Source organism: Salvia splendens, chromosome 12 (genome assembly GCF_004379255.2).
Source record: "Salvia splendens isolate huo1 chromosome 12, SspV2, whole genome shotgun sequence".
NCBI classification, from domain to species: Eukaryota; Viridiplantae; Streptophyta; class Magnoliopsida; order Lamiales; family Lamiaceae; genus Salvia; species Salvia splendens.
The window spans coordinates 23814208-23886296 of NC_056043.1; the positions used below are offsets into that span (position 1 = coordinate 23814208).

General features: G+C 40.5%; 1 protein-coding gene and 2 long non-coding RNA genes across 3 annotated transcripts; all 3 read right to left on the reverse strand.

The window, feature by feature from the left end:
• Positions 1–6882: 6882 nt before the first annotated feature.
• On the reverse strand, positions 6883–17555 carry LOC121757745 (zinc finger MYM-type protein 1-like). The gene is made up of 4 exons (XM_042153242.1): positions 17063–17555; positions 16765–16909; positions 15741–16701; positions 6883–7113 (listed from the first exon to the last, which is right to left on the reverse strand). The coding sequence occupies exons 1-4, from the start codon at positions 17553–17555 to the stop codon at positions 6883–6885; spliced, it is 1830 nt and encodes a 609-aa protein (XP_042009176.1).
• A 760-nt stretch (positions 17556–18315) lies between these two features.
• Positions 18316–20338, reverse strand: LOC121759465. The gene is made up of 2 exons (XR_006041665.1): positions 18718–20338; positions 18316–18628 (listed from the first exon to the last, which is right to left on the reverse strand). It is a non-coding gene; the product is annotated as an uncharacterized LOC121759465 (long non-coding RNA).
• Positions 20339–20611: 273 nt separating this feature from the next.
• LOC121759671 lies at positions 20612–22129 on the reverse strand. The gene is made up of 2 exons (XR_006041700.1): positions 21128–22129; positions 20612–20881 (listed from the first exon to the last, which is right to left on the reverse strand). It is a non-coding gene; the product is annotated as an uncharacterized LOC121759671 (long non-coding RNA).
• Positions 22130–72089: the final 49960 nt, after the last annotated feature.

Consider the following 72089-nt stretch of genomic DNA (forward strand, 5'->3'; position numbering starts at 1 on the left):
ACATCATAAAAAGTAAAAGAGATAAAGAAAGACACAATGAAGAGCACACACCATCAACCAGCCTGCTATTAATAAGATTTCGTGTTAAGTACCCTCAACAAGGTATATTGTAGTTCAGATGATGGCCTTAAAGATGCTCTATATTTTGAGATTCTCTATATTTTAAAGTCAAGACAATATCGAACTTCATGTAATTTCCAAAATACTTGTAGTATATTTGTTAGAAAGGAAAATATGTAAGTAAGGAAAATAGGTAAGCAAGGAAAAAAAATTAATTAGGGAATGAGTATTATGACAAATCTTGCCAATTTTATGTAACCCTGGCCCATTTAAAGGAGGCGTATCTATTGTAATTCTCTGAACAAGTTGAATGAATAATACTCATATCTTTCAACATGGTACCAGAGCAAAGGCTCATAACAAAATCATCATAGCCTAATACCTTTCCCGACCAAGAAGGCGGTTATTTTCAACCTGCAACATGTCAGACGATGAAGAGAAACCAAATATGGAGGAGACACGATTAAAGATGAGTAAGAATGTTACTCTAGCCGTTAAACTCAACGGGATGAATTATCCCCTATGGAAACGGCTGATGAGAGTAGCCATCGTGGGAAGACGAGCAAACAGGTATATCACCGGTACACCACAGCCGCCGGAACCTGGAATGAAGGGGTACACAGAATGGAAGGAAGCCGATATGACAGTGTTCTCATGGATAATTGACAACGTCGAAACAGAAATTGTTGTCGACTTTGCACATCACCAAACCGCGCAAGCTCTGTGGGAGAGCCTACAAGCTACATTCGAAAGTACAGCAGATCCATATCTGTTGTACGATCTAGAGGAAAAGGCAGGCCGAATCGTGCAAGGGGAACATGGGCTAGAAACATATTGGCGACATCTCCACGGAATCTGGGTCGAAATTGACCGATGCCAACATCAACCTGTGGATTGCTGCGACAAGGGGATTAGCCAACTTCGAACGTATGTAGCAACAAGACGGCTGATCAAATTCCTAACAGGCTTGAATGCAAGATATGACGGGATCCGAAGGGATATTCTCAAGGAAACCCCGTTGCCCTCCGCCGAGACCGCATACGGTCTGGTAAAACGAGAAGCTACGCGGTTAAAAATCATGCCGGCAGCAGACATCGATCTCCAGACCGGCGCAATCAACGATGGATCATCATCGGGCCAAGTCGGACACGGGTTCGCCGTCAGAAACCAGCCACCACCGCGACCAAAACAGCCACCACCACAAACCGCCGCGCAACAGCCCAATCGCCAAGGCGGTTTCAAACCCGACAAATCAAAATTTTGGTGCTCTCATTGCGGAAAACAAAGACATACTCGAGATACATGTTTCCTTCTCGTTGGATTTCCGGAATGGTGGGATGAAAATCAAAAGGCTAAAGCTCGATTAGCCATCAGAGTCGAAGATGGAGGCGGATTATTTCTGCAAGGAGCAGGGAATAGGGAGATGACTAACACCCGTGGGAGAGCAGGAGATACCGGTCCTCAACCGGGTGGAGGCGGCAGGCCCGGCGAGGCAGCCTTCGTGGAGAAGAAAGGAGGCGGGTCATATGGAGGTAACGGATTGGGGTTGAGAAACCCCGATCCCCAATTTGATTTTCAGAATAAACCCCAAAGCATGAGTAATTTAATTTCTGGTCCTTATAGTTCAGAATATATGCAATCTGACCCGGGAAAATTACAGTTAGGACCCCAGAAAAATTATATTCCACGTTTGACCCCAAAACTGTCTGAAAGTTCCGTCTTAAGCCCAAATCGTTTTGCACCCTTGGAAAATATACCTATTGCATGCATTGCCCAAAGTAAAATTGACCCTAAGGAGAGTGAGTGAATTTTTGATTGTGGGGCAACTGATACTATGACCTACGATCTGAAAGATTTTTGTGAATTTAATGGGGCAACTATAAGCCAAATTCAAACTGCCGATGGAGAGTTGACCGCTGTGGGTGGGAGTGGAACCATTGAAATATCCCCAACCCTGAAGCTTACAAATTGCCTCTATGTGCCCAAATTATCTCATAAACTTATGTCTATCAGCCACGTGACGAAAGAATTAAACTGTACGTTACTAATGCATCCAAATTTCTGTGTATTACAGGATATCAGGACGAGGAGGATAATTGGGCGTGGCACTGAGCGTCAAGGTCTTTATTATGTGGATGAGATTACTCAACAAGGTGGCACCGCGATGCTTGCTCACGGATCTGCAAATCGGGAAGCTTGGTTGTGGCACCGCAGATTGGGGCATCCATCCTCGAGGTATTTAAAATTGTTTTTTTTCAAAGTTTTACCATTTTAAGGATATGACTTGCGAATCTTGTGTTTTGGCAAAAAACCACAGACAATCCTTTAGATCAAGTGATACTCGTGTTAAGACTATTTTTTCTCTAGTGCATGCCGATGTTTGGGGTCCAGCTCCTATTGTTGGTGATCATGGTTTTAAATATTTTCTCATTTTTGTGGATGACTGCACTAGACGGACTTGGGTATATTTTTTGAAGCATAAATCTGACGTTTTTGAAAAATTTACCCGTTTCTTTACAATGATCCAGACACAATTCCAAACCACGATCAAAATTCTTAGATCCGATAATGGTAGGGAATTTGTTAACAAAGACATGACTGATTTTTTTAAAGAAAAGGGGTTAGTTCATCAAACTACTTGTCCTTACACTCCTGAACAAAATGGTGTAGCTGAACGAAAGAATAGGATAATCCTAGAGGTCACGAGAGCCCTGTTTTTTGACTCAAATGCTCCTAAATTTTTATGGCCCGAAGCTGTTGCCACTGCTGTCTACCTGATTAATCGTTTGCCTACAAAAATTTTGGGTATGAAAACTCCTTTGCAGACTCTCGCATCCCTTACTGATATTCCCCCACCTCTCATACTTCCGCTCAAAATCTTTGGTTGTTCCGTTTATGTGCATGTACCGAAACACGAAAGAGGAAAATTTTCTGCATGTGCAATAAAATGTGTTTTTTTGGGGAATGGGGTAAATCAGAAGGGCTATCGATGCTATCACCCGGGGTCTAGGAAGGTTATAACAACCATGAATTGTAATTTTCTAGAAAGTGAATACTTCTATCACACCCAACCTCGGGGTCAGGGGGGAGTGCTGTTCAGGGGGAGTGTGATAAAATTGGACCCCTCAGTTTTCCGATGCCACATCCAAGTATCTCGAACGTGGAACCAACAGAACAAGCTAGTGTCACTGCCGAGTCAGTCACATCTGCTGTAGAGCCTCCTCAACCGCCTACGCCTGAATCGAGTCCTCCTCCAGTGATATCCGAGGTAATTCCTGAAACTAGCTCAGATAATACAGTTATTACTCCTGACACTTTTGGTGTAGACAAGAATGAGAATGCAGCAATTGATGGTGATACCGGCCGCTATATACTCCCCAACAGAACTACTCGTGGGGTCCCGGCTAAGAGATACAGTCCTGAGAGGATTAGTAGAAGCCGATATTCTATGGCGAATCTGGCTAAAGCAAATCTAACAGAGATGGCTAGGGCGTTTGAAGCAGCACTTTACGAAGAAGAAGAAATCCCATATACGGCTGAGGAGGCTATGAAAATTGCTCACTGGCGAGAAGCAATGCTAGTAGAAATGCAGGCTCTGATGAAGAACAATACATGAGAAGTATGTCTTAAACCTGATGGAGTTCGAACTGTGGGATGCAGATGGGTCTTCACTATCAAACGGAGGCCAGATGAGTCGATTGAAAGGTATAAGGCGAGACTTGTGGCCAAAGGATACACTCAGACTTATGGAGTTGATTATGCTGAAACATTCTCACCGGTAGCAAAAATGAGTACTATTCGAGTGCTCTTCTCAATAGCGGAAGTCAGGGAATGGCCACTACATCAGTTCGACGTGACAAACACATTCTTACATGGGGAACTGAAGAAGCCCATTTACATGGAGCCACCACCTGGATTTGTTGGAGATTTCGAAGGAGGAAAGATTTGCAAACTAAAACGAACACTATATGAGCTAAAGCAGTCACCTAGAGCTTGGTTTGGGAGATTCTCTGAGGCAATGAAGAAGTATGGGTATGAACAAAGCAATTCTGATCATACATTATTCTTGAAGAAAAGAGAAGGAAAGATTACATGCCTCATCATCTATGTAGATGACATGATTCTCACGGGAGATGATGAAGAGAAAATAAGCAAGCTAAGGAAGAATTTGTTTGCAGAGTTTGAAATGAAGGACTTGGGATTACTAAAGTACTTTCTGGGTATAGAAGTGCTAAGGTCAAAGAAGGGGATCTTCATCAGTCAGAGGAAATATGTACTTGACTTGTTAACCGAGACATGACTACTGGACTGTAAGCCAGCAGATACTCCTATGGTTCAGAATCATGGTCTGCGGATAGTTGAAGGAGCTGAAGCCACTCACCGCACGAGATATCAACGTTTAGTTGGGAAATTGATATACCTATCCCACACTAGACCCGACATAGCTTATGCAGTTGGAGTAGTTAGTCAGTTTATGCATGCACCTCAAGTAGCTCACTGGGAAGCAACACTGAGGATTGTTCGATATCTGAAAGGGACAGCGAACCATGAGATTCTATTCGAGAATCATGGACATTTAGAGATTCATGGATTCACGGATGCTGATTGGGCAGGGAACCCAAATGACAGAAAATCAACTGCTGGATATTTTACCTTTGTGGGAGGAAATCTTGTCACGTGGAGAAGCAAAAAACAGAAAGTGGTAGCCTTGTCGAGTGCAGAAGCTGAATTTCGAGGGATTAAGAGTGGGTTGACTGAGATTCTGTGGCTGAGGAAATTGATGACTGAGTTGAACTTAAACTCACAGAAGTCATGTAAGTTGTTCTGTGATAATAAGGCGGCCATCAGTATATCTGAAAATCCAGTTCAGCATGATCGGACAAAACATGTCGAGGTGGATCGACATTTCATCAAGGACAATATAGAGGCCAAGACGATAGAACTTCCTTTTGTGAGATCTGAAGATCAGTTGGCGGATATACTCACGAAAGCTGTCGATGCAAGAAGCTTCCATGAGGTATTGGGCAAGTTAAGTATCGGTAATCCCATTACTTAACTTGAGGGGGAGTGTTAGAAAGGAAAATATGTAAGTAAGGAAAATAGGTAAGCAAGGAAAAAAAATTAATTAGGGAATGAGTATTATGGCAAATCTTGCCAATTTTATGTAACCCTTGGCCTATTTAAAGGAGGCGTACCTATTGTAATTCTCTGAACAAGTTGAATGAATAATACTCGTATCTTTCAACAATATTTATTAGTATTATTTTTTGCTACAATGAATTGTTGTTATTTATTTATTTAGATGTTGGTTTGTTGTAAACAGGTTGTCGTAACTGGGTAAGCAATAAAATAATTGATCCATGACATAAATTTGAAATTAGCAACATAATAGCAATATATAAGTGAAAAAAAAGTTCTGTAGCGAAATATATCCGTTGCTTTTCTACTGCTAATGAACTTTTCCTACTGATCCTAGCTATAAACTTGATTAATTTTATATCCGTTGCTAAACTTGATTAATTTTCGTTTCTAATCTGATTACAACATTTAGTAGCGGATGTGTTTTGTCGAAATCCTTTGCTAAACTTAGCAATGCTACTAAATAAAAATAATGCTAGTATCACATCGACAGCTACATATTCTTGTACCTAATGACGCAGGAGAAGGTTTCCAAGAAAGCACTCCTCTTGGCTTGTCACATGTCTAACTTATGTTGTCCACTCAAAAATTTGATCGAGTCGTGATCCGTGTGAATAGCAAATTATGCATCAAAAAGTGTTGCCAATTTTCCAAGCATCTAACAGTTAACTCTTTATCATAAGCGGAGTAGTTCATATGGATTTGGTTTAACTTTTTTGAAAAATATGCGGTAGGTTTGGTTTCTCTTCTTGCTTCAACACTCCCCTAATCCCAACACTAGTAATAGAATACTCTTAACTCAAAAGTTTTCTCAAAATTAGGCAGGGTAGCAAGGATACATGTGTTAGATCATGCTTTAAAGTTTTAAAAACATTTTCTTGTTACTTCCTCCACTCAAAAATAACATTCTTTTTTGTCAAATTCTAATCACTACCATAATGTTTGAAAATAGAATGCTAAATCATGAATTTACATTTGTTCGCAATTGTCCCTCCTTGTGAAAATTGTCAACCTCTAATGATGTCATTTATGGTCAAATGACATGTTTTATTAAAATAAGTAATTTTTTAATTTTCATTATTTTTTAATTTTAATAAAATAAAATCATTTTGAGAATCATTGAAAGACAGTTTAGCACTATAATTTAATGTTTTGATTTCAAATATTTTTAAGACGGCTAAAATTTAACTAAATTTTATGAATTTAGTTACTGTTATCCCTTATCATGTAGTATCATACGAAGATTAATAGTCCAAATAAAATTTGTCATACCACATGAGAGTTTCTATTTAGTTATGTACTTGTACGTTAGCATGGAAAATCCAAAGTTCATTCCCTAACTCCTCTTCAAAATCCTCCTCAACTCTCCTGAAAATGCACTTTTTATTTAAGAATTTTTTCTCTTTAATAGATGGAATCAATTCACCATTAACAATACTTTCGATCACTTTTTCTTTCTATCCCTCTCTTATAAACCAAAACAAAACCTAACAACTCGAAATATTTACAAGTTCAATGCTTTCACACAAATGCTTATCAAGTTCGTGCCCTTTCTCCGCTATGCGAAATTACCAGCTCGGCTAGCTCAAAAATACGGCCAAAATCCTATACCATTTTCAATTATTTATCCATTTACATTTAGTATATGTTCATTACAACTCGAAATATCAGCAAGTTCAATGCTTATCTAGTTTGTGCCATTTCCCCACCCTGCGATATAACCAGCTTCTCAAGGCGAAGAATGGCTTCAGCCACCGCAGCATTTGCCATCCGTTTTGCCTTCTTTTTGGTTGCAAACTTGATGGCTTTGTATCCGTATGGTCTAGGTTGCTGCTGGAGATCAACTTCTTTAATTTTTCCTGCTTCGGGTTGCCTGGATTGAGACTGTTTGAGGTGACAGGACTGCGAGCTATACTGCTCGCCAACTTAGAACCAAGATCACAGCACAATAATTTCTAACGAGAATTTGTTCCATGTGCATTGTTAGAGGCATCATGTGGTTAAACATTTTTCTCCTTGATTTTCTCTCCATCCTAAGCCAACAAATGAAACGAAGACGACTGTGAGCAGAACAACGGAACACTAACATGGGACTCCATCGAGTAAATATAATGAGAAACCTATGATTATGCATGACACAAATTTTGAACATCAATTTTACACTAATTTCTAACTACAGAGACGAGCCCCACTATTTGCCCACACATTTATGTGAATCCATCGGAGAAAAATGTTAAGGATCTTCCTCCTTAACGTCGATTTCCACACAAAATCAAGAAACGAGATGTCGTCGTTGTCGAGCGCCCAACGTTGGGTCGTGACTTGGACGGCAAAAAAAGGAGCGGTTGAGCGCGAGATCAGCCTCGTCGGCAACCTTAGGAGATGTTTCTTGTTTGCTACTCAATTGAGCCAAAAGAATGATAATTTCATATATTGATTGAATGAATAAAAAAGATAACAGTCTATCCTATTTATAATGTTACTGACTTAACAACAAGAAAACAATGATATAGAAAAAGATATGCTAAATCCCTATAATATCTAAACTAAATAATAATAATAGAGGTTCGTATCAACTACCCCACGGTTAAAATCCACCTTGTCCTCAAGGTGGGAACCACGAAGCAAAAAAGGAGAGTTGAAAGCAGAAGCTTCGGCGAGGCAACTCCTCCTGGATCAAACACACACCGAACAGATGAACGTCTCCCTTCTTCACTTCCATAAAAAATCAACAAAGGAGACCCAACTTTGTCGGAAAAATTCCTTGCCAAATCGAAAAGCTTGTCCATGCCTCCCAGAATGCCCAAGCATGGCATGTCATTACTCGGAGGGATCAACCTTGCATCTTTGTCGAGTGATGTTGATCGATGATTCATACTTGGAACATCACCGACATTCAAATCCATATAGACACAAGCAATTACGGGCAAATCGGTGTAAGCACCATCTCCTTTCGTGCCCCAACAATTTCCAACAACATTTTTGGATGACACTTGAACAACATTGAGTGAGACGATTATCTTCTCCACTTCACCAATAGAACCATCCTCCTCTTTATCTTCTAGCAATGTCTCCTCCTTTTCACCAATCTTCTCATCATATACCCTAACGAGCACTTGCGGTGGCTCACTGTCGTTCTTGACAATCCCTTTGTTCTTGAGGAACTCTCCAGGGGACTCGTTGTTTTGAACATCAAGAGGAGCGCCATCATTGTGAACATCGGTAATGTCATGGGGAACATCATCACCGAATACTATCGTGGGAATATTATCAGTTTTCTCTTCGGCTAAATTCTCATCTTGAATGTTCTCCTCAAACTCCTCCCCATCATCCGCATAACAAAGAATGTGTTGTTTACACACATGTCCCATCACCCATTTCTCGGGACAGTGCCAGCAGAGACCCAACCTGGACCGTTCTGACTTCTCCGCCTGGGAGACTCGTATTAGTGGCAGGCGTGGTTGTTCCGGAGTTTGACTAGTCACACGTGCGGGCTGACTGTACAGGTCTCGCGTTGGCTTTTCGGTGGAGTAGCGGGGCTGGTGGGCGGTGGGCTGGACTCGCCCTCTCACCTCCTCCCGAGGGCGAGGTCGGTCCCAGCACGTCTCCGAGCGTCGGGGACGGTCAACGGTCAGGTAGCCGCGGTCCTGCTGTTGCGCCGGTGGGTCCCTGCACGTTGAGCGGTGCCGCTGCGTTGCGGTTGTCAGGTAGCGATCAAACCCTAATTGGGTCTGATGATCTCCGCGATCAGATAGGTGGCCACCCCTCTCGATGTAGCCACCGCGGTGTCGGGGCCAAGCGTCTTGCGCGCGATCGCGGTATCCGATGGGCTGGTATCTCGGCCGTGGGCGACGATCAGGTGGATCCAAGTGGTGTGAGACGTAGGGTGATTCTGGATTAGGCCACGATGGCGGGCAGAGTACTTCCACCCGGCTGCTCGGAGGGTCCCAACTGGTTACACGGCGAAGTTGGGCCGGCTGGTAGGGACGGAATGGCTGTGTGGCCTGAGGGAAGTCGTATTGACGACGGCGATAGTCGGCGTAGTCGTATGACATGTTGACGTACTGAATAGTGGTTGCGGTAGAAATGGTGGTGATTTATTTGGGGATATGGATGAACGCAGACGGAGGATGTTGAGCTCTCAATGAAAGCACCAGTTGTTAAGGATCTTCCTCCTTAACGTCGATTTCCACACAAAATCAAGAAACGAGATGTCGTCGTTGTCGAGCGCCCAACGTTGGGTCGTGACTTGGACGGCAAAAAAAGGAGCGGTTGAGCGCGAGATCAGCCTCGTCGGCAACCTTAGGAGATGTTTCTTGTTTGCTACTCAATTGAGCCAAAAGAATGATAATTTCATATATTGATTGAATGAATATAAAAGATAACAGTCTATCCTATTTATAATGTTACCGACTTAATGAACAAGAAAACAAAGATATAGAAAAAGATATGCTAAATCCCTATAATATCTAAACTAAATAATAATAATAATAATAGATGTTCGTATCAAAAACCCATCAAAAAATCATACCTTCCGGAAACTGCGAATGCCTTTCCTTTCTTTAGCTCTGTATGTAGCGTGTTTAATTCAATTAGTATTCATAGAGCCACCGAGCCACTATGAAGCCAGCTGCATTACCACGAATTGTATCAAATATAATTGTTATTACATAGTTTGACAAAGACAACCTGCAAAGAAATAACCACCACCAAAGACAGATATTCAATTCACAGCATGAACCACACACACTAGATCGTGCAGTTCTATTTCTCCATCGTAGGCACAGGAAAACTTACAGACGGACATGAAGTATTATCTGTTAGGTTTAATATACTGAAAAGCATGTTTCGAGCAAGTTCGCGTGAATAGAATCTTGCTTGTATACGAAAAACTCTACAATCCACTTTTAACCCGATTCGGTATTATTCGAGCAGTATCGCACGAATATGATCAGTATATTATTACATTGTGTTTGCTTGTGCATTTATAAGATGTTTTATAAACAATTAAATGTATAAGAAGCAAACAAAGTCTAAGTCTTTTGCTTAGTAGACTGGATGTGGGCGTCGTCCACTTTAAGGTAACACAGTCGGTTCTATGCAATGCTTTGCAAAAGAAAAAGAAGAATTTCACAACCCAGATAGGCTTAGACTACCTATCGTGAAAGGTTGCAATGCCAGTCCGATTATTTCTAAGCCTTTCTGAAATAAGATGACATTGGTGTGGTATAGCACTGAATGGATCTAACTGCAAGACGTGTCTTTATGCTATCTACTAAAAGACTAGGTCTTGATAAAATACTATTTCTTAATCTACATACGTTAGCATTGAGCATACGGTATTGATTATGCATTACTTTGACTTATCAATTGGTGCGAGTTTTTCGCAACTCAATAATCCTGATATATTGGGTAGTGGTGATTAATATCTAGAGGTGCTAGGATTGCTACAGTGTTGAATCGTGCGTGAGGTGAGTCTCGTTTGATAATGTCCTTAAGAGAAGTTTGAACAAGGTTTTTATTATTCGGAAACTGGCCAGTTGGAATTTAATTATTCCATGAATAATAAATAAATGTTTCTTGCTAAGTCCACTATTAGAATAAATAAGATTTTGATTAATTAAGTCCATAGCAGACATTAATTAATTAATGGACATTCATATCTTAAGCGCGGGAAATAAACAATAAACATAACGGAAACCCGGATTACTTGTAATTTCGGATTTGGATGGGCAATGCAATATTACTTCTGTAGTGGCTGCTCGTAATATTTCAATATACGCTTATATTAAATTGTGGGTTCAATTTAATTAGTAAAAAAGGCCATATGCAAAACCTTCTATAGATCTCTTACTGGGCCCAATAAGAACTTAATATAAATAGGAGAATAAATGAGACATAAAATACAATTATCATTCTATGAAATTTTCGTCCCCTTCTCTAATTAGTAGAGGAGCTCGAAAATTCTTCAGCTCTCCTCCATGAGGAATTTCTGTCTTCTTTATTCGAGTCCTAGTATTTTGATAAGATCAGCCCACCCTGATATCGAGATACAGTTCGGGAACCAGTCAGAAGATCTGTGGTCTAGTATTGAAGACCATCACGTGGAAAAGGCGCGAGCAATCGATGATTCTTTGGAGAATCAAATCGGTAACCCTAAACCGTAGAAATCATGTTTTAGGATTTATATTCTTTAAGCATGAATTATTTGTGTTCTAGCAGGCAGTTATTTGTTTAACATGTGAATTGATTAATCGCATAATCGGTCAAATAGATCCTTATCTGATTTATTTATTTTGTACTAGTCTTCCGCTGTGCAAGGGGCACCAAACCCCAACAATTGGTATCAAAGACAATTTTTAGCTCTGATTATGTGAATTAATTTCATGTTATGTGAATTTCTTGAACGAGTGTGATTTGTATCGTTTTCTTTGATGACGTTGAACACGAAGAAAAACAAATTAACGTCACGAATCTTTATGCCATGACGTCTGATTTATTCACAAGTAGCAATTTTTATGTGAATACGGTAATCAGTTTTGTCACGACTGCCCTTTAGGGTTAATAAATACGGGCGATCGTGATTAAAAGAACTCAGTAAACAGACGAAGAAAACTATTATTTCAATAAAGAGTTTGAACAATAATTAGTATTTAAAAAAAACGACCAAGGGTTTGACATTATCCAAAAGATATCAAGTTTTCAAATATTCAAATAATTAGGTTCAAAGCTAAATAAATGATGCGTAAAAACAATGTCTCAGCGGAAGCGTTCAAGAGAAGAGTGTCGTCATGTGTGGAGACACAACGACACTCGAAGTTCAAAGATAACGATAACCAAATAATACTTCAATTTTAATTGCTCAACACCACCAATTGCTCGCCGCCGCTCAACCTGCACATAAGGAAAACACATGCAGGGTTGAGTACTATAAAAATACTCAGTGAACTTATGCCGAAAACAAGTTATCAAAATAATATTTATCATGCCATCCATAAGTAACCATCGAGGTTTAGCTTTAGAAAGGCCCGAGGCACTCAAAATTATTCCCATTGTAAAAAGTCGACTGATCAGTCATTTTCCCATAGAGGTTAACCATATCTACACATATATGACATGGAATGTGGCCACAAACCAAGTCACTAGACCGGCCAACCCATACGCTAGCACACAGTCTACCATAGGTGTACACTAATCGTTGCGGCCCCTACGAGGACCCTAATTCGATTTAAATAATAATGGCAAAAGCCACATCAGATAGGCACGTTAAAATCAAAACACGGCATGATTTCATTCCCATCGATAAAATATTTAGGACATCGTCCTTATTTAAAAGAAAGTCCACCTCGACTGCTTAATCCACAAGTATTTTCTTCCCCTTGGTATCACGTTGCGCTTGCGAGGATTCACCTTTAGCATTTAGATAATACATAAATCAACACCCTTTTCAAATAAGTAAATAAAATGCATGCATCCTATGTCTCCAATTATTTTCCCGTTCAAGATTATAAATTTTTCCCAATCAGAGACTTAGATGTTTTCGATTAATTTCAGCTGCTCACGCCCCAACCAATTATATTAGAAACAAGCCCAAACCAAATAATAATTAAATCCCTCAAGTCTTTATTTAATAAAAATGAGGAATTAATAATAGAAAATATTTTTTTATACTCCCATTTCATAACAGTACGTACACTTAGTCAAACACTAAAAGTTAAAGAAATAAACAAATAAAACTATTACTCAAAGTTAAAGAAATAAACAAATAAATCTCTCTCTCTCCAATTCACAAAACAGAAACAATCCCAACTCCCATCTCTTTTTCCTAAACTTTTGTATTATCATTCTCAAAACTCTCTCTGTGACAAAGACTTCCACCTCTCTCTCTAGTTCTCAAATTGGAAAAACAAAGTCAGGCAGCTCCATCTCTCTCATTCTGCTGTCTTAGTTCACACACTGCAGTTGTAACTCTCACGCCGGGCGTCGGTCGGCATCAGCATCTCCGTCGCCGGCGCCTTAGACGAGTGCCGCCGCCTCTCCCGACAAATCCGTCCCTCTCCCCCTTTTTCCCACTCAAAACTAATATTTTATTTATTTCACAGTTTTACTAAATTTCAGAGTTGATTAATGAATTGGCAAACTATACGATTCAAAGATGGCCAAAGCACTTCATCGGGAAATTAAAGATTAGAGCTTGAACATTGAAAAGGTCTCTCAAAAGATTTCAAAGTGCTGTATTAATTTCATGAGATGCACAAGAATGGAATAGGAATTGGGTGGCTGAGGTATACCTACAACAATAGATGGTCTATGGATTTGCTTTTAGTGACTTCTGTTTCTTCCTCTCTGTATTTGGATTACTGGTTTCTGTCAAAATGAGTTTTCTGTGTCAATGTGAACCTTATCTTGTGAGAAAAGGGATGATGGAAATTAATTTGGAGGTTACCTCTGCAGATAAGGAATCAAAACTCTTGCCTTCGGCTGAGAATTGAGAGAAGGAGGCCGGAGGAGCAGAATGGGGTAGAAATACCGAGAGTAAAATGTGGTAACTAATTCTAAAAATAATTGGAATTATAGGTTGATTGATGGTTTAGATTTGGAAGAGATTCACGGAGTGGGATACTATTTTTTGAACGTGGGAAAGGAGTGGGATACGATTTTTTTGAATGTGGGATTAACTAATTTTATTTCTTTCGAATTTTATTTGCAGAGGAAAAATCTCTGGAGAATATTTATTTAAAATTTAAACTAAGGAAAGTCTTGGTGACCAAGTCAAGGAGGAAAATATATAATTTAATTAGTTTGATTCACGGTCCTTTGTATTTTATTTAAATTATGCAGCCCACAATTTATTTTCCAGAAGGCTGGATTTTTGTATTATTTATTCAATTTATCGGATCCAACACGAAATTTAGTCCAATAAATATTCCTCACGGAAAGGAATTATTTAGATTCGCATTGTGATTTACTTCACAAATTTCTAGCTCTCATAACAAATTATCAATTATTCAAAAATAATTAAAATCACCACACATCAATTATTCAAAGCAGTCACGTCACATATTCAACAAAGTTAACCCAGTCAAAATTCCAACTCTAAATTAGGTCACGAAAAGTATCCAACAACAATTCCACTCGACAATTAATCCATGGTCTTCGCAACATTAAAAGTATTAAATATAAGTACTTTAGGGTTCGAAAATTAGGGTTAAAAAAGTGGGGCGTTACAAGTTTCATCATATTTGCTTCTTGATTGGTGGAGGATTAATTGCATGCACATGATGGTATTCTTGTCTTGTGGAGAATTCATGACATAATTTTATGCGCCGCAATTTTTTAATTTCTCTTGGACGGTGGAATTCATTACGTGAATTGGAGAATTCCTGCAACTAAGCGTGCGGAGGACGCAGTAATCGCACCTACGTCGTGAGAATTCCTGTCTCGACGGTGCAGCAGCAGCAACGGCTGCGGAGCAGTGGGAGTCTGACAGAGGGATGATCGGCAAGGCGGTGCAGGAGCAGTGTAATAGCCGAGACCTAGATTCTCGAGAATTTTGAAATAAATACTAGAAATTTAAAGAATGAGAATGAGAGAGTATTTGTTTATTTCTTGAGTAAAAGAAATACAACACATAGAATTTCTAGCTAATAAATTACAAATGCTTGAAATAAAATACACACCAACTATTTTTGAGTTTTTCATACATGTTGGAACCAGTGGCGGATCCAGGAATTTATATTTGGGGGTGCGAGTCATATGATAAATCATTATATAACATACCAAAAATAAAAACTAATACTAAAAGCAATATATTTTGAAATATACAAATTTTAGAGTCATACATTTCAAAATACAAAAATAAACTACATTATATCTAATTTATTTTTCGACGAGTCTTCAATTCTTCAAAACGATTCACTATATCATCATCGGATACTTGTAGAAACACATCTTTCTCAATGAAAGTGACCAAACAATCGTTCAAAGGTTGATCACCCATTTTATTTCTCAACTTATTCTTCACAAACGTCATTCTAGAAAACACTCTCTCTACACTTGCAGTGGCAACCGGAAGAATCAAAATCAACTTGATAAGCAAAACCACACGCGAATAAACCACATCTCTTTTTGTTTCAACAAGCTTCACCAAAAGAGAACTAATATCTCGCAAATTCTGAAAGTCTTCATCACTTCTCATATCTCCAATGAATATATCAAGTTGGTACTCAAGCTCCATCAAATCAATGTTTGAAAAATCGGAAGGATAAAAAGTGGCAAGTTTGAGTACCTTTCCTTGTCAAAAGAAGAGAAGCCATCTTTAGGATTGAAGCAAGCCATACATCTGAGCAACTCCATATTAACTTCATCGAATCGATTATCTGTTCTTGAAGTAATAAGTCAATCACTTTGATAAACACATCAACACGAAAATGATGAAGATATGAAACTTGTTGAACAAAACGTTTTGATCTTCCATGAGGGCTATAGTGAGCTTTCATATCTGGAACAACAATGTCATGTTTATTGCAAATTGAGATTACCTTGTTCAAGTGAATCTCCCATCCATCCTCCCTCATTTTCTGTAGTTGATCTTTGGTTAAAGTGACAAGCCTCATAGCATTAATGATGTTTTGATCTCTTCTTTGCAAAGCAAGACACAAATTGTTAGTGTACCCAAATATAGTAGTCATTAGTTGTGCCATAAACACGAAATCAAATGACTCTAGTAAGTACAAAATGCCTTGAGCTTTTCCCTTATCATCGAAAACGGAATATTTCTTTCCAATCATCGTAAGAACTTCAAAAATTGTAGAAAATAAGTCCATGATATTCAAAAGAGTCTTGTAGTGAGAACTCCAACGAGTGTCTCCAGGCCTCTTCAAACTAAGTTCTTGATTCAACCCCGATCCCGATTCAAGTTCACCAATTTCCGAAGCTTGTGCAACTTTTTGTGCTTGAATTTCGTGATGCAATTCATTTCTCTTACAAGAAACTCCAATTACATTCAACAAAATACTAACAGTTTCAAAAAGCCAACTACAATCATCGTTCTTTTTTGAAATGGCTACCAATGTTAGTTGAAGCTGGTGGGCAAAGCAATGTACGTAGTAAGCGCTTGGAGTATCTTTCATGATCAAAGTCTTGAGTCCATGTATCTCACCCTTCATGTTACTAGCCCCATCATATCCTTGCCCTCGAATCTTGGATGGGCTTAATGAATGTTCAACAAGTAAAGTCATAATTGCACTTTTAAGAGACAAAGATGTAGTATCACCAACATGTACAAGACCAATGAATCGTTCAACTACCTTTCCCCTTTTCTTTTCAACATAGCGCAAACAAAGAGCCAGTTGTTCCTTTTGGGACACATTACTAGATTCATCGGCTAATATAGCAAAGTAGTCATCACCAAGATCGTCCACAATTCTCTTCATTGTTTCTTTAGCACAACAATTGATGATGTCTTTTTGAATAGTTGGAGATGTCAATTGACAATTTCCAGGGGCATTTTCCAAAGTCACTTTTGAAATAACTTCATTATGTGCCTTCAACCATTTTAAAAGTTCAAGAAAATTTCCCCTATTAAGGGAATCTTCACCTTCCCTGTGACCACGAAATGCCATGCCTTGTCCCAATAGGTAACGTAAACAAGAAATTGAAGCCTTCAAGCGATCATTATATTCGTTGTTAATCACATCTCTAACATTATCTAAAGAAACCAAAATCAATTTCTTTTTGCCATCCCTCAAGTTCACATATTTCTCGTAAGCAATATTATGAGCACTTCTAACTCCACCAATATGTTTTATAAATCATTCCGGCTTATTCCACGACTTAAATCCTTTATTCACAAATGCATCACCCCCCGCATGTCCAACTTCATTCTTGAACAAGTAGCATACAAAACAAAATGCAGCATCTTCATCCATACTATATTCAAGCCAATCCCATTTATCAAACCATGAAACCATAAACCGATGACGCGAACCTCCAACTTCTTTTTGAGGAAAAGAAAATGTTCTTGGCTGACAAGGTTTTCTAAGAATATACGCCCTCCTAATTGTATCTCGCTCATTTGGAGGATATTTCATTATATCGGTTCTTCTAATAGGATCATGATGAAGTTTTTCGATATCATAAATCAATTCTTCCTCATGTAATGGCACACTAACATCTAAAGGAGATACAATACCAATTGAATTTGAAGCCGGAGAGCTTGAAGGTGGAGAGCTTGAAAGTGGAGTGCTTGAAGCCGGAAAGCTTGAAAGTGGAGTGCTTGAAGCCGGAGAGCTTGAAGGTAGAGAGCTTGAAGCCGGAGAGCTTGAACTATCATGAGTTTTTCTCCTTTTGGACATAAATTGTTGAAGATCGGATTGTTTTCTCGTCACTTTTTATTTTATTTCCTACACACGATGTCATTACAAAATTTGTCATAATAAATATTGACCATTCAATTCTAATGTTGTGCATTCACAACAATTATAACTAGACATAAAAAACAACTTATCATAGAAGTCAGAAGATCAAATTTTTAAAATTGAAACACAATAATTTAGAATCCAAAACAACAATTAAGCTATTTAAAATTAAATACTTGTGCATTTAATACTCTATAATCCCTAAAATAATACATAATTGAGAATTTCTCATCCACAAATAATTGGAAGCACGGCTGTTTTCAATTCACCCCAATTCCAAGACAATAAGAGAGAGTCATAAAGTGTAAAACATTATTCTATTTTGCACAAGCCGCCAAAATCCCTAAATTATTTAATGAACTAAACTTTTACACCTAAATTCCTAATCACTCACCTTTTCAACAAAGAACAAAATGTATGATGAAAATTGAGGCGGCAAGTCACAGAAGAAGGCAAGAAACCAGAGTTGGAGAGCGGTAGTCAGCAGCAGAAGAAGGCAAGAAGCAGAAGCAGTCGGCGGTTTTCAATTGGGGATGGCAATAGGTTTGTTATTTTTATTGTGTTCTGTAAAAAATGCTTTGAATTAAAATTAAATTTTACCACTTTGATTTATTAAATGTATTTTATTTCTTTTCTAGTATTTATTGGAGGAATAACCAAATATGGACTAGGGGGACATTAGTTTTTGGCCGCGTAGTTTTTGGAGTAGCCAAATAGGGGGACATTATACATATATTATTAATATAAACTCAGAATTTGTATTTAAATATATACTACTAAAAAAAAATTATTTTTTTGGGGGTACACTCGTACCCCCTTTGTCCCTACTCCCTCCGCCACTAGTTGGAACGAAGATAGAAAATTTAAAGTCGAACTACACTATTACAAAATAGGAAGAGAAGATTAACTAGTTTTGGGCCTCCTCCTTGGCTTAGTTTTAGCCCAGATTCCCGAAGGCCCGTTGGGCCAAGTCGACGAGACAGCAGTCGGGGAGAGTCAGCCTCTTGTCCCTGCCAGAAACATACAAGTAGCCAAAGAAAATGCATAAGGGATAGAGTGTTTAAAACAACCACGTTAGAAAGGGGAAAGGTAGTATTACCTTTCCGAAAAGTGAGTGAGAGCTGGGCAGAGGAGCAAGTTCAGCCAACAGGATTTCATCCTCTGCAGAGCTGGGCAGAGGAGCTACACTCTGCAAGGCTGAATCCCTGCAGCTCGTACTCCATTCATACCTGCTATTTGCTATGGAGAATCAATCAATTATGGTGCACCCCCATATGCCACCAAAATCGGTTAGAAAAGAGCTGGAGGGCCAGAGTACTCGCACTGCAACACCACAGACAGATCAGCCGCTTTGTGCAGCCTAAGGGCCAGTGACTGCACACACCATAGCCTTACAGGCTTTCAGTTACACTTCCTCTCTATATAAGGGATAATCACTCAGCCTCATTCTCCCTCAGCACCCCAAATCATTAGCAAGGAACAAGTTAAAGGGAGGGAGGAAGAGCCGAGTTAGGAATAGCAGCCAGAACTGGTCACAGAAGGTAACCTCCATTCCTCCTTTCTTTTCCCCCACACTCAAGCATGAACTACAACATCATGTAGAAACCACAATCAGCATGTTTAATTCTAAACAAACCAATAGGAAGGAACGAATGTGAGGAAGTTTAGAGCCGTATGTAAAATGTAACCAAGGAACAAGAACATAGCTGCTTCTCTAATCAAACTCAACAACTCGACTAGAGCATATAATCCTAAAGGCCAATAGCATAACAGTAACGACTTCCATAGTTTAAAGCTCAACACTCACAGGAAGAATCACAAGATAAATCCCTCAGCCATAGAGTAATAACAAGCCCTCAGTTACAAACAAACATCGAACGAACCAGAGATGTATATAGACAAAATTCCAAGAAACTACATCATAGGTAATTATATCCGCCATTTGTACCCGGAAAAAACAAGTTTCCATAGAGGGGAAAGACGCGAGACGTTCTCGCGTGTTTTAACTAAACACGCATGACGCTCTCGCGTGTTTAAAAAGTATAGACGCATCAGGCTCTCGCGTGTTTAAAGGAATACACGCGTCTTCCTCTCGCGTCGTTTAAAGGAATACACGCGTCTTCCTCTCGCGTCGTTTAAAGGAATACACGCGTCTTCCTATCGCGTCTTTAAACATACACGCGAGACGCTAATGCGTGTCTCCCTTGGATACAAAATCGGGCCAGGCTGCTTCTCCTCTCACAAAACGCGAACTCCATCGTCGCCCCATTCTTCCCAACCAGCAAAAATCGAACCATAATCTGACATTTAGCTCTCCCATTCCAATTTGAAGTGTTGTTAGGTAACTTTCTACCCTTACTTTCGATTACTATTGATATATTTTAGTTGGGTATAAGAGTTAGGGTTCATGGGTTGAAATGATTTTGTTGAATTTGGTTGAATTTGGTGTTGAATTATTCAATTTGGTTGATTTTATGTTGAATTTGGTTGTATTTGATGTTGAATTATTCAATTTGGTTGATGTTTTGTTGAAGTATTGAATACGGTAGAATTTGGTGTTACTTTGTTAAATTTGGTGTTAATTTGTTGAATGTGGTTGATATTTTGTTGAATTATTGAATTTGGTTTTAAATTATTGAATTTGGTTGAATTATTGTTGAATTATTGAACACGGTTGAATTTGGTGTTAATTTGTTGAATTTGGTGTTAATTTGTTGAATGTGGTTGATATTTTGGTTTTGAATTATTGAATTTGGTTGAATTTTTATTGAATTATTGTAAGTTATATTTTTATTAATTTTATGATGATTTGGTAAATTTTTGTTTGTTAAGTTATATTTTTATTAATTTTATGAAGAATTGTTAAATTTTTATAAGTTATTATATTTTTATTTTGATAACACAAGAATGAGAAAGCTGTGAAATATTTTTTTATAGAATTTTGCTTTATAATTAAACATGTTAAATGTTGATTATATTAGGATGTGGCGATATGGACCAGAAGATCTTTCTATATTGTATTATCAGCACAGTCATATATCACGCAAGGCGTGGGCAGACGAGGAAACAACTCCTTTCAATATTCGGCACTTTGAGGGCCATTTATGGGAAATAGATAATCATCACAGACGCGTAATTGATTATGTCTGCAGATTTGATTTAAGTGGAGTTTTTTTCTGTGGTAAGGCTCTAGATGTAGATCATGCTTTGATCACAGCTTTGGTTGAACGTTAGAGGCCAGAGACACATATGTTCCATTAAACCTGCAAAATAAGTACGACATAACATCATATACTATAAATTCAACATACTTAAATAAATAATGAATAAAATTAAAACCGAAAATTCAATACCAAGTTCAATGCTTCGATTATATATGTAGTTTACAATGCATACATATAACTACAAATTCAATGTTTTTTTTGTCACACAATGTCAAACCATAAACCCAAAATCTGTACCTAAGTAACATATAGCAATGATAATTGAAATTAATAGTAAAAAATTACCTAACACCACGTAAAATAGGAATTAGAGCATCAAAATATCGGATTCACTTCGATTTTCGCTGGCTAGAGACGTTGGCCGTCGCTGAGAGTGAGAGAATGAGCGAGGTGGAAGTGAAGTCGCGAGGAGGAAGTGAGGTCTCTGCCGTTTGGACTGGAATATGTGTCCAAGGCAAACACGCGAGAGCCTGATGCGTGTTACATATACACGTGAGAGCGTCATGTGTGTTTAATTAAACAAGCGAGAGCGTCATGCGTGTTTGGTTAAAACACGCAAGAACGTCTCGCGCCTTTGCCCTCTATGGAAACAAATGGCGGATATAATTCCCCATGACGTAGTTTCTTGGAATTTCGCCGATGCATATATATATGCCGACTTAGAAGTTAGTCGAATTGAGCAAGAACTATCAATGCGTGTTTAATCCCTCAACAAGAATTTAAAAGAAATGGGAAATTGAAAGGGGGGACTTAGCTATGGCAACGAGTAGTGGAACTCCTGACCGGAACCGGAGCTAGGGGAAGACCGCCGCGTTCTCCCCTCTGCCGCGAGTGAGACGGCGACTGACCCCCGGGTAACATGGAGGGACCCACACTGTGAGGGGATGAGAGAAATCGGCGATGCTACCCACCGGTCTCGGACTAGACGCCGCGACAGAGGCGGAGGTGGTGGCGTTGCTACAGCGGCGCTGCTGAACGCCGGAAAGCAACCGGCGATGACTCTTCGTCGCGAGGAAGGAAGCGGCGGTGATGCTCGCAGAGAGCTGGAATTTGACGGCGGAGGAACTGCCGATTTGCGGAGAAAACGAGAGAGGGAAGAGACGTTGTTCAGTTCAAAAGGGGAAGGAGCTGGACGCAGATGGAGGATGCTGGCACGAGTCGCCGGCGACGCTCCGGCGACCAGGTTAAGCGGCGATTTCACTGAGTGAGGGAGGCGCCGATTGACAGCTAGGGTTGTGATGAAATTTGGGAGATGGGAAATGAGAGATGAGGGGGAATCGGCCGGTTGAGGGAAGGGAGTATGCTTTCTCAATTGGGCCAGGTCCTTTTCCTTTTGGGCCTTGCCATTTGCTTTACAATTGGGCCTCTTTTAGAAAGGAGAAAAAATAGAGAGAAATATATTCGGGCCAGAAAAATCTAACTTGACATGGGCCAAGGAGTATAATGATTAAAGCCACGCCCAATTCAATTAAATTGGATGAGCCATCGCCTTTAATAAATAGATCCGGGATTTAAAGAAAAATTCCCTAGGTCACGGAAGAAAAGGAATTTCTAAGTCGTGTTGAAATAGTATTCAATAAATAATTAAAGCAGACTTTTATTAGTCACAGCAAGTATTTTAAATACTTAAGAAAATCCAGGAATTTATTATACCCGAACATATCGGCCAGATTCAGAATAAATTAAATCGCTGATTTAATTAAAGATTTAAGACTTCTAAATTATAGAAGGCAAGGAGTAAAATAATAAGCACACACTTAGGCATGCATACATTCAAGATAAATAATTACTTAAATCCTAATTTAAGTATTTTTTTTAAAGGAACGTCGTCGCACGACGAGTAATCCCAAGTCAAGAAGCGCCCGTTTGAAAGAGTTAAGCAGACGAGGTGGGCTTTTTTTTCTTTCAGAAATGTGTTTTATGTGAAAGCATGAATATTTTGAGATGAGTTGTCATGCCTAGTTTTTATTTATGATTGCCTATCTGTTGGCTATGCTAAACCATTTAAATCGAATTCGGGTCCCAGTAGGGCCGCAAACCCTACTCGGACTAGTGTACACATAGGGACCGTGTGCTAGCGCTAGCGTTGGCCGATCCAGTGACCGTCGTGGAATGTGGCTATATTCCCGGTTCACACAGATCAGATATGGTATTTTATGAGAAGTTAAATGACTGCAGTCTACTTTCAGAAAGAAATAAACAGTTTTAGTGACCGGGAATTATTTCAGAAAAACCCCGTGTTCACTTAAGTTCGGCTGACAACTAAAAGAGAAATGTTTTCGGCATGAGCCCACTGAGTATACCAAGTGCTCAGCCCTGCATATTGTTTTCCTTAATGTGCAGGTTGATCGTTGTCGAAGCAGAGGAGGTGTATCATGTATGGAAAGAAAATGAAATAAGAAGTAAGGTAGCTGATGTAGTATGTCTTCACACATATTATATCGTCTTGGTACTCTTTCGCTGTGAGAATCTAGAATATGTTTTAGCAAAGACAAATGCCCAGAGATTACTCTGATTCAGTGTGGTTGTAACCCTTTTCACATTCAGATAAGATTCCCTTTAAATTAAGCATTATCTATGATGAGTTTGAAACCATTTACTAAGTTTAGTCGCGAAATAGCTACACTTTCTTTGACTATGGAGTTGTAGTCGTGACAGAGTGGTATCAGAGTGCCGTTCTTTCGCTCTGTCCCAAGAACCTTCCTTAAAGCCTCAGTTCAGAATAATAGTACTAGGCTAGGAAGTGAGCAAGATGATAATTACAAAGATCCCAACACCTCGGCTCGACACGATCAACTGCAGCAGAAACAAGGGTTGACGCCCGCTCGTCCAGAAGAAAGTTTTAAAGAAAGAAATATTTTCCATTGAGAAGGAAAATGAATTCTATGAGAATTTTAGAAAAAGAAAAAAAGGGTATTTTCACAGCCCTATATGAGAACGAAAATGTTTGAAATGTTTGCGTGATGCAACGTGATAGGTGATACATGAGATATGCTTAATATATCTGTGATTTATTTTCAAAGAGCATGACAGAAATGTATAGATGCCATGTGGGACTATGTATGCGAACCTAGAGTGCTTTAGAAAAATACCTTAGGTGAGACATATGCGACCAAGTACTAGTAGAACGATAATTTGTTACCGCCTTCCAGGGCGACGAGACTAACTGAACCCATCAGTTAGGGAGAACCCCTAATTCCAAGGAATTATGAGAAAGAAACAACGAACCATAAAGTACCATTGTACTACCTATAGACAACAAGGAAAGGAAGTCCATTCCTTTGAGCACACAGATAGTATACATATATATGTATACTAAACGATGAACCAAGAAGTTCCCAATGTCTTTATAAAGACCAAGTCATAACGAAGATAATGTACTTTCAATCCTTTTCGGGAGATGCATCCCAACACAAAAAGAGATCGTACTCGCGATCTAGTAGAGTGATCTAATCTGGCGTAACAGGCCCAAGTGGCTACGTGACCCAGAAACGATATTTATAGCATGCTGTGAAGCACGATGGAGAATGCAATGTTTTACAAGAATCAGCATTCTAAGTTATCGAGAACAACATGAAAGTATGACCTCCAGCTGCAGTTATTTGTTTCATAGCACGATAAACCCCATCTTGGAATGTATGGTTTCCTAGAATGCGTTTATCAAGTCCGAGTTCCATAAAAACGAACAAAGAAGTCTCACATAACTAGAACCGACGATTATGATCAATAGTACTTACTTGGATTTCCATGAGATTCTTTCTAAAAGTCCTCCCAAAGGACAGTACCCGGTCTATTCAGACTTTAGTTGACTCGCAAGTAACATGTCAGTATTCCTTTTTCTATGCAAGATTTGACTCACTTTCAGTTTATGGACTGCAGTCCTTTGACTCGTCGTTCATAAAGAGTAAAGTTTTGACTGTGTAAGCTCCGGTCAAAACCTTAAATTCTAAAGTTGTTTATATCTATGACCTTCAGAATAAGCTTATTCTTCAGACATTCTCTGAACCTCCTGGACAACGATGTCCAGTCGTCTATTAAGACTTTTGATTGACTCACGTTTTGCAAGTAGTACGCCACTTTTATTCTTTTCACGAAAGCAGTGACCCAGTTGCAGTTCCCAAATTTGGGATACTCTTACTTTTCAAGCATCGTAACTTATTGTTGGCTTCCTTGAAGCACTATATATAAGATCTATATTCCGATTTCTCAGACTCATGCAATAAGTTTCATTCTTACGATGCTTACATTTGTGATCTCCAGAATGATCACGCCACTTAAACGATTTTCCTCAGAGAATTTCGTATTATGTTGGAACTTTTGCTCACCTCTTTATTTTGTAACCATGTTGTGGCGATTTCTTTCTTACAGAGGTGAAATTATTCTATCCCAGTTTTCACCATGTGTATTATGCCTTAAAATTTTCTTTCTGCAACTCGAAGTTAAGGCAAGTACACTGCACTTTTCCCTAACGGGTTTGATCTAGCTGATTTTTCTAAAAAGGTCATTTCGGTGTAGTGCCTTTAATGAACCTATGAGATCATTGATGTGATTCTGTTATTCCATATCAAGATGTCCTAGAAAGATGATCAATGCTCCTTCATTGTAATCTCCTACGTTTCTAAATTTTTGTGGCTGATTATCTTAGGCGATGACATGTTTGAACCACTATCCTTGGTGCTCAGATCCTTTCAGTTTAATTGGAGAACTGTACTGTCCTATTTGGCAGCTTGCTATGAAAATTTACAATTAATTCATTTCCATCCAGTTTTCATGACCTATCTCATGATTATTTGTAGTTCCCATCAAGGGTGAGCCTCAACTACTATGGGTTCATTTGAAACCAATTGAGCCACGTAGTTCTTTGAATGGACAAGATAAGCTCCATTGAACTCAGTACTTGCCTTCAAGGTCGATTATCAACGAAAATTCATATAAGTTGAACAAGGGATGTTATTCTTGTCCAAATGGGCATTCTGGAGGCTTTTCAAAATTTCAGTCATACTTTTTCTGTGTGATATCAGTTCCTATCCAAGTTAAGACTATTAGATTAATCTTCGAGTTCTTGACACAAGGCTAGCGAGAAAGGCACAGTCTTAATCCCTTTCAGATACGCATGACAAATACGTCTCTATTGAGACACGTGCAGAAAATGATGCACCAACCAGAAGCGTCGCATAACCGACAGCACAAAGCGTTGAATATTTCATGTTTACGTACCGCTTGTAACAAGCTGGTAGAAGGTCGAATGTTATGTTATGTAGAGAAGTAACTAGCCTTGAGTAGAGAAATATCAAAGAATATATGTGGATTGAATGACATCCGATGACGTAAAAGACCTGTATAACTGCTTGATCAATCGAAATGCTTATTCCGAGTAGGATAGGTAAGCCACAAGAACAAAGACTTAATCATGATTATGTAATGAAAGCCATGGAGAAAATGCAAGTACATACGTAGCTTATGTTTGACGAAACAAATCCCATCAGCAAGAGGGATTCGTCTGAGAGGTGGCCAGGAAAAACTAAAGCTGGAGAGTCATTCGGTAAAGAGGAACGCGTGATAGCATCGCTACCCTCACCATCCCTACTATGAAGGGAAAAATCGAAAATTCTTCTTTAAAGAGTTATCGCAAGAGAACTGATTTATAGCCCTATAATATAGAGCAAGGGCAAACGTTAGCAATAAAACGCGAAGAAGTATTCTACGATATGCCACACCCCAATTAAGCGGCCCAGAAAGGAGCTGTCGATAGAGTTTTGTGTTAATCTAGACACGAGATCTAGATCACTTTGGAAAGTCATGCTAGATTATTTTCACCACGAATCGCTCAGTCGAACCAAAAGGGCATGGAGACAGTAGCGTTGGGAGAAAGAAGCCAACACCTCCACATGCACTAATCCAGTATTCAAGGATTAACGCGAGTAGAACAAAGTCTGTGCTAAATCAGGACAAAAGAATCGCAGTAAGCACAAAAGCATCTTGAAAGCGGTGAAAGTAGACTACCTCAGCTAAGCGAGAGGTTACGAGGTCATTATGCCAGTTCAATGACTACGATTACAATCGATGCAAGCATTAGAGAACTCAATATCTGATGATGAAATCTAAGATTAGAAATGGCTTCATCAGCCACACGAAATAAATTACTAAATGAATGACTTGAATCAGTCATATTATCTCAGTCACCATATAGAATGGCGCTTAAGGAATAAGAAGAACTAAGGATCTAGATACAAGAACAACTAGACCTGCGTGTTATTAGACTCAGTGTGTGACCATGCGGTACACAGTACTCTTCGTGAAGAAGAAGGACAAGACATTTAGAATGTGTCTCGACTATCGAGAGTTGAACAAGTTGACCCTCAATAACAAGTACCCTCTATCGAGAATCGACGACCTCTTCGACCAGCTGCAAGGAGCTGGAGTATTCTCGAAGATGAGTTCGAGATCGGGTTATCATCAGCTAAGAGTCCGACATGACGATATACCTAAGACCACATTTCGCACCAAATATGGTCATTACGAGTTTACTGTAATGTCTTTTGGGCTTACAAATGCCCCAGCTGTGTTCATGGACCTAATGAACCGCGTGATCCACCCATACTTGGACCAGTTCGTCCTAGTCTTTATAGATGACGTACTCATCTACTCGAAGAATGAGAAGGAACACGAGGAATATTTGGGAGCCACATTAGAGACGTTAAGAGCTGAGAAACTCTATGCTAAGTTTAGCAAGTGTGAGTTATGGCTTAACGAAGTGAACTTCCTTGGACACATATGGTGTATAAAGATGCATCGAAGGTCAGACTCGGGTGCGTGCTAATGCAGAAGGGCAAGGTGATTGCATATGGATCACGCCAGCTAAGACCACACGAGTTGAATTACCCGACGCACGACTTGGAATTAGCAGCAGTGGTGCACGCTTTGAAAATCTGGAGACATCATCTCTATGGGGTTCAATGTGAGATCTTCACAGATCATAAGAGTCTCAAATACTTCTTTGAGCAGAAAGATCTGAATATGAGACAACGTAGATGGCTAGAATTAGTCAAGGACTACGACTGTGGTATAAATTACCACCCAGGAAAAGTTAACGTGGTAGCAGATGACTTGAGCAGAAAGACTGCACCCAAAGTGGCTACTTTCCTCACACAAGAGGAAGAGCTCCTCCGTGAATTCGCCAAGATGTGACTGGAGATAGTAAGAGCCCCGAAGACGGTGGACAGCAGAATTTCCACCTTAGTCATAGAACCAGACTTAAGAGCCAGAATCATCTACGCCCAGAGACGCGATGAGGCATTAGAAAAGATTCGTCTTAAAGTGAGGACCGGAAGATGGGACAGTTACAGCGAAGAGGCAGATAACGCCCTCACTTTCGAATGAAGACTATACATACCCAATGATGAGGCACTCAGGAACGAGATCATGAGTGAAGCTCATGAGACGCCCTACACTGCCCATCCTGGGAGTACGAAGATGTATCAGGACCTAAAGAAGCAATTCTGGTGAGATGGCATGAAGAGAAGCATAACGTCGTTTGTAGAAAGATGTCTGTCCTGCCAGCAAGTGAAGGCTTTACATCAACGACCCTATGGGAAATTGCAACCTCTCGAGATTCCAGAATGGAAATGAGAGTCTATTGCAGTGGATTTTGTGACAGGATTGCCAAAATTCCAGCAAGGAAATACTGCCATCTGGGTGATTATAGATCGCATCACCAAAAGTGCTCATTTTATACCAATTCGTATCACGTACGAACCAGACAAGCTGGCACAGATATATGTGCGAGAGATCATACGCTTGCATGGCGTACCAGTAACGATCACTTCGGATCGAGATTCAAAATTTACTTCTATATTTTGGATAAGCCTGCAACGACGACACTTAGCTGAATTTCAGCACAACATTCCATCCACAGACGGACGGACAGTCCGAAAGGACAATCCAGACGCTAGAGGATATGTTGAGAGTCGTAGTGCTCGATCGTGGAGTAAACTGGGAGCCAGTACTTCCACTTATAGAGTTTTCCTACAACAACAGTTACCTGGAAACCATCAATATGGCCCCATATGAAGCGCTTTATGGGAAGAAGTGTAGATCACCGCTTTACTAGGATGAAGTTGGTGAGAGAAAAATTTTTGGACCAGACTCTGTAGAGGAAATGATAGAAATTGTCATACAGATCCGAGAGAGAATCAAGGAAGCTCAGGATAGACAGAAATCTTACGCAGATGCTCGCAGAACCGATCTACAGTTCAAAGCGGGAGACAAAGTCTTTCTGAAAGTATCCCCGTCGAAAGGAATAACTAGATTTGGCGTCAAGGGTAAGCTAAAACCGCGTTTCATTGGACCTTATGAGATCCTAGAAACAGTCGGCCCTGTGGCGTACAGATTAGCACTCCCGCCAAGCTTCGGGAATGTGCACAATATGTTTCATGTATCACAGTTGAGGAAATATGTGTTTGACCCCAACCACATAGTACACCAAGAAGAAATGGTGTTAGAACCAGGTTTGAGCTATGAAGAGAAGCAGAAGCAATTCTGGACATGAAAATAAAAGAGTTGATAAATAAAGTTATTGTAACAGTGAAAGTCCTATGGAAGCACCACGACCGCGAGGAGGCGACGTGGGAGCTTGAGGACCAGATGAAAGAGAAATACCCAGAGCTTTTTGCCTGACCGAGATAAAATTTCGGGATGAAATTTTTGTTAAGGGGGGTAGAATGTAATAGCCGAGACCTAGATTCTCGAGAATTTTGAAATAAATACTAGAAATTTAAAGAATGAGAATGAGAGAGTATTTGTTTATTTCTTGAGTAAAAGAAATACAACACATAGAATTTCAAGCTAATAAATTACAAATGCTTGAAATAAAATACACACCAACTATTTTTGAGTTTTTCATACATATTGGAACGAAGATAGAAAATTTAAAGTCAAACTACACTATTACAAAATAGGAAGAGAAGATTAACTAGTTTTGGGCCTCCTCCTTGGCTTGGTTTTAGCCCAGATTCCCGACGGTAGGGGAGAGTCAGCCTCTTGTCCCTGCCAGAAACATACAAGTAGCCAAAGAAAATGCATAAGGGATAGAGTGTTTAACATTCATCATGACCCTTTAAAGCTTTTATTTTGTCACTTGAGAGTTGAGATCAAATTTCAAAGCATGTATATGTTGTCCCTTAACTAAATTAAGACCTATTTTTATGTATCACTTACAATTTGTGTAAAAGAGATCAAATTTCAAAGCATGTATATGTTGTCCCTTAACTAAATTAAGACCTATTTTTATGTATCACTTACAATTTGTATACTTTTATTAGAATTTTTATACTACCTCCATAAGTGAAAAATAGAAACATTTGAAACGATACGGATTTTAATGCACAAATGGTAAATTAAGAGAAAAGAATCTGTAAAGTAAGAGTAAAGAAGAGAAAAATGGGTAAAGTAAGAGAGCGGACGAGAAAAAAGTAATTGAAGTAGTATTAGTGGATTGTGAGGTCCACTTCCTAAAATAAAAAAATTAGAAAGTTTCCATTTTTAAGGAATATACCAAAATGGAAATTTTATATTATTAAGAGAAGGAGGTAGTATTATCAAATTCGATTTTGAAGTATAATGATTAACTATTACTATTACCCAATTAGGGTATTGAATCTGTTCGTAAAATTTGAATCTTGAATAATTGCACGAAAATTGACTTAATCGCATAATAATCTTCACATCAAAAAGGTGTTTTGTTTACATGAATACCAATAACAAACTTATGCATTTGAGATTTTTGTATTCATGACACTACATAACAATGAACGGAGAATTCACATATAAGAAGGTATAATGATAATATAAATATGTATGTATATAGATATATTCAATTGATTATTCAAATAACATTTATTTTTGTACGATATTAACTAGGTGAAGGTAATAGAGCTTGCTGCTACTCAAGGTGAGAACGCCAACTTGAATGATATTTTTGTAAATCAAGTTATGGAAGGATTGTTGGAACCGGAGATCTCGGACCATGCCTTGTCCATAGTTACTCTACACAAGATGAATCAGCAAGTGGACCGCAAACTTGAAGAGATGGATGAACGCGAGAAGAGGATGGAATTAGAAGAGGATGTGAAGATTCTAAATGAGAAGATGGACCAGTTCATGTCCCATCAGTATCATAGCTCGAGTTATTCCATTGTTCAGTCTCGTACTCATAATTCTGAAGAATTATGAGTTTGACCATTTTGAGATTCACTATCAACTATTCCCTTCGTCCCTATGTAGCTGAGTCGTATTCCTTTTTGGTAATCTCACTGTAGTTGAATCATTTCCTTTTTTGGTAAAAAGTATTTTGCTATCTTTTCATCTCTCTACCTTTTTCCTTTCTACTTTATTCTCATTTTACTTAACTCACTTAAAACAATTTTTCTTAAATCCCGTGCCGAAAAGAAATGCCTTTACTACAGAAGGATGACGGAGGGAGTATATTTTAAGGTTATGACAATATCAAACTTCATGTCATTTGCAAAATACTTGTAGTATATTTATTATTTTTGTTACAATGAATTGTTGTTATTTATTTGTTGAGATGTTCGTTTGTTGTAAACAGGTTGTTATAACTGGGTAAGCAATAAAATAATTCATCAGTGACATAAATTTAAAATTAGCAACATAATAGCAATATATAAATGAAAAAAAGTTCAGTAGCGAAATGCATCTGTTGCTATTCTACTGCTAACGAACTTCTGCTACTGATCCGTTGCTGAATCAAATCCGTTGCTGAATCAAATCCGTTGCTAAACTTGATTCATTTTCGTTTCTAATCTGATTACAACATGTAGTAACGGATATATACTGTCGAACATCCGTTGCTAAACTTAGCAGCAGATTGTATACGTTACAAACAATTTGGCAGCGATGTTTTTAGCGACGGACACTCACCACTACTAATCTACTGTTAATCAGATTTAGCAACGAAATTAAGTTATTTAGTAGCGGAAATGTTCGCTGCTTAATCGCAAGATTTTTGTAGTGTCAATCATGTCATAGTAGGAGCGTTCCTAGTAAACATAACTAGTTCATGAGTCTAAGATAGTTTTGATACTCGGTTTTAGATCAACTTGAACCTAATACATGTAACTACAAAAAGGCATTAGATTATTTAAATAATCATTATTGAAAAGATGATTGATTCTGAACAAAATCTAATTAGACAAGAAGGTTTACATTCTTGCGATACCAAGTGAAAACATGAATCTTAAAAAATAGATAATGGCAAAGTCTATCCATATGCTATATTCGATTGCAACGTACATGAATTAGAATGTAAATGTTTACTACTCCGTCCATATTAGAATTTTTTAATATTTGAATTTTAAAAATAATAATTGCAATAAGATAAATTTAAATTTCCTTGTTTATATTTGAATTTTTTTAAAAAAATTACAATAAGATAAATTTAAATGTAAATAGATATTATTTCATCTGTCTCATAGTAAGCGAGACTTTTTCTTTTGAGTACAAGATTTTAGGTAATGTTATTAAATGGTTAAATAAAGAAAGAATAAAATAGGAATGGGAAAAAGGTAGAGAAAAAGTATGAAATAGGATAAAATAAGAAAGAGATAGATGTTGATTTTTTGCCAATAAAAAAAATTATCTAGTTAGTTGGGACGGCCCAAAGAGAGATACTCCCTCCGTCCGCCATTAGGAGTCACATTTCATAGCGGTACAGGTTTTAAGAAATGTTAAAAAAAAGTGAGTGAAATAATGTTAGTGGAATATGAGTCCTACTTATTTATATATATATATATATATATATATATATATATAGGGAGATGATCAAAATAAGTATGTGTTTAAATCCAGAAATGCAGACCAAATCTCAGCCCTAGGATTAGATGATCTAATGGTCAATAATTAACCAAAAACACGGAAGGTCATAATTAAGCAATTTTAGGTCATATTATAATATTTGGATTTAATGTCATACTAAGATCGTTTTAGGTCATGCTTTGTTAGCATGACCTACAAATTACCTAATTATGACATAAAAGTGCCCTAATTATGATATTGTTCTGCGTTTCTGTATTTAAATCCAGTTTTGCATAGATCAAAACCCTATATATATATATATATATATATATAGGATGTTGATCAAAATAAGTATGGCTTTAAACAAAGAAATACAGGCCAACTTTCAGCCTTAGGATCTGGCGAGATCATCTTGATATTAAAAGATCTAATGGCTCAATTAATTCCTTAAATCTTATTATTTTATTCACTAAAAATCCAATAAGGTTAATTAAGTCATTAGCTACATCTCGTTGGTTATGGCATCTCCTATAATTTTGCCATTTCTCTTTCCACTAACAAATCATATGCGTCAATTATGATTTGAATTGACTCAACTTCTTCTCCTTCGTATATTCATCTTCTTCAACCCTTGCACCACCAAACTTCCATTACAATTGTTCCAGATTAATCTTTTACATTTTCAATTCTATATCATCGTCGTTGGAAGATCCCAACTCCAATCGTGTTCCAGATTAATCTGTTCCATTTTCCATTCTATATCATCCACGTTGGCAGATCACAACTCCAAAAATGGAATCTGACACACATTCTACTTCGCCCGTAGATAATCAATACACTCCGATGACGTTGTTGGGAATACAGGTTATGGTTATGTTTTTTATTTTCATTTGTTTGTTATGCTCCGATTCATATATTTGTATCTGTGTATGTCATCGTCTTCGGTTGTATGAATCTTTTCAACTATATTATTTGATCGATTTGTCCGCTATGCTTCGATTTGTGTATAGTATGACCCATTTTCGTATAAGATAGTTGTATGAGCTGTATGCCACGATTTCTTAATATTATGACCTATTATCATTCTACATCTAGTAGATGGAAACTTGTCTTTTCTTAATCGCTAGTTTTTTGGTGTTTTCTGATTATGAATTATTACAGATTTAAATACACCTGAATGCCCTATAGAAGAAACTAATTGAGAAATTTTATGGGGCTGAGGCACCCCAGGAAGTAGATGTTCAACCACCCGAAGTCGTCAGCACGAAGGGATGTGGTAGTAGACTCCCCTCAAGAGTGGAGAAGTCTTTGAAGCTTAAGAGGAAGCCTTTGCGTCAATGCAAGAAATGTCAGGAGTGGGGTCACCACGATTCAAGGAATTGCGACAAATTCAAAGAGAAAGAAAAGCGGCGGTCTAGAAGAAATTCTGAAGTTTGATACAATGTATTCTGTTTTTTGAAGTAACGTCAGTTTAAGTTTTTTTTGGAGACCATTTTATTTGCAATGTCACGTTGTTAGAAATTACTGAGTTCATTCATATTTGTATTAGGCATTCTGTTTCTCAGTTGTTTTATGTCATGACTGGAACATTGGATTATTATGACTCAGTTTACCATTAAGTTTTCATGACCCATATATTCATCTAGTATGACCCAAAAGAATAGATTAAGTTTTTGGCATATAAAACAGTAGTTTTACGTCATGACTCTAATATTGTATTATTATGACCCAATATACCCACATACTTTTATGACACATAAAATCGTTTAGTATGACCCAAAAGCATAACTGTTGCTTTTAATAATTGTTTTTGCATGCTTCAATCGTACTAGCTTTATTAATATGTTTAAAACATGAGTAGAATCGCTTATTTGGTTTTTTTAATATGTTCAAAACACGAGAATATTCTTCGTTCGTACTACTAATCAGTTTGTTTTTCATGCAAATATATCTATCAAATTGTATGAGGCATTCTGGTATTCAGTAGTTTTACGACATGCCTCGACTGTTGGTATATTATGACACAAATTAACCTAACAATTCTATGACACACATATTCATTTATTATGACCCAGTGTATCGAGTAATGTTCATCGCATGGGCTATCGTCTACAAGAAACAAGAGGAAAGCATTCAAAGGTCATTGTAATGGAATTTTTTCTCATCTTATAGATGAAACAGTATATCGTACCAATGACATCCAGCCGCCGTATAAACATGATTCAAAAACAAGAGAAATACTATCTTTAAAGAAATGAACAAAATGTTTCACTAATTTAAGTTACGACATAATCATTTGGCGAGATCCATAGTTAGTTATCATATTTTCTACGTTGATCTTTTTTTTCTTGTTCTCCTTTGCATAATGTTTAGATGCCGCCTCTTTATTCAATAACGCGCTATGATTATTTCATGCCACCATCAACACACAGTTGTATTTAGCTGTTAAATACTGAAGCACACCTTTGTTTTTAGTCGATAGTCCACAATTCCATTGACCCTCTCTTTCACTCATGTAGACTTCAAGGTGTCTAAGCAAATAAACCCCGTTGTCTTCAACATTGTTTGTCATTCTCCAACTCATCTTCAACCTCTGAATAGGTACGTTGATCACTGATTTGCATTGATTGTGACAACCAATCATTGCTAAATACTTACAAAAGAACGTCCTCTGTAAAACATGCAATGTGTTAGATTTGTTTACGTATGTCATAGATCTGCAATAATAATTTCTACATATCGTACGATAATACCATTATAGAATCCTATTTATAGCATTAATCAATAAACGTAAAGAATTATTACACAAGAATTACCTTGTTTACTCCAGCCTGTGGTGTAACAACACAATTTTGTAATTCATTTATGTTAGTTCTGTTTCCTTGTTTCACACCGATTCTTCTTGCGAGACCACCCTGCAATTCACTATGTTTGTCGAACCGAATACTTTGGATAATGGTATCAAACATCAAACTAAAAGAGCAATTATATGAAATATATCAGATAAGCTGGTCATGGGTTCCAAATATTAGTACGACCGAAGAATACACTAACAATAACCACAAACATAAAATATGCTTTTGGGCCATACTAATCGAATATTTGAGTCATGGAAACATATGGTTAAATCGGGTCATAATAAGCTGGAACTGGGTCATACGACCAAAGCATGCACTAACAATAAGGAAAAATATCAACAACGACTTTTGGGTCATACTAAACGAATATTCGAGTCATAAAACATATGGTTAACTTGGGCCATAATAAGCAGGCCCTAGGTCATACGACCGGAGAATACACTAACAATAAACAAAAACCATCAGCTATGCTTTTGGGTCATACTAAACGAATATTTGGGTCATGGAAATATATGGTTACACATCGTGCAAAATAAGCTGGCTCTGGGTTCCACATTGTCACTGCACCATTACACATTACATAATTCTCATACACAACAGTGTTCAAATATATAACTTTAACCTTGATTTATGTCATGGCTAGCAGGAATCACTTCAGTTGAGGGTTTTGGGGAAGTTTGGCCTTTTGCTTATGAAACAAAAAACCACAATTAAATACCGAAGTTCCAAAATCGAAACAAAACTACATGCATCCAAATCTCAAAATGTGAAATCGACTTACCTTTCGGTGCTTTTGGGATCCGCGGTATCTTCTTCTTCGCGTTCGTTCTCTGATACACTGCGTGTCGAACAACGAACTGAAGTTAAAGTTTGGCTTGATTTTGTCAAATTTAAGTCAAGGGTAACAAAAACTTACTAAACTTTTTCGTCATGACTAGCAGATCCAGTTGCTCGAGTGTTGACCATTGTTGAATTAGGTATTTGGTTCCCCTTCTTCGTCGATTTTCTGGAGTAGGAACAGGGTTTTTGTAGAGGAAACGATTTTCTGGAAGAGGCGACGTTTTTGTGGAGGAGACGACGAATTTGTGGACGAGACGTCGATTTTGAGCCGCAACGATTTTTTGTTGGAGGATTTTTTGTTGATTTAGCGGTAGAAGAAGAAGATTTGAGGGAAATTGGAGAGTTTTTGTTTAATGAGAGTGAAATTGAATGGCGTGAGAATCCAAGCACCAACTTAAGCGTGTGCAGTAATTACTCCCAAATCCCAATTAATCAGCGCCTAAAAAATGGAACGACGGTTCCTAATATTTTCGATTCCTAAATTACCACGCACATGACACAAATCGATCTTATTATGACCTATAAAAAACGAGGAGTCACTCCAAATCTTAGCCATTATTCTCCAGATCCGACGATATAGATATAGTCGGTATTTCTGTACTTAAGGACTATATATATATATTAGTTTTAAATGAAATGTGAGTGGAATATTTAGTGGAATGTGTGACCCTATTACCATTTATGGTAAAAGTGAATCGGGACTCCTATTCACGGACTGACTAAAATGGAAAAACAGGACTCCTATTCGCGGACGGAGGAAGTACATCTCACTTACCATGAGATGAGGATAATAATATAATATTTTATACAATTCTAAAATCGAATATTTATGAATTATAAGTGAAAATATAAAATTATATAAACAGTTTAATTGTGTAACTATAACTATATATTTTTATTTATAATATATAATACTATAAAATTTTAAAATATGGAAAAATTTTAAAAATACACTCCCTCGTCCAAGAAAAATAGTCTTATTTTGCTATTTTTTGGATGTCCACAAAAAATAGTCTCATATCTAAATTGGAAAGTTTGTCTAAAATGGAGTTAAATATCCTCCAAAAATAGTCTCATTTTGGAGTATATTTTACTCATTTTTTTCTCCTCTCTTTCATGCTTTACCTACTTTTTCTCCATATGTTTCTTACTTTAAGTATTTTTTTTCTCCTTTTCTCTTACTTTACCAATTTTTTATTAAAATTCGTTGCGTGCCGACTACAAATGTGACTATTTTTTATGGACGAAGGGGGTATGAAAGATTTTGTAATACCCGCTTTTATTTCTATCTTTTTAACTTAAGATTTTTGTTTTGGGAACTGATAAGAGGCTCATTTCATGCATCGGTTTGGGGGTAAAATGTGCGCTACTTGATCGGTTTTATCGCGCAAAATAAGTGTTAAATGTGCAGAAATGCCACTTGACCAAGGCAACAAGGCCAGACTGATCAAGCAAGTACAATAGGCGAAAAAGGCTAGAAAGCAGGGGAGTTGATCAAGGGGAGTAATCAAGCATCAAGGAGGGGACCGCTGGCTTCCAGAAGAAGGACATATGAGGCTATGAGCTGGATGGTGCGCATCATTCTGTTATCAAGGACAACGTTCTAGAAGGGGACACGTGCTGATATATGAGACGCAAGGACGGAGCTGAGTCACGAATCTGTAACAGAAAAGCATCGTCATTCTAGAAGGAGAACACGTAGCAATCAATGAGTCGCTCACTCTCAGCATGAACGAATATTCCCTGCCAAGATCGTTATCCAGCTGGAAGTCATGCCAAGCCTATAAATAGAGGATGTGCCACCACGCAAAGCAGATCCGATCCTTTACTTTCCGTCTTTAGTTTAGTTTAGTTTAGCTCTCTAGTTTAGTTCAGTTCTTTAGATAACTTAGATAAAGTAATGCTTAGTTAGAAAGGGTGATCGAAGGAGCGCTGCAGAATACTTGATATCTGTCGGCATATTTTTAAGTTTCCTACCGAGGATTAATTTTCATTCCAGTCTGAATTTCACTTGACCCAGTAGTTAAAATTTCCTTGATCAAGTTAGTGACTTAAATTCTGTCTAGAGTAAAAATCAGTAGTTAAAAACTCCCAAGTTAAAGTGTGGTAGCAGTCAACCCCTTGTTCACTACTCACACACTTGATACACTAGCTTCTCTGTGGGATCGACCTCGAACTTGTCGCTTTACTGCTAAAGTAGCGCAAAATTGGGAGTTTATAAATTACATTGGTGGCGTGCGATAGCGAGATCAACTTGATCAAGTGGCAACGACATTTGCTAACTGATCCATCCGGTTCAGTTATCTCTTCCATATAACTTGAATCCAAGAGAAAAAGCTGCGATCGTTAGGCCCGCCAAAATGGCACCATTGCCGGGGAAGCATGGTGTTATTTTATGTTTGTGTGTAGCGCATAGGTGTATATAATTTTGTTTTCTTCTTTTCTCATTTGTTTTTTTTTCCTTCTGTTGATGAGAAGGTACCAAAGCGGTGGACACTGGAATCATCCCTTCTTATACAGAGAAACTAACGCGCGTTGGAGAGTCCAGGAAGCCGGCGTGGTTACCACTCGTTACAGAGCCACGCTAGCAGCAGCAGTAGCCGCTGATCAACTGACCAGCGAAGAAGAAGGAGAGCAGAACGTGCAACCTAAACCACCACCACTTGAACAAGCAGAAGCAGAGATTGCCCTCGTCGCCGACGACTCAGGAATTGGCTATCTGCACCCTCATGACGAGAAGGAGCCCACACACGTCATCGCCGTTACTCCTGGGATGCGGACTATCGCGATCAAGTCAGGAGTACTGGCCGTTTTGTCCCATTTTTACGGCCTTTCAAAAGAATGTCTGTACGCCTTCCTGGAGGAGTTTTGCCGATACTACGATATCCAACCTGTACCGGCTGGATCTACGTCTGAGGACTATAGGCTGAAGGCCATCCCCTTCGTCTTGAAGGGTGATGCTGGAGTATGGCTGTCGAGACTGCCAGAAGGGTCCATCAAAACATGGGCCGAGTTCCAAATGATATTCCTTGATCGCTTCTTCCCAATGTAAAAAACGAGTGCCCTCAAGCGGGAGATTACAGAAGCCAGACAGGAGTACGATGAGCCCCTCGGCCAGTATTGGGAGAGATTCCAAGGGCTGCTTCAAGCATGCCCCAACCATAAGTTGGGGGAGCGGGAGATTTATTCGATCTTCTATGGTGGACTAACAGTCGATAGCAAGAATGATCTAAACCTCGCAGCCCAAGGGGATTTCTCAAAGACCCCATTCAGCCAAGCCAAAAACATTCTAGAAAGGCTTATCCAGGCCAAACGCTCGTACGAGACGTCCCGTGGCCAGTACAGAAGGGGTGCGGTGCACGCAGCCGAGGCACGCAATGAAGAAAAGCTGGAGGCTCGATTTGAGCAGATGGAGAAGAAGCTGCTTGAGGCACTGGAGAAAGCCAGACTGCCTCCACTAGCTGCACTAAAAGAGACGCAGTATGCACCGCCACCACCTCCGCCAGAAGAGCATCACTACTACTATTGCGAATTCCCCCCTGAGGTAGAGCCGATACCCCAAGTAAATGCCGTTGGCCACTGGAACGCAAATGGCAACTGGATCCAGGGAAAGCAAATAGACGCCCCATGGAGAGATCACCCAAACTTTCGATTGACTGACCAGAATCAAAGCCAGCCACCACAGCCCTCGACATAGCAGATGCAACCTTCTGAAGGGCAGCCCAACTGGCCTACTCGGATCGAGGATAGACCAAACACTGGAGGGAACAGAATGCAGGGAAGTCAGGCAGATTGGTCAAATGGACCCCAAGGAAACTGGTCCAGTGGAGGACAGACCAACTGGTCAAGCCAACAACAGGATGGAAATTGGGGGTACCAACACCAAGGCCCTCAGTCAAGCAGTCAGGGAAGACAGTCGAATAATCAAGTGGTAAATTATGTCCCACCGTACCAAAGAGGAAACCAGTATTTCCAAGGGAACCAACAAAATTATTTTTCCCAGTACCAGCCAGAACAGTATGGACCTTCCGGCTACTATCAATAAGGCCATGAAGGAGGCTGTTTTAATCAGAGGTATAACAAACAGCAAAATGAAGGTCCAGGAGATGTAATGATCCCACATCAGCCCTACGATGCAATGCGAGAAATACAAGAGGCCATGACAGAACAGAGGGTTGCACTAGATGTGATTACAAAGAACCTATCTCAGGTCGCCATGTCATTGGGCGAGCTGAGGGGAAATGAAGGAAAAATTCCGGCTACGGTACAACCACCACCTGGGCGAGAGAATGCCAATGCAGTATCTCTAAAATCAGAAGAAGTTTATCAAAACCCATCTGCGAGTTCTCCAACACCCACAAACGGGCCCAATCATGAAGAATGCCCTGAGTCCATCGCCTTTGATCAAGTCGCAAAAGAAGGAGAGTCTAGTGCCCTTAAACAAGTCACTGAGAAAGGGATGATGGTCGAAGCAGAAAGTGTAGCCATGGTGATCCAACCAAGTGATCTTCTACCGAAGAAGACTGACCCCGGGGTGTTCACACTCCCAATTTCCATCAGAAACGTTCGAATGGAACACGCAATGTGCGACCTAGGGGCTTCCATCAATATCATGCCGTATTCTATATATGAAAACCTGGGAGAATCTAAGCTCGTCAAAACCGGTATGATGATACAGCTAGCAGACGGGTCTTGCATTCACCCAGAGGGAATTCTGGAAGATGAAATCGTCAAGGTCAACTAATTCAAGTACACCGCCGACTTCTTCGTCATGAAGATGACATAGCCAGGAGCGGAGGAGTCTACCGGAGTCCTTTTGGGAAGGCCTTTCCTATCTACAGCCAGCACAGTCATAGACGTCCGCCATGGGACGATGAATCTGGTTTTTAATGGAGAACAGTGTACATTCAACATTGATAGAGCTGTGAGAAAGCCACAGGACAGTGAGAGCATACAATCGGTGGATACTATTAGGCCTTGGGAGCAAGGGTATCTAGGAAAGGAGCTCTTCAAAAGACCGCCCACTGATTCCATTGAAAATGAACAACTTAAGAAGGAAGCAACTGAATGGTTCGATGCAACGATGACTGGGGAAATGGATGATCAAGCCATTGAAAGGGCAATTATGGATTTCTGTAAGCCGCCACAACTAGCTGAGATCACTCAACCGGCAAGGGTCGAGAAACCACCTGACCAGGCTGACCCATTGAGAGGAATGCTGAAGGAAAATCCCTCGCCTACAAGGCAACTATTGTCTTTACCTACATCGCCAGTTACCCTCAAGAGCCTGTCCAACCAGATGTACCAAAAACAAGTCAAACCAAATCCGCAAGGACAGGGAGGACAATTGAAGGAAGAACTGAGACTGGGTCAAGAGGTGGTCAAGTGGAAAACAACAGAGATTAACCCAGACCTATGCATGAATCCCGCCAGGTTAGAAGAAGGAGTGACACCCCACCGTAATCGACAACGCAGACTCAAGCCCACTTTGAGAAAGGAAGAGCTCATAGTGGGGCAGAAAGAGCTACTCTTCCAGTGTCAACTCAAACTGATACCCAGGCGGCGGAATTCAAAGTGGGCGGACCCTCGTACCATGAAGGCAGTGCACACAGGAGGCAAACATACTCCCAGGAGACCCCCCCCCAATTCGTCTTCTTTCGTGGTAAATAGTCATTGGGTTGAGCCCTACAGAGACAAGACCGAAGCAGGCACAGTGGAAGAAATTCCACTGATCCTGCTTAATCCTATCCAGTGAGCAGGTAAAAGGAGTGATCAGGTACTCGTGGGTAGTCTGCTTGATCAAGCAACAAATGCTTAATATATTAAACTGATCAAGTGACATCCTAGGGGAACTCGGTCAAATCCTTGGTAGTTAGTGTAAATAGTTATTCTTTGTCAGTTTTTAATTCTTAGAAATTAAAAGTCGGAAGTAAGGACGGAAGCTGATTAAGTGGAACTATTTGAGTTTCATCTGGAATTAATTGTCCACTTGATCAGTGCAATTCAAATTTAATTGGTAGTACAGTACTTTCGTTGATCAGGGCAGGTGATGAAATGACGTGCGCAGCCACTGAAAGGTGTCAGGAAGCGCCAACTGCTGCATTGGACAGAACGTTTTGGAGAGAGGAAGGAAGCGTATCAGAAAAGCTAAGCCAGTTGGCGCTCTGAAAGGACGCGCCTGTTAGTGTTGCCCACGGTTCGAAAACCGGCGGTTCCGGTTCAGAACCGCCCGTTCCAATTTGGTCGAAGGCGGAACCAGAACCGGACTGTGAGGCTATTTCACGGTTCCGGTTCCAGTTCGGAACCGCCGGTTTCCGGCGGTTTAGGCCTTTCTGGTTCGAAAACCAGCGGATTCGCGGTTCGATTTTTTTTTTAATTTGAAATTTGGATTTATACAATAAATTGGAACAAGACAATGTATAATTCAAATAGAAATAAGATAATTAAGGAGAAAATGATATCAATTTTATTGAATTTGAGTTGTAACGGACAACAATACATTACAATTTACAATAGATATACAACTTACGAGTATACAACATACAACAATGTAATATAATTTACAAGTGTCGTCGGACTCGGAACGTAAATAAAAAAAACATGAAATGGGGAAAAAAAATTTGAAAAGGGCTTGAGCTCAACTTAAACTTTCAAAGTTAAACTTTTCAAATTTAAGTTAAGTTGCCTACGTATACACTATTTTATTGAGGAATCAAAGCTCACGTAGTTCTCTTACCTTGCTTACCTTTTTGGTCGGTTGTGCTCGCCGTTCACCGCCCCCCCTTCATTGCTATTGTTGAGTGCTCTCGCTTTTGACCTCGTCATCGCCATCGGAGGAAAATTCTTCACCATCACTCTCTACACGGAAGTCAAAATCCGGCTCTTGTGCTCTCATGTCCGCCTTTGCCCAATCATCAAGTAACATAGTGGCTTCCATGTTCTTGGCGGAGAGATTGCTCCTTTTATCGTCTAGGACACAACCGCCGACACTAAAAGCTTGCTCAACGGCGACGGTGGAAGCGGGAACGGCGAAAATCTCCTTAGCCATGATGGAGAGTATCAGAAACTCTTTGTCATGTGTTCCCCACCAATTAAGGACGTCAATTTGTTGAGTAGGAGGACCTGCATATTGAAAAATAGAGCGCGATTCCCAATATATCTAACTCACTAGTCGCTCTAGTCCTATTGGTTGTAGTACCGTATAGATCTTGCAATTGTGATACTGCGTCTTGATCAATCATGACATTGCTAAAATTTCCTCCACCAAAATCAAATGTAGAAGGACTAGGAGGAGCACGTACCTGGTGAGCGGTGTTATACCTCATTTCATATTCCGCGTAGAGAGAACGAAGTGCACTATCTAACCTTAGTTTGATTTCATCAACATCCGAAATGCTTAGTTCGAAACATTTTCCTCTTGTCAAGCCCATTTCGCGGAGTTGAGAAAAATCCAAATCATGCAAACAACCATAGTACATGTCTAAAATTTTATAAACACCATGCAACTTCCACTTTGGATCCAAGCATTTTGCAATCAAAAACACATTTGGAATACGGGTAAAATATTTTAACCATTTTTCAACCATGTAAAACAAAATAGCCTTCAACTCAATGAATTGAGTATTTTTCACACATGTCTTAAAACCAATTGCCACATACATGCAATGCTCCAAAACGCGCACATAAGTAGGATAATAAACACCGGATAACTCAACAGTGGCATTTTTGAAAGCGCGGAATAATCGAAACAAATCCATGTTGTGGTCCCAACAAGCGGGTATCAAAAGCAAATCAGAAGGAACATGAGGGCAAGTTTTAAAAAAATCACATAAATATTCAATGTGGTTCAAAGTCGACTCCAACATATCATACGTCGAGTTCCAAAGAGTTGAAACATCCAAACGAAAGTTGGTGTACCTGCATTGCTTGCTATGACAATATTTCTTCCAAGCTCTACCAATAGGAGCTTTGTTATTAATCAACTTCACAGCAGTTCTAATAGGATCAACATATTTTTGCCACAAATCGATCGTATCTTGAACACACAAATTCAAAATATGGCCAATACATCTCACATGAAAATATTTGCCATCAATAACAGGAGAACATGCACTGATTAGTTCATCTATACTAGCAGTGTTAGTGCTAGCATTGTCAAAACTAATGGAAAAAATTTTATTGATCAATTGAAATTCATTTAAAACTTGAATGATCAATTGAGCAATTGCTTGTGCAGTGTGTGGTGTGGGAAATTCACGAAATGCAATCAAACGTTTGTTCAAAGTCTAACTTTGATCAACGTAATGCACAGTGATGCCCATATACGAATTTTTGCAAAAACAATCAGTCCACACATCAGAACAAATAGAAACTTTATGCCCTAAGTTAACAATAAACGTACCTAATTGCACCTTCTTTTCCATGCATTGTCTAACAACGGCTCGAGTCATAGAAGTTCGACTCAATTTTCTTGCAGCGGCATTATAAACTTGTCGCATACTCAACTTAAAAGCATCGTTATCAAAAGCATTGAATGGAAAATGTTTCATAACGGCAAATCTAGACATCACATTAAGAGCATTTTTGTGATCATATTTCAAAAGAGTATTGCTACACATACCTGATGTTTGGGATGAACCCGTCCCACTCCCGGTCCCGACATGTTGAAAGTTGAGTTGAGTTTGGGTTGGAGCGATACAAAACTCGATCGGATGCGCTTTCTCCATGTGACGGGTAAATGTACCGTATCCTCCACCCTTTCGGAATGTGTATACGTTTTCGCAATAGTTGCAATACACATTATAAGTGTCATGATCGTTACTATCTTGTACCTTCTTGAAATGTTTCACCATGATGTTTGAGGTTAAAGACCTTTTAACTGGTCTAGGAGGTTGAGGAGGGTGTCCACGACCACGACTACGGCCACGACGACTCCTTGGTGGTGGTGGGGGTGGCATTTCTTGAACCTCTTCTACCTCCTCTCCCTCCTTCTCCTCGTCATCATCATCATCATCATCATCGTCTTCATCAAGATTCACATGGGTTGGAAATTGTTGAGAATAGGCACTGCGACCGGGAGCACTACTACCGATACCAACATAAGCATCGCCTTGGGATTGAGAGTGAGAGAGAGCAATAGCATGTGCCATATCTTGCTCTTCTCGATTCTATAAAATAATATTTGTATTGTAAATATCAAATAAAATTATGAACAATAATGCAATGTAAATCAAAATTAATTAAATTAGTAGATAATAAATATTAACCTGCCACGCATCCATGTTCATTTGAGAAATCTCATCAATAACGGATCTCCGAGATGGCCTCTTGGACTTTCCCTTTCCCTTATCAATATGACCTTCTCGGGATGAAGACATCTTGATATGTAGAACAAGTAGAAATATGAAATAATATATATATTTTTTTGTTCTAGCAATTGAGAAAGAAAGACAACTTATAGAACTACTGGAACAAGTATAAATAACAATGCGTAATAAGAGTAGCACTTGAGTAATTAAATGGAAGCGCAATAGCACAAATGAGAAATTCGAGACAAAGAGAGAGAATATGGAGATTGAAGAGAGAAACTCTTATTAACACAAGAGTGGGGTGAATATAAATGAGGATAGAGGGGGTATTTATAGATAAAAATGGGGGAAATATGGAAGAATTCGAATTTGAAATCTGAAAAAAAATTGAATTTTCGGAAAACCGGCGGTTTTGGCGGAAAATCGCCGGAACCGTCAGTTTTCGGGACAAAACCGCCGGTTCGGTCAACAAACCGTCTGCCAAAAGCTGCGCCATGTCGCCTCGTGTCCCGCACCGCCACCGAAAGCCACTGAACCGGCAGTTAACCGCCGGTTTTCACGGTTAACCGGTGGTTAACCGCCGGTTTCTGGTCCAAAAACCGCCGGAACCGGCCGGTTATACCGCCTGAAAAGCTGCCCCCTCGGCCCCCTCCCTGATGCCTTGGTTTTCACGCCCGAACCGGCGGTTCAGTGACGGTTCCGGTTTGAAAAATCATGAACCTGAACCGGACCGCGACCTGAATAGCGACGGTTCCGGTTTGAGAAAATCGCCACGGTTCCGGTTCGCCGGTTCATCGCCGGAACCGGAACCGGTGGGCATCTCTAGCGCTTGTACGTGAAAAGTCGCAAAGATCTGAACAGTCGCAGGGATCTCAACCGTAGAGGATCCCAACAGCCGCAATATCGGTATAACAGGCAGTTTTCAAATCCGGATATCACTTTTAACCAAATCGTCTACAGTACATTTTCTTTGCTCTCCCATACCGCTCAAGATTCAAACCCATGCCCCAAATCATCATCTTTTTCACCAAAACCTACCACCATTACCAGAAACAATGTTGCTTGAACAACTCCCAACTTCATCCTCCTCCTCCAGTTCTGGTGCAGGCAGTGAGGACCGGAGAACCTCGCCCCGAGCCCAAGTAGAAAGCCCTAGCCCATCTTCTCAACCACCACCGCAAACCAGCACCGCCGCTCCATCTCCTGAAGTAGATGAAGAAACCCAACGGCGCCTGACCAGAATCCTCCGGAGTATGCCCTCCGAGATGGATATCGCGACAGTTTACGCCACCGTGAAAGCCCGCCTTTGAATATCCTTGTCAAAGGACCGAGCCACAACTTCCACATCCTAAAATCCTCCCCGACCTCCTCGGTCCGCCTCCCAAACAGAAGCCCCCCTTTAACACCCTTGAACCTACGCCCATCGCCCCCCTTGTATAGTATAACGGGGATGAGTCTGAAGAACAGGGAGGGGTGCAGCCCGCCGCCATCCCGACCGAAGAAGCACTGTCCGTGCCGCCGCCACATGCAGAAGGCACGACTGCTCCCAACGCTCCGACGCCACCAAGTGGCGGAGGCTCCAACTCCCCTACTCTCCTAGGGCCGACCCAACCGATCGAGGTTGTGCACATTGATGACGATTCTACGGAGGACCTTCTGCCTCCCTCCAGCGAAATACTACAAAAAAGGGGGGCAGAATGAACCTTCATTCCTCAGGAAGAGGATGAGTCGGTCCCGGAGACGGAGGAGGAGCCGTTGCGCCGCTGGAGGCGCAGAATGGAGATCAACACCCTGATAAAGGAGGTGGAGGCCGGGGTGGCTAGCATGCAAAGGGCGGAGGAGGAGCAGGTGGAGAGGCCCCGTGCAGTGCGGAGGCTGTTGGATGAGCCGGAGGAGCCGGAAAACCAAGGAGCCATTGGGGCGATAAACCAAGAGGCCGGAGAGGCCGAGGCAGTTGAGGACAGCCGTTAGAAGGCTGAAAGAAAGAGAAATGGGAAGGAGACTGTTCTTCCTCCTCCAAAGAGGATGCGCCCCGCAACCCAGGGCATTGAGATTTCTGATGCAAACCAACCTGCCCCTCCACAAGAAGGAGAAGAGTGCAGTGATACAGAGGGGAGAGAGCTCCGATGAGCCCGAACATTCCGCAAACAACAGGGACGACCTGCCGCGCCCCCAACCATCGACTATTCCAGAAAAACTATGGTGTTAACCACGGACCTCCTCCAGCGGATGCTAGAATTTGAAAACCCCAAATAGGCTGAGGAGGTCCACCAGGGGGTGACGCCCACGAAGAGGCTGAAGGCCGGTAAGAAACTCCACCAGCCAGCCCTGGAAACTATCCGGGTTGAGGAGAGATTTACCCAGTATATTACTGGGATTGGTTTTGAATGGCTGTTGGAGATCGAGGATACCTTCGTGCCCAAGGACCTGGCCAAAGAATTTTTCACGACCTTCCGGTTTACCGGAAGCACAAACTTGGAGGCCAGGAGCGTCTCCTTCCGGGTGTTTGGGCGTGAGCAGACGATGAGCCTGAACGAGTTTTCTGTGAGGATGAGACTCTATACAGAGGCCCAAGTCGCTAGTGGAGAATGGTTCGGGCGCGACAGTGGCCTTTCTCAGAGGAAGCCGGAGTTTGATCAGCAGGTCGTCTGGCAGGCCATGTGCAACGGGCGTGCCCCCGACTTTAAAGCCTCTGAGTCTAGAGGAACTCATATTGCTGATCCGGCCATCCGTCTTGCCCAGGTCTACCTTGTCTGCAATCTCCTTAGCTAAGCCAATACACTGGCGATCATTACTCTGGCCGAGCTCTACTTTATGTGGAGCATAAAGGAGCAGATGAGGGTGCACCTTGGCTACTGGCTGGCCTACTCGATGAATCAGATTGCCACTCACTCTGACCACCACCTCAACGTCTGCAACCTGCTTGGAGCCTACTTAAGGCGGAATTGGACCTTGGTGCTCCACAGGGACGTCGGTCGTCCCAGTCGTTGCCCTAAGCCCGAATTATTTAACCTGGAATTCTTTGTAAGAATACAGGTACTTGAACGGGTACCCAGCGGGAAGCTTCGCTTCTACGTAGAGGCTATGCAGGAGAAGCAGATGGAGCACCAGGAGACCAGGTGCGAGGAAGAGAGGAGGACGGCCGATCGTCCGGCAAGCCCTGAGAGGCAGCAGAGACGAAGGCTGGAGATGGTCCCCATGACAGAGCCAGAGGAGGCTGCACGGACTAACAATGAATGGAGGCTCCGCATACGAGTTCATATGCAATGAGAGGGGGGAGGGTTAGTTCCAGAAAATAAAAGTCATACATGTCAGAAGTTTTGAAAACACAAAATATCAGTTAGTAATAAATAGGCAATATGCATGAAATCGGATAAGTGGAAGATTTGATTACTTTGGGAAGAGTTAGAGAAATGAATCAGTATGTTTACATGTAGAAACTTGATTGCAAAAACTTGATCAGTTTGAACGACGCAAGTATGATGGAAATGCTCAATTTTTTTAAAAAATTTACTGTGAAGCCTCTCTATATGTGGGTTATAAGCCAAAGTAGAACACTTTCTACTATTGTTACAAAGGAAAATTTTTTACGAGAGGCTGAATTTTTGATATCTAGATGAAAATTGCACAAGTAGTAAGGACTAAAGACATTAGGACTTAACCAATTTGAGCCTTTTCTTCTTTCGCTCCACGAACCCGCCTCGTCAAGCAAGGCACCCCTTAGTTAACCAAGTTGAGCCCATACACTTTTACCCTTTCTTCGATAACCGAGACCCACATCCATTTACTTTTTATAAATACGTGAGGAAAAGAGGTCAGGGAGATGAGTCATTTCAAAGAAAGGGGTAGTACGACAAAAAGTAAAAATAAAAGGGCAGCCGGGTTGAGCGAGTTAGTCAATCAGGTTGATCGAGTGAGATATCAAGTCAACAAAAAAATTGTTGTTATCGAGAAATGTTTGAGAAAAAGAGGGCATGAAAAGTTGTAACCTGACCCGATAAGTTGGAAGTTAGAAAAAATAAGCCAAAAGTTCAAGGCTAGAAGTCTCTACTTGACCAAGTAAGATATCTAGTGGCGAAATAAATAGTTCAAATCTTTGGTTTCTTGACTCACGTGTTTTTTTTTGTTTTTACAGTTTATATTTTTAAACTTAGAACCCCTAGGACCCTACCTTGATACACCACTACCCTTAAGCCTCATTACACCCGAAACAAGGAACTTAAGGAACTATCTTGTGCAATCCGATTCGAGGTATTAAATTTGTGGCAATATCGAGTGAACAGTCCTAACATCTCTGGTGAGAAATGAGTGACTGAGTGAATCCAACAGTGGTTTTTAAATTGAGCAATCTTGACAAACTGACACCTTGATCAAGTAAAAGCAAAAAGGAAGAAACATAAGCTGCTGAAAAATGGATTGACCTCGACCTCGGGAATGATTGTTGGAAATTTATTCTATCTAATGCATCTATGTGAATATGTGTTTTTATTTCAAGTGTTGTTTTCTTTTTTTCGTTTTCTTTTAATGAGTAAACCATGCCTGAAATTTGCCTTATCTTTTTCTTTTCTTTTTTCTTTATACTTGGGGACAAGTATGTTTTAAGTGTGAGCAGTTTGATAAGGCTCATTTCATGCATCGGTTTGGGGGTAAAATGTACGCTACTTGATCGGTTTTATCGCGCAAAACAAGTGTTAAATGTGCAGAAATGCCACTTGACCAAGGCAACAAGGCCAGACTGATCAAGCAAGTATAATAGGCGAAAAAGGCCAGAAAGCAGGGGAGTTGATCAAGGGGAGTAATCAAGCATCAAGGAGGGGACCGCTGGCTTCCAGAAGAAGAACACATGAGGCTATGAGCTGGATGGTGCGCAACATTCTGTTATCAAGGACAACGTTCTAGAAGGGGACACGTGCTGATATATGAGACGCAAGGACGGAGCTGAGTCACGAATCTGTAACAGAAAAGCTTCGTCATTCTAGAAGGAAAGCACGTAGCAATCAATGAGTCGCTCACTCTCAGCATGAGCGAATATTCCTGCCAAGATCGTTATCCAGCTGGAAGTCATGCCAAGCCTATAAATAGAGGATGTGCCACCACATACAGCAGATCTGATCCTTTACTTTCCGTCTTTAGTTTAGTTTAGTTTAGCTCTCTAGTTTAGTTCAGTTCTCTAGATAGCTTAGATAAAGTAATGCTTAGTTAGAAAGGGCGATCGAAGGAGCGCTGCAGAATACTTGATATCTGTCGGCGTATTCTTAAGTTTCCCACCGAGGATCTCCTCGGTTTTACTTGCTTTCGTATTTTCCGAAGTGTTAGCTTAGTTTAAATTTCACGTTGTACTGTCCTGAGTTTAGTTTTAATGAAAGTTGCTTTCGTTTTCATCATGGTGTTTACTGTTTCACGTAGTTAATTTTCATTCCAGTCTGAAATTCACTTGACCCAGTAGTTAAAATTTCCTTGATCAAGTTAGTGACTTAAATTCTGTCTAGAGTAAAAATCAGTAGCTAAAAACTCCCAAGTTAAAGCGTGGCAGCAGCCAACCCCTGTTTACTACTCACACACTTGATACACTAGCTTCTCTGTGGGATCGACCCCGAACTTGCCGATTTACTGTTAAAGTAGCGCAAAATTGGGAGTTTATAAATTACATTGGTGGCGTGCGATATCAAGATCAACTTGATCAAGTGGCAACGACATTTGCTAACTGATCCATCCGGTTCAGTTATCTCTTCTATATAACTTGAATCCAAGAGAAAAAGCTGCGATCGTTAGGCCCTCTAGGAACGAGCATGTGATAGACTTTGATTAAAATACCATCCTGGTTTTGTTTGGTTGCTTTTGGGAATATTAAATGTTGAATCGTTGATTGGATAATCGTGTGGTGAAAGTAGTCGGCGAGATTGATGTGAGTTTTGTCGATGTGAGATTTGGGCGTTCGTACGAGTACTTGGAATAACATCAAGTACTAAAAAAACAAAATACCAAAATTTAATTAATACTCTAAATCAAATATTTGGGCCTATCATTTTATCTCTATTGTTCTAGCCTTTTATTTCTTTTTTGTTGACCAATTTTGAGAAGCCAAAATATTAGATAATTATTCTACACCTCTGTAGTCAAATTGTAGTCAAATAAATTTCTAGGGATCCCTTTACCATACGGTTTTCTCCATATCTCCCTCACCCCTTAAGAATCTCCAACCAAATACCCTTTATTGACTCCACATATATATATCTCTTCCCTATAATCTCAGCAAATTACCATCTTCCGTTCTGCAATTTTTCTTCTCCTCTGTTAAGGTAATTTTCTCCTCCTTCCATTGAATTCGAAAGCATCCATATTTGTTGATTCCAAAATTCGACATTACAGTGGGAAGGAGAAACTGAGAGTGTTGTGATTACCGTGTTTGTGTGCGAATTTTGCTTCTTTCCAAAGTTATACCCTCTATTTTTTTCTGAATCCTCTGCATCCCATTCCATGAGTTAGTTTCACATAGTCACACACGGAAATAAACCATTTTGGAATTCTTGGAACTGTTGAATCATGCTCCCTCCTAAAGCTTCGATCTTTGATGTTTAGAATGTGCCTTTTGTACCTGTTATGCTACGTGGTCGACGGCAGCTTTATCGAATGATTAATGTATTCAACTACTTATTTTAGTGATTAATGTATTCAATAAATTCAAAGATATTGTTTGATTTTTGAATGTCGAATTGTAACAGTTTATGTATCTAGGAATTTATGTGTTTGATTGTTATGAATGTCGAATGATTACTGATTATTTGTTTTGTTCGAGTAATGAACTGATTATCATTTGGGATGAATTGTTTTGTTTTAGTAATGAACTTGTTATATTTTGCGATCAACCGTTTTATAGGAGCAGTGATACGATTATCTTTTTTATTATTATTATAGTAGTTTTAAGCATCTTACAAGCAACGACTGATTTTCCATAATGTTTGGTCATGATGCAAGGAATCGCAAAAGGTTAAAGGAGAAGCAGAAAAAAAAGTAGTTCAAGATCCCTAATGCCATGTATGATAGGCTCGTTATTTGACTCAATTGTGATCGTGAGTCACGAGTCAATTTTGATCTTAAATCAATTTTAGATGTAATTTTTCAGTTTTTGAACTACTTTAATTTAAAGTAGTTGAACTACATTTTCAGCGTGATGTATCGTTTTACATACATGATGAAGTTTTTATATATTCTGTTTCAATGTTGTACTATTGCTTTTATATTCTCTGGAATGGCAATGAATTAACACTTTTATAAAGATTGATGCCATTCATCTTTTCCAATTAATTTAATGTGTTTTTGAATTACACTATATAATGAAGTTTTTCGCATTGTTATTCTGAAGCTATTTTTTATATAATATTATGTCTGCATCTTATACTTTTATAACTTCATCCTATAATGTTATAACTTCATCCAAAAAAATAAACCCAATTTCAAATGAACCAAATATGAAACAAATCACTACATCTTATAAGGTTATAACTTCATCAAATATTGTAACCACTTCATCTTATAATGTTATAATGTCAATTGAGCCTTGAAAACACACCAGTTAAGTTGAATCAAATATGAACTCCCCGAAAAATGAATCAAAAATTGAAATGACTCAAATTTGAAAGAAAGCATTACATTTTAAAATGTAACAATTTCATCTTATACTCATATTACTTCATCTTATAATGTAATAACTTCATATTCTAATTTGTACCTTCCCAAAAAATAATCAAATTTGAAACAAACCAAATATGAATCAAATCACTGCATCTAATAAAGTAGTAACTTCATATTATACCATAGTCATTTCATCTTATACCGTAATCACTCATCTCTTGAATAACTTTCTTGAATTCCAAAAAACTGAACCAAAACTGTAAAAAATATTATAGACATCAATTGAATTATCGTAGAATGTGATCCAAAGACAACAATCAATTTTTCTTTCTAGTCGTTTCCTCAAACTCGTGTGGCACTCTCGGGTCACGCCTACTGGATTGCCCACCCCCAAGTTTTGCACAAGCAGTTGTTGTTTTACCTGTGTTCAATTATATCATTACCAAAATACATCTACACTTCACCAAGACCAAATTCCAACTACATAACCATCTTTATAATTGAAACAAAAAAAAATCAAAACTCACCACAAAATACACTAAAGACTGAATCCAGAGCATCATACAATCGAAAAATATTCCAGTCGATGTTGAACATACTTCATCTTATAACTTGATAAATTCAGTCGAAAATACTTCATCTGATATATTCACCCAAGACTAAATGAAAAACAAAAACTTTAATCAACTAATCAAATGAAAAAATGTGAACAAAATTAAATTTCCAGAATTGGGATAGCTCACCCGAACGGTTTGGTTCCATCGGGATTGAGGTGAACCTCGGTTTGGTTTTAGGAAGGCGTCCTCATTTACTTTTTCAATTGAAGACAATGGTACTAGGCTTAAGTAAAACGAGAATCAGAAAACATAAAGGATGAACTAAATTACAGCATGCCCTGAACTTATTTAAGCAAAACGAGAATTAGAAAAAACAAAATCTAAACTAAATGAACTAAGGAATAGAACTCACCCGCACCGGCTGAAGTTCTGGAATGCAACATCCACTCATATACAAGTTAGAGATTATGATGAGTCTCGTTCTCAGTCTTGGTTACTGGTCAGTATAGGTGCTTTATTGGATAATATCTGCAAAATAGTTGTTAAAGTGTGCAGGTTGAAGTACTAAATCAGGAGGAAAGGTTCAGAAGGAATTCGAGTGAAAAAGCTGCGAAAAGTGTGCAAAATTGTTAGTATGAGCAGAAAATACGCAAACTGGCCAGGATGGATGCTACAGAACTGGACACGAGAAGGAAGGACTTGCTTGGAATAATCACCTATCTAAAGAAGGGCAAAATTGTCATTCCACATGAAGAGAAAGCCCTAGAAATTAGGGCAAGCCACCCTATAAATAGGAGCTGAACATAAAGAAAAGGGGGAATTTTGACACCACTTCACTTAGGACTTATCATCACTACTACATCACTTTTGGGGAGAATAGCTCCACTAGCTCTTAGTTCCATCTAAATCCATCAGCCTGACTTGAAGATTCCGGCCACCTGCCGGCTAGGAGCATTCATTCCAGCCGCCGTAGTTCCAGAAATTCCTCCAGTTTCAGTTTCCGATGAGCCAAACAATCTTTTACTTGCTTTGTTTTTAAGATTTCTTAGTTTAAGTACTTGTTTTTGCTTGTCTTTGACTTGGATTCAATGAAGTTTATTGTGGTTTTATTTTGTGTTTCAGCTTGCTTATTATCTATTTCTTCCTAGTAGCTAGATCTGGTAGTTTTACGTTGATTTCTGTTGTTTAAGTGCTTGAATCTGCTTTGCTTAGTTAGATCTAGTTTTTCCTCAAGTGCTTACAAGTTTTAATCAGGTTAAGTTTCTAAAAAATGCATGGAATTCGTTTCTGCTTGTTTCTGTCACCCTGTCCCGCTGACCAGTTTGCGTAAATCTCAGTTTTCTTAGCTTTCGTTCTTGATTTCAAGTTAAATATTGCATTCACGAATTTTCAAGCTTGAGCATTCATCAGTGGAGTTTGTCAGATCTTGTTAGTTTAGCTTGGTGAAGAAGAAAATGTCACAATCAAAGAATGGGACCACTTGTGTTGCTTTTGTTGATTTATGCTTTTGTACTTGCACTTTTTCTGCTTTTCTGCACACCCAGTAGACAGTCTGCCAGCATGTACTTTGATTCCATTAACCTTTTGTCTAGCCATTTTTAGTAAGTTTCGTCTAGTAGCTTCTCACATGCACACTCGCACCCTAGTTTACACACGCATTTTAATTTCTTTTAGCATGCAGCATTTAGAGCCACCCTGGCCTACTGGTCAGGAGGGGTATAGGTTCCATTTCATTTTCCGACTAGGTAAAACTCAACCCCAAAAAAAGCGTGGTAGCTAACCAACCGCTCCCAGAATGTCATCGCAAGTGTATCTCGCCTACATCCATCTCTGTGGGATTCGACCCTTACTCCACTATACTAGCCAGTAGAAGTGGGTTGAGGTATTTTTTTTGTTGATAGGGAAGATAGACACAGACCCAACGACACAGCTAGGTCTAGGTACCCTCCTGGCCAGTTGACACACACACACACACAGAGTCATAGTCTGTAATACCCGAAATTTTGTGGAATTTTATTCTTTTAATTAAGGATGAAATTCTTTTCTATGTTTTTGTGTTTAAAATTTGGTGTGGAAAATATTTTGTGTTTATTTGATTGTTGTGGATGTGGTATTTTCTACCTAGGCAAATTAAATGTAATTAAATAATTAATTAAGCCATGTTTTTAAAAATCCTAATTAAAATTAAATCTCTCTCTCTTTCTCTCTCTCTCTCGGTTTCTCACCCCCTCCCCACTAATTTCTCAACCTCCCCCACTCCCTCTTAACCGATACATCTTTCCCTTTCCAATCTCTCCCCACATCGTTTTCTTTCCTTTCTCTCTTGCAATTGCTCTCAACACCGGTAAGCTCCCTCTCTCCTTCTCCCTCTCGGTTCTCATCTTTTTCATTCACTCCCTCTCATCATCGTCTTGAATTCCTCAAGGTGATACCCTCCTTCGTCGTGAATCGGAGTCGGAAAAGGAAGTAAAGCTTTTGCGTTTCGTTTGAACCATCCGGGGAAGGTAACCCCTAACCCTTGTTTAATTCGAAAACTCATGCATATAGGACGTTTTTGGATGGGTTAGATGTTGAGTAGGATTTGTGGCTATGTGCTTGTGTTGAACATGTTTTTGATAGTAACTGGCAGTGGGTTCCGACCCCTTTTTAACTAAGCAAACGATCTCCGTTGGGTACGAATTTTGAACTGTGTAAAGGTTAATGTGTCTTTTGTGTGGTGTGTAAATTTCAGCTTCATTGGATGTCGTATGAATTTATTATGATTTTTGCAAGTAAACTGCGCAGTTCTGCGTGTTGTATGTTTTGGGAGATGTTTTCATGTGCTTTTGGCGTGATTCTGAGTGATATGTTTTTGTGTTGAATGTGGGTGTGTTTGGCCAAGAGATGGCTCGGAGAAATCTGTGTTTGGCTCAAGGGTTTTGTGTGGGTTGGCCGAGAGATCTAGGGTCCGGCCTAGGGCAGGCTGGTGGGAAGTTTTGAAGGGATGATCCCAGGTGTTTGGGTGTGTTTTGGGACGTAGAATGCGTGGTGGGAATGTCGTATAGGGTTTGAGAATCGGAAGTTGAAGGAAAGTGAGTGTACACGGAACCAGCGGCCGAGGTGCCGAACAGATGGCCGAGGTGCCGAACAGACGGCCGAGGTGCCGAGCATAAGATGCCGAGGTGCCGAGCAGGCGGCCGAGATGGTCGGCCGAGGTGCCGAACAGGCGGCCGAGACGGTCGGCCGAGGTGCCGAGCCGGACGGCCGAGATGGTCGGCCGAGGTGCCGAGCTGTGCCGAGACAGGTGCCGAGCTGTGCCGAGATAGGTGCCGAGCTATGCCGAGACAAGTGCCGAGCTGTGCCGAGACAGGTGCCGAGCTGTGCCGAGACAGGCGGCCGAGGTGCCGAGCCAGGCGGCCGAGACGGTCGGCCGAGGTGCCGAGCCAGGCGGCCGAGACGGTCGGCCGAGGTGCCGAGCCAGGCGGCCGAGGTGCCGAGCCAGGCGGCCGAGATGGTCGGCCGAGGTGCCGAGCCAGGCGGCCGAGACGGTCGGCCGAGGTGCCGAGCCAGGCGGCCGAGACACCGAGCCAAGCCGAGACGCCGATCCTTTTTCCGAGCTTTTTCCGAACCTTTTCCGAGCCAAGTGAGCCGTTTGCACAGTAAGGGTATGCCAGGACTTGGAGTGCTGTGTTCGGGTGTCGTGTGCGCGTTTTGGGTACGCCGTTTGCGTGCGGGGTGTGTTTCGAACGTGTGACTTTGTGTGTTTGTTTTGTAATATGTTGTTAAGTGTATGTACGTGTAACGTGCTAGATGTTGAAGTCGTCCACGTAGGAATCATGCATTGTCGTTTAAACCTCGTTTACCCTGACTCTAATCATGATATTATTTATCTTTCAAAAGGGTGATCTTTTTCGAGGGAAGTGTGGTTGAAGGGAACTGTTTTAAAAGCTAAGCAATCGAGGTGGGCTTTTCTACCCTACTTTTATGTGGGTTATCTTTAAATACGGACTTCGTTCCGGAAATGTTTATGGAGGTGAACTGTTTGTCTTGCCAATTATTTCGTTTTGAAACCTATCTGAAGTGGTTTACCACATATGTTTAATCGAATTCGGGTCTGTTGGGCTGCGAACCCTCAGGCTAGTGTACACGAGACTGGGTGCCATCTGAGAGCAAGTTGGCCGGTCTAGATGACCTGGGGTGTGGCCACGCCCCTTGTCATGGTTTGGATCAGATAGTGTATGATTGAGGGAATAAGGGTGGCAATATCGGAAAATGACTGCGCAGTCGAATTTATGAAATGTATTTTTGTGTACTTGGGTTATTTTCATTACACTCAAAACCCCAATGTTACACTGTTATGGCATGACAAACTTTGTTTTTGGCGTGTGTCCACTGAGTGCATTAAGTACTCAGCCCTGCATGTTGTTTTCTTAATGTGCAGGTTGAGCGGCGATGGGGAGGACGGATGTTGAGCAGTTAAAGCCAAAGTGTGTTTTTATCTTTCGGATGGTGTCGTGTCGTCATACCCGGCATCATCTGTCTTTTGGGTCTTTTCCGCTGCTTGTAAACCGTCACGATGTTTTCATTTCAAACTCTGAATACTTTAACTCAAGAATGTCGTCACAGTACTTTGTTTTGAATTGAATTTCCTTTTATTAAATGTTTTCGAGTCAAATATTCTTGTTACCCCCTTTCTTCCCCGCTTCTTTATCCCCCCCCTAGTCGCGGTCCACCGTACTTCCTATCCTTAGGAAATGCGGGCGTGACAGAGTGGTATCAGAGCCTAGGTTTTCTCTTTCTGCTCTGGACCCAAAAAAAAAAAAAATCTTTTTCTGACTGGGGTAAGTTTTCAAAAGTGTCATTGGCTCAACATCCGACTCATCGCACTCAACCAGAAATGAGGTAATGAAAATTTCGAAATTTTGGAAAGTATATGGAAGTGGAGGAAATTGTGATTTTGGTGTTGAAAATGTTTTATGTAAAGTTTAAGTAAATGTTGAGACATGTGGAAGGGTACAACGTGATGTGGAAAAGTTGGAAATTATTTGAGTTATGAACTGTTATGGTGTTATGAACTGTTGATGTATGATGAACTTATATGGAAGCATGTGGCTGATGTGTGATGTTTTGATGACGTGAATGTTGATGTGAGCTTTTATGTGAGTATGTGTTGGCCTTTTGAATGTTTGAACTTAGACGTGATAGATTTTCACTAGTGCTTCTTGGACCTATGATAGATAAGAGCTTTTGGCCTTTGAACACCAGCGGGTTTGGGTTAGAACAGCGATACGTGCACACTCTCTCTCTCTCTTCTTCGGTTATGTACTCTGTTTTTATACGCGAGGCGGTTGTTTCTGTTTTTCTATAGATGGCGCGTATGTTCCGAACCCCGCGACGGAGTGATCGCGATAGACTTAGGGCACAGAGGGTGCTCAGAGATTATAGAGTGTACCGGAAGAAGGATCATGTACCGTTGATCGAGTTCGTGGCACACTTCGACACCCTCTGGAGGGCAGCTCAGGAGTTCGGAGTGACAGAGCATGACGGCATTGAGAAGCTAATAGATTTGCTTCCCGATAGCTGGAAGGAGTGGGCCGAAAGAACGGCGAGGAGGTACACGTGGCATGAGCCCGCTACCGATGACATGGTGGGTGACATGGCTGGCTTTCGGAAAGCCGTGTTTTGTGCACTGGTGGACTCTCGAGAGGAGCAGCCCCCACAGGAGGTGGAAGAGAGGGTCGTGTATCAGGACAAGTATGTGAGCATGTACGAGGGTGAACAAGGGTATGAAGATGTTTATGAGGAGGCTCTGCCAGGGAACTCCGAGGAAGACGACGACGAAGACCCGGAGGAAGGGCCTATGGATGAGGATGATAGAGTCGTAGTCTAGAATTAGAATAGTTCGTTGTCTTTTCAGTTTTTGCTTTCTGTACGATCTGCTCTTGGGAACAATGTTGGCCTTCTTTCTTTTAATGAGAATTTTGATTTTGATTTATATCCTATGTGTTGCATCTTATACTACATGAAGGTTTTATAAGAAAATTTTGAGAAAGTGGTAATTTTGGATGAGAATTGTAGTAACACTTTTTGGATATTGAATCAGAATGCCGCCAAGACGTGCACGCCAACCACGACAAGAACCCCACGTGGAGGCACCACCTCCACCACCACCGCCACCACCACCTCCACCCCCGCCTCAACAAGAAAGATTCATAGTTACGTTCTCAAGGCAGAATCCCCCAAAATTTGACGGACAAGGAGACCCATCCAAAGCGGAAGAGTGGATACGCGGCCTCGAGCGTATCTTCAGGGTCATGGAGTGCACAGATAGGGAGCGCATTGCTGGTGCTACCTTTCAACTGTTAGGTGCTGCCGATTACTGGTGGGAGACTCGGCAGAGAACTATGGATCCTGCCCGCCTGGAGGCGCTGACATGGGAGGAGTTTAAAGTAGAGATCGATAACAAGTATGTTCCAAAGACGTACAGACGGGCCAAGGTGGTAGAGTTCCACACACTAAGCCAAGGCCGAATGACTGTAACCGAGTATGACCGAGCCCTCGCGCAGATGGCACGATATGCGCCCGAGTTGATGGACACCGATGAGAAATGGGCGGTGAAGTTCCGGGCCGGGCTCAGAGATGAGATAAAGGCCGCATTGGCCTGTCGAGGAGAACTCTCCTACTCGGAGATCTTGACTTGTGCACTGGACGTGGAAGATGCACTCCCTAAGCCAAGAGTTGTGGCAACAACAAACGCGACACCTCTACAAGCTCAGCCGGGCCACCAAGAGAAGAGGAGGTGGGATGGTGACCAGGCTCAGTACGGTGGTAAGAGGCCACAACACATGAGGAACCCACCCTACAATGGCGGGAGACAGAATACTTTCCAACCGAGGGCAAACTTTCCGCCGAGGAACCCTCAATGTGGGAGGTGCTTCAAGTATCACGCCGGGGAGTGTCGAGACCCTAGGTGCTTCAACTGTGGTGGGAGTGGCCACTACATCCGAAATTGCCCAAACAAGCACATGGGAACGGGAACGAGACAGAACCAGCTAGGTTTCCGTCCACAATCCCAGGCACTACCTGCACCTCCACCGCAACAACGCCGCCAAGGATTACCATCGCAAGCAAGGGCCTACGCCTTGAAGGGGAAACAGCCGGCAAACGGGAAAGAAACCTTTGAGCAAGGAAACTTGGCAGGTATGGGCACACTTCTCAATATGCCTATAGTTGTCTTGTTTGATACGGGTGCGTCGCATTCCTTTATATCAACGTCTTGTGTGGATACTTTGGAATTACCTACTGTTAAGACCGAACCCACTATGAGTGTGACCTCACCGGTAGGCGGGGCTATAGATATATCCCGATCTTGTGCATGTGTGAACTTTGGTATAGGTGAACTCAGTTTAGTGGCTTATAATTTGCAAGTAATGACGATGGGTAGCGTAGACATAATCTTGGGTATGGATTGGTTAGCGGAGAACCACGTTACCCTTCATTGTAGAGAAAGGAAAATTTCGTTTGAAACCCCCGGAAAAGAGCCGATGAAGTTTCACGGAGTCCCAATGAGCCGACGCAAGTCCATTATCTCTGCGCTGCAAGCCACTACAATGATGAGGAAGGGATGTCCAGCGTACCTTGTTTATTTGAATGGGGAGGAGAAGAAAGACAGGAAGATAGAAGATGTGGCGATAGTGAGTGAATATCCCGACGTCTTCCCCGATGCGTTGCCAGGACCCCCACCCGACAGACAGGTAGAATTCACGATCGATCTGGAGCCCGGATCGGCACCAATATCCAAAGCACCTTATAGAATGGCGCCAAAAGAGTTGGAGGAGCTTAAGGTGCAACTGCAAGAGCTACTGGAATTGGGATTCATTAGACCTAGCGTGTCACCATGGGGAGCACCAGTGTTGTTCGTAAAGAAGAAGGATGGAACGATGAGGATGTGCATCGACTACCGGGAGCTAAACAAACTAACGCTGAAGAACAAGTATCCACTACCAAGGATAGACGACTTGTTTGACCAACTTCGAGGGGCAGGAGTCTTTTCTAAGATGGATTTGAGGTCTGGGTACCATCAGCTGAGGGTTCGGCGAGAAGATGTACCCAAGACAGCTTTTCGAACAAGATATGGTCATTATGAGTTCGTTGTAATGCCTTTTGGACTGACGAACGCCTCGGCAGTGTTCATGGACCTTATGAACCGCGTGTTCCATCCATTTCTGGATCGGTTTGTCCTGGTTTTCATCGATGACGTGCTTGTTTACTCAAAGAACGAGGAGGAGCACAAAGAGCACTTGAGAACCGTCCTAGCAACTCTAAGGGACGAGAAACTATATGCCAAGTTCAGTAAATGCGAGTTTTGGCTCAAGGAAGTAAATTTTCTTGGACATGTAGTAACTTCAGATGGAATTCGTGTAGATCCGGCCAAGGTAGAAGCGGTGCAGGAGTGGAAGTCACCTTCTACACAAAACGAAATCCGAAGCTTTTTAGGACTGGCGGGCTATTATCGAAGATTCATCGAGGGATTCTCGAAGATAGCAAGGCCAATGACGCAACAACTGAAAAAGGGAGTCAAGATGATTTGGACGCCAGAATGTGAGGCGAGCTTTCAGTTGTTGAAGGAGAAATTGACCACCGCACCAATCCTAGCTGTGCCGGAGCCAGAGACTGACTATGCGGTATATACGGATGCGTCGAAGGTGGGACTGGGATGTGTGCTTATGCAGAAGGGGAAAGTGATTGCATATGCATCGAGACAATTGAAGCCCCATGAACTGAACTATCCGACGCATGACTTGGAACTGGCAGCTGTGGTACATGCTTTGAAGATCTGGAGACATCATCTTTATGGAGTCCGTTGTGAGATATACACGGACCATAAGAGTCTAAAGTACTTCTTTGAGCAAAAGGAGTTGAACATGCGCCAACGTAGGTGGCTCGAGTTGGTGAAGGACTACGATTGTGGTATAAATTACCATCCGGGAAAAGCAAACGTAGTGGCCGATGCTCTTAGTAGGAAGTCTCAATCTCAGCTGGCCACCTTTCTTACTATCGAGGAAAGTATAATCCAAGAGTTCAGTAAGATGCGCTTGGAAGTGGTGAGAATGCCCGAGACTGTGGAAGGGATAGTAGCCACGTTGGTGATGGAACCCGACTTAAGAGCCAGAATTGTAGAAGCTCAACGGCGAGATACGTTACTAGAAAAGATTCGCTCAGAAGTGAGGACGGGTGAACTCGGAAATTTTCGTGAGGCAGCGGATAATGGTCTCACATACAAGGGAAGGTTGTGTGTGCCTAAGGATGAAGGCCTGAGGATGGAAATCATGAGAGAAGCACATGAAACCCCATACGCTGCTCATCCAGGGAGCACCAAAATGTATCAAGACTTGAAAAGACAGTTTTGGTGGAACGGTATGAAAAAGCATGTTGCGGCATTTGTGGAGAGATGCCTAGCATGTCAACAAGTAAAGGCGCTACACCAACGGCCCTATGGGAAATTGCAACCCCTCGAGATTCCGGAATGGAAGTGGGAACATATTGCAATGGACTTTGTGGTAGGACTGCCAAAATCCCAGCGAGGGAACACGGTGATTTGGGTGATTATAGATCGCCTCACCAAATCTGCCCATTTTGTGCCGGTTCGTGCCACTTATGGATCCGATCAGTTGGCTAAGGTATATGTACGGGAAATTATACGCTTGCATGGAGTTCCAGCGACAATCACATCTGATCGTGATGCTAATTTCACTTCTAGATTTTGGACAAGCCTGCAGCGCGAGTTGGGGACTAAGTTGAATTTCAGTACAGCGTTCCACCCGCAAACCGACGGGCAGTCGGAGAGAACGATACAAGCATTGGAGGACATGCTACGAGCCGTGGTGCTAGATCGAGGCGTAGGTTGGGAAGAAGTGTTGCCCTTGGTAGAGTTCGCTTACAATAATAGTTACCAGGCGACTATCAAGATGGCTCCATATGAGGCCTTGTATGGAAAGAAGTGTAGATCGCCACTTTATTGGGATGAAGTGGGTGAGAGAAGAATTCTCGGACCATACTCTGTAGAAGAGATGATAGAGATCGTCCGACAAATCCGTGGGAGGATCAAGGAGGCACAGGATCGACAGAAATCTTATGCGGATGTTCGAAGGACCGATTTACAATTCGAGGTCGGAGAAAAGGTCTTTCTGAAAGTTTCCCCTTCTAAGGGAATAACTCGTTTTGGAGTGAAAGGAAAACTGAGACACCGATTTATCGGTCCATACGAGATTTTGGATAGAGTCGGCGTGGTAGCATACAGATTGGCCCTACCACCAAGCTTCGGAAATGTGCACAACGTCTTCCATGTGTCACAATTGAGGAAGTATGTGTACGACCCCACACACATCGTTCACCAAGAAGAAATGATGGTCCTAAATCCCGATCTAAGCTATGAGGAGAAGCCCGAGGCCATTGTGGATCGAAGAGTGCAAGAATTGAGGAATAAGTCAGTTGTTTCGGTGAAGGTACGGTGGAGGAATCATGGAGTCGAGGAGGCAACATGGGAATCAGAAGATAAGATGAGAGAGAGGTTTCCAGAGCTGTTTGAGTAATCTAACAAATTTCGGGATGAAATTTTTGTTAAGGTGGGAGGAATGTAATACCCGAAATTTTGTGGAATTTTATTCTTTTAATTAAGGATGAAATTCTTTTCTATGTTTTTGTGTTTAAAATTTGGTGTGGAAAATATTTTGTGTTTATTTGATTGTTGTGGATGTGGTATTTTCTACCTAGGCAAATTAAATGTAATTAAATAATTAATTAAGCCATGTTTTTAAAAATCCTAATTAAAATTAAATCTCTCTCTCTTTCTCTCTCTCTCTCGGTTTCTCACCCCCTCCCCACTAATTTCTCAACCTCCCCCACTCCCTCTTAACCGATACATCTTTCCCTTTCCAATCTCTCCCCACATCGTTTTCTTTCCTTTCTCTCTTGCAATTGCTCTCAACACCGGTAAGCTCCCTCTCTCCTTCTCCCTCTCGGTTCTCATCTTTTTCATTCACTCCCTCTCATCATCGTCTTGAATTCCTCAAGGTGATACCCTCCTTCGTCGTGAATCGGAGTCGGAAAAGGAAGTAAAGCTTTTGCGTTTCGTTTGAACCATCCGGGGAAGGTAACCCCTAACCCTTGTTTAATTCGAAAACTCATGCATATAGGACGTTTTTGGATGGGTTAGATGTTGAGTAGGATTTGTGGCTATGTGCTTGTGTTGAACATGTTTTTGATAGTAACTGGCAGTGGGTTCCGACCCCTTTTTAACTAAGCAAACGATCTCCGTTGGGTACGAATTTTGAACTGTGTAAAGGTTAATGTGTCTTTTGTGTGGTGTGTAAATTTCAGCTTCATTGGATGTCGTATGAATTTATTATGATTTTTGCAAGTAAACTGCGCAGTTCTGCGTGTTGTATGTTTTGGGAGATGTTTTCATGTGCTTTTGGCGTGATTCTGAGTGATATGTTTTTGTGTTGAATGTGGGTGTGTTTGGCCAAGAGATGGCTCGGAGAAATCTGTGTTTGGCTCAAGGGTTTTGTGTGGGTTGGCCGAGAGATCTAGGGTCCGGCCTAGGGCAGGCTGGTGGGAAGTTTTGAAGGGATGATCCCAGGTGTTTGGGTGTGTTTTGGGACGTAGAATGCGTGGTGGGAATGTCGTATAGGGTTTGAGAATCGGAAGTTGAAGGAAAGTGAGTGTACACGGAACCAGCGGCCGAGGTGCCGAACAGATGGCCGAGGTGCCGAACAGACGGCCGAGGTGCCGAGCATAAGATGCCGAGGTGCCGAGCAGGCGGCCGAGACGGTCGGTCGAGGTGCCGAGCCGGACGGCCGAGATGGTCGGCCGAGGTGCCGAACAGGCGGCCGAGACGGTCGGCCGAGGTGCCGAGCCGGACGGCCGAGATGGTCGGCCGAGGTGCCGAGCTGTGCCGAGACAGGTGCCGAGCTGTGCCGAGATAGGTGCCGAGCTATGCCGAGACAAGTGCCGAGCTGTGCCGAGACAGGTGCCGAGCTGTGCCGAGACAGGCGGCCGAGGTGCCGAGCCAGGCGGCCGAGACGGTCGGCCGAGGTGCCGAGCCAGGCGGCCGAGACGGTCGGCCGAGGTGCCGAGCCAGGCGGCCGAGGTGCCGAGCCAGGCGGCCGAGATGGTCGGCCGAGGTGCCGAGCCAGGCGGCCGAGACGGTCGGCCGAGGTGCCGAGCCAGGCGGCCGAGACACCGAGCCAGGCCGAGACGCCGATCCTTTTTCCGAGCTTTTTCCGAACCTTTTCCGAGCCAAGTGAGCCGTTTGCACAGTAAGGGTATGCCAGGACTTGGAGTGCTGTGTTCGGGTGTCGTGTGCGCGTTTTGGGTACGCCGTTTGCGTGCGGGGTGTGTTTCGAACGTGTGACTTTGTGTGTTTGTTTTGTAATATGTTGTTAAGTGTATGTACGTGTAACGTGCTAGATGTTGAAGTCGTCCACGTAGGAATCATGCATTGTCGTTTAAACCTCGTTTACCCTGACTCTAATCATGATATTATTTATCTTTCAAAAGGGTGATCTTTTTCGAGGGAAGTGTGGTTGAAGGGAACTGTTTTAAAAGCTAAGCAATCGAGGTGGGCTTTTCTACCCTACTTTTATGTGGGTTATCTTTAAATACGGACTTCGTTCCGGAAATGTTTATGGAGGTGAACTGTTTGTCTTGCCAATTATTTCGTTTTGAAACCTATCTGAAGTGGTTTACCACATATGTTTAATCGAATTCGGGTCTGTTGGGCTGCGAACCCTCAGGCTAGTGTACACGAGACTGGGTGCCATCTGAGAGCAAGTTGGCCGGTCTAGATGACCTGGGGTGTGGCCACGCCCCTTGTCATGGTTTGGATCAGATAGTGTATGATTGAGGGAATAAGGGTGGCAATATCGGAAAATGACTGCGCAGTCGAATTTATGAAATGTATTTTTGTGTACTTGGGTTATTTTCATTACACTCAAAACCCCAATGTTACACTGTTATGGCATGACAAACTTTGTTTTTGGCGTGTGTCCACTGAGTGCATTAAGTACTCAGCCCTGCATGTTGTTTTCTTAATGTGCAGGTTGAGCGGCGATGGGGAGGACGGATGTTGAGCAGTTAAAGCCAAAGTGTGTTTTTATCTTTCGGATGGTGTCGTGTCGTCATACCCGGCATCATCTGTCTTTTGGGTCTTTTCCGCTGCTTGTAAACCGTCACGATGTTTTCATTTCAAACTCTGAATACTTTAACTCAAGAATGTCGTCACAGTACTTTGTTTTGAATTGAATTTCCTTTTATTAAATGTTTTCGAGTCAAATATTCTTGTTACCCCCTTTCTTCCCCGCTTCTTTATCCCCCCCCTAGTCGCGGTCCACCGTACTTCCTATCCTTAGGAAATGCGGGCGTGACATAGTCTCACCCCTTCCCTCTATCAGATTAGTTTGTAGAATTTTCGTAGACTGTAAAAATCGATGAAGACAACAATTACCGTTCAATTTTCCTCGTCTTATGTCCACCATGTTGAAATTAGGCAGATAGATGGGGTTGAGAATGAAGACGGAAGGAATGAATCAAACTATTGGACTACCACGCCGCGTTGGGGAGAAGTGAATTGGGGGAAGGAGAGGTTGAAGCATTGAGCGGGAAGTGGGAATGGGGCGAGTTTTTTTTTACCCTAATTCATACTCCCTTGATTTACTCCAAAAATAATTTTACCCTATTTGACTCATATACAAAATGACTAAGCTACCCATGGTTGAACTAATTAATTCATAGGATGAAATACGGAATTAACGTGCAGTAGCTTTAATCTTAGCCATTAAAGTTAAATCTATTGGCCAACCACTACACTAAATTTCCACTCATGTAGCACAACCACCAACCAAAATCAACAAAACAACTCACGGTCATTCTCCTCAATCAGCAACGAGCCGGAGAAGTGCGACAAGGCTAAGGCCGCCCGCTCCTCCGCCGACCTCCTCGGCACCGCCTCCGAGTACAGCAAGCTCGAATCCACCTAGGGCGTCGGAAAGTACGTCGACCAAGCCAAGTACCTCCGCCAGTACGTCGCTCCCAAATCCACCCCGCCGCCGCTGAAGACAAACCCCCGGTTGAGACTGAAATTCCTTCGGGCGGTGACGTGAAGAAGCCGGAGGAGAGCGGCGAGGTTAGGGACTACGCGAAGAAGGCGGATGAGCTGCTCGGCGGAACCGGTGAGAAGAGCAGGGCGGAGGTTGGGGACCGAAATTTCAGTGTTGTTGATTTCATTTTTCATGCACCATGTGTTATTTGCCACAATTTATGGAATTTGATTTACGTGAAATGACATTTAATTATAGTTTTATTTTGAGTGAAATGACATTATACTTCTACTTTGAGTTTGGATGGATGCTATAATTGTGGAGAATCGGATGTGTAGCCTTGCATGTTTGTTTTTTGAATAAGCTTAATACTTTGGAATTTTTGAATGATCTTAAATTTGGGATATCTCTATAAAAATATGGATAAATTCTCACATCACTATTAACATGAATTTACGTCACTCTTGTTTACAAAACACATCACTCTTAGCATGATTTTACTTCACTCTTGTTTACAAAACACATCACTCATATTACGATTTTACTTCACTGTTATTTACAAAACACGTCACTCTTATTATGATTTTACTTCACTCTTGTTTACAAAACACATCACTCTTAGCATGATTTTACTTCACTCTTGTTTACAAAACACATCACTCCTAGCATGATTATACTTCACTCTTATTTACAAAACACATCACTTTTAGCATGATTTTACTTCACTGTTATTCACCAAACACATCACTCTTATTATGATTTTACTTCACTCTTGTTCACAAAACACATCACTCTTATTATGATTTTACTTCACTCTTGTTCACAAAACACATCACTCTTATTATGATTTTACTTCACTCTTGTTTACAAAATGCATCACTCTTATTATGATTTTACTTCACTCTTGTTCACAAAACGCATAACTCTTATTATGATTTTACTTCACTCTTGTTCACAAAACGCATCACTCTTATTATGATTTTACTTCACTCTTGTTCACAAAACGCATCACTCTTATTATGATTTTACTTTACTCTTGTTCACAAAACGCATCACTCTTATTATGATTTTACTTCACTCTTGTTCACAAAACACATCACTCTTATTATGATTTTACTTCACTCTTGTTCACAAAACACATCACTCTTATTATGATTTTTACTTCACTGTTATTCACAAAACACATCACTCTTATTATGATTTTACTTCACTGTTAAACTTGTAGATGAGTGCCATGTTGCAGGGGAGATCAACATAGTCTACAAACGGAGAGCCGGGGGATACGGTCTCATCATCCCTAAACAAAACGGTGAAACAGAGAAACTGGAGCCTGTGGTCGTTGAGTCGACAACGAGCTGATTCCTGCTCAAGAAGGTGTTTTGAGATGAAAATAAGTCAAAAAATGAAGTTTGTAGAGAGTCAAAAATTATGAGATCTCTTGTAAATGGTGTTCAGTTCCTTTGCAAACATTCCCTTGTTGCTAAATGTATAATGGAATTTTGCGCTACCAAATAGAATAAACTGAAAACTATATATCAGAAATTAGCAACACAAAATTTCATTCTACATTGAGCAACAAAACAAATCTGAGCATGTCAACAGATACAAGGCATGAATGTATATATGTTCTACGAGCCATTTGTTCGACGAAGGAGATGATGTTGACGACTGGATAGCGACAGCTACGGCGACGGCTTGAATGCATTTTAATCGCCGTAGCCGGCGACGACGACAGCTTGAATGCGGTTTAATCGGCGATTTTACGATGGCGAACAGAGAAGAGGAGAAGCCGCTGTTTCAAATGAATTCAATTTGAACCAAACCTGATTTTGGAGTTAATTCGCTGTGCAATGACCATAATACCCCTGCCTTATTATTATGGAGTAAATTTGTGATTGAGGGAACTAATATCTCATTAAATTCGAAAATTAATACTAGCCTTTGATTTTTTTGATCGTGTGGCTATGATTTGTTGTCTAGTTATTTGGTTAAGGAATATTTGCCATAGATCACTACTATATATATATATATAGGGTTGTGATCAATTGAGATTTTTTAGCCTAATTGAGAATTGAGATGCATTATTAGCCACTCATTTTTATTAAATGAGTGGTCCAGAATTTACCACATGGAAAATATTTTTACATTAATTAATTGTGAAAGGGCAGAATGGTAATTTCATCATACATTTTATTTAATAAATATTTTTTTATTTTTTTAAAAAAAATTAAAAAAAAATTTCGATTTTTTATTTTTTTTATTATTTTTATTTTTTTGTCAACTACATATACAATTCATGTCAACTACACACATATAATGTCAACTACATATACAATTCATGTCAACTGCACATATATAATGTCAACTACATATACGATTCATATCACCTATACACATATAATGTCAACTATAACCTGTTGACATTTGATGTGCAGGCTATTGACATTTGATGTGCAGGGCTATTGACATTTGATGTGCAGGCTACACATCGTAGTTGACATCGCGTGAAAATTAAAAAAATTAAAAAAATTAAAAAAAATTTAAAATTTTTTTTTAAAAAATTTTAAAAAAATAAATGTTTTTTTAGTTGTTGACATTTTAATACGAGTTGTTGACATTTGATATTCTGTATATTGAAATGAAATGACGATAATACCCTTAGTTGATATAATCTACTTGTAGTTGACATTTCAAAATGAGTGGCTGAAAATGCATCTCAATTCTCAATTAAGCTAAAAAATCTCAACCTAAGAAGACCCTATATATATATATATATATATATATAAGGGATGTATTCATTTCCTTTTTGTATCTTTTGTTCTATTGTTCTTTTTAATCTTAGCCCCACGATTTTGTCATACGACGGTTAGATTGATTCCACGTGTCATTTAATAATGCAGATTTTCAGTTGAATAATGCACACCGACTAATAATGCACCATTATAGTGTAATAATGCAGATTTTCAGTTGAATAATGCACACCGACTAATAATGCAAATTTTTCGTCAAATAATGCAGATCATCACAACCATCCAATGGTTGTGATTAAAAAGAACATTGGACTGAAAAGCTGCGAAGGACCTTAACACACCCATATATATATATATATATATATATATATATATATATATATATATATATATATATATATATATATATATATATATAGGGTTGTGTTAGTGTGCTAACTAATTTACAGTAATAGCTAATAACTTTCAATTTTGTGTATTAAAATTATAACCACAAAGACATAATTATATCAATACAACATGTAAATTTAAATATCAATACAAAGACATAATTTATCAACACAAGAAAGATTGATAAATTTATGTTTTTGTGTTAATATTTTTAAAATACAAAATTGATATTTAGTTATTACTGTAAAAAGTTAGTATTTGATTACACACTTATATATATATATATATATAGGAAAATGATCAATACAAAACTATATATATATATATATATATAGGGTAGTGATCAATATATAACTAATCTTAAGTGTATAACTAGAGAACAAATCTCAGCCACACATTTTAATACTCCAAATTAATCCTATGGCTTAAACAAACTTTCAGATTTTTATGAAAAAAAACTTGTCCAGGGGCATTTTGGGAATTCAATACATCAATGTGAATTCATGAATAACATATAATCACCGTGAATCCAATCTTACGAAAGTCATGCGCCGCGCTAGCTGTCTCTGTGGCGGAGCTGCCGCAGGCTCCGCCCACTCCGACGCCTTCTCAGACGTCTCCGACGGCTGCACCGCCGCCGTCAGTGATCTCGTCGACTTCTTCGGCTCCGGCGCTGTATGCTGGAGCAATTATGCATTATATATTTTCTAAGTGGAGATAACATTTTTTCTTTCCGCTTTCGCTCGGCTTTAGCTCGAAAATGATTTAAGTAAAAAAAATTAATTAGTAATTTCTACCGAAATGGATTGGGATTGAAAATTATTCAAGGATTCTAATATCAGTTTTAGGATTTTCTTCCTATGTACTAGTTGAATTAGGTATATGGCTGGTGTAATTCTCCAAAAATAATTATAACTTGATCAGAAATTGGATGCTTAGATGTATGTGTGAGTTGATGAATCCATAACCTTGATAAGAGAAGTGCATGCTAAAAGAGCCGTGGTGTTTCTCAATGGAGAAATT

Excerpts from the sequence above, each read along its gene's own strand:
- LOC121757745 (XM_042153242.1), bottom strand. The coding sequence starts at position 17,555 with ATGTCCAAAAGGAGAAAAACTCATGATAGTTCAAGCTCTCCGGCTTCA. Across the intron at positions 16,910-17,062 it reads TGAAGTTGGACATGCGGGGG|ATAATGTTAGAGATGTGATT; the intron begins GTGATGCATTTG and ends TGGTTTCTTTAG. Across the intron at positions 16,702-16,764 it reads AATAGGGGAAATTTTCTTGA|TGGAAATTGTCAATTGACAT; the intron begins ACTTTTAAAATG and ends GGAAAATGCCCC.